Here is a 72,089-nt window from a genome sequence, read left to right as displayed (position 1 = left end):
TGTCAGACCTGCAGGTAAGTCTCTAGTTATAGAACTGGAGTTCTGTTCCTTGAAAATTCAGTTTTATGTGCTGTGCTTTGCAGAGGTTTCATTGACTGTGAAAGATCTTACATTCTACACTTCATCTGTATTAAAGCCAAAGCACTGCTGCTTTTGCAATACAAAGTCACCATTACAGAAATAGTATTTGAATTTGTGTTTTCAGAGAAGACTGCCCAAAGACAGGGTAGGAGGAGGAAAGAAGAGATACATTGAAGAAACTAGTCAACCCCTGTCAGGCAGCTGGAAGGTGGATGAGGATCACCAGAGTATCCCCTTTGGGTGAGTTTCTGAAGGAATAATAACAGGAAACAGGCTGAGGAAAACAAAAAGAACCACGGAGCTAATGGAGGACAAGAATTCAAGCACATAGCTAGCTGTTTATGATGGTCAATAAATCAAGAAGAATGAAGGTAACTTTGTGATATGATTAAGAAAAAGCCATTAAAGATTTTCAGAAGAATGGTGTCAGTGACTCAGAAACCAAATCAGAGTCTGCAGAGCCCAAAACATGTTTACAGTCAGAGGGAAAGGAGTCAGTAGGCTTGAGAGGTGAAAGAGCAGAAGGAAAAGTACTGGTATGGATTCTGTAGATGTAGTAGACCTTTGTGTCTGTAGTTCCACTGAAATCAACAGAGAGGAATTTACTGTGTGCATACCGTTGTGCAGCACTGGGGCACTAATGAACACTGCACAAATATTCTAGGGGGGGCTTTGTCAAAGTGAAGAATGGGGAAAATTATCTGAGCCATAGTATGTTCGATGAACATGGTCATAGAAAGAATGCATTAGTCAAGGTCCAAGAAGATGATGTGGCAATGATTGAAATACCAGATGATGAGAGTCTGGGCAACAGCTTTAGCTGTGGGGATAGCTAGGAAGGGGCATATTTTAAATAGACTATTCAAAAGTCTCAACAGCCAAATTAATGCACTTGAACAGTACTGAGATGATTCATTACACATGGTTCAGAAATCATTTTATAGAACTGGAGTTCTGTTTCTTGAAAATTCAGTTTTATGTGTTGTGCTCTGCAGAGGTTTCATTGACTGTGAAAGATCTTACCTTCTACACTTCGGCTGTATTAAAGCCAAAGCACTGCTGCTTTTGCAATACAAAGTAATTGAACCTTTCCATTCTTTACTGGGCTCCATAGGATGTGATCTGTAAGTATCCTAACTTCATCACATAGCAGAGAGAGATCTCAAATTGAACAACACCGAAGTTTGTTTTGGAAGAAATAGCTCCATACTCCTATAGCTGGGCAACTCATCTCTACAATGAAGTCATGATCTTTCCTAAGATGAGTTCCAGCAGTAATAGGTGAGTCTTCATAGTTTTACACTGCAGTAGAAGAGATGTATCTTTTTTTTTTCCAGTGAAAGAAATGAGTGATCCTGACAAGCTTTACATCTACACTTCAAAAAGAAATATATCTATATACAACCCAGATTCCAACTCTGAGTCAATCTTTACCTCGTTTAAATTCTTAAAAACCACTTAATTCATTAATTCTTCAAAATGTGATCTAAAATCATAAATGACAATAATGAAATGTTGTGCCCAGGTTTAGGTTAGGTTAAAAGCTTGCTCTTTAGAGCAAGACCACTGGAGAGACACCATGTTTTGGGGCTGGAGCAGCAGCCCTGTGCAGGAAGGCTGAGGGAGCTGGGCTTGTACAGTCTGAAGAAGGGGGCAGTTTGGGGAGACCTAACAGCTCCTTCCCATACCTCTGAGGAGGTTACTGAGCAGGTGGAGCCAGGATCCTTTTGGACACGCCAGGCAGAAGAATGGGAGACAGTGGTTATGTACTGAAACAGGAGGGGTTTGCATGGGGTATGAAAGAAAATAATTTTCCCTGTGTGGAGGAATAAGCACTGGAAGAGGTTTGCCCAGGGAAGCTGTGGGCTCGCCTTCCTTGGCCAAGAGATTGAGCAACCTGGTCTGGACTCTGCTGATGCTGCTCTCAGCAAGAGGTTGCACTGGGGATCTCCCAAGGTCCTCAGTAACCTGGATGATTTGGTAATCCTATAAAAATAATGAGCTCCCAAAATAGGGAGAGATTTTCTTGTGCACCTAAAAGGATACCTGCGTAGCTTCCCTTCAAACCCTACCTGGCCACCTGCTACCTCTGCAACACCCACAGTGCACAAAAAAAGAGCAAAATCTCATAAAATTGTCTTTGGTTTGAAGCAATAAAATGATTGAAGAAATCATTCTATTTTTAATTTTAAACTACTATGTTCTTTAAAAATTATTATCTGTGTAAAGCCAGTGAAGCAAGACTATCCCAAATTCTTCTGTTGGCCTCATGTTTCAAACTAGGCTAATTTAAAAAAATGGCTTGTCTCAGCAAAATTACCTAATGGTATTTATATACCTTATGGAGGAAACTTGTAGCTAGACTGTGATTAGAGGCAAATTCTATTAATTTCATTTACATATTGAGTAGGAAATCAAAGATTGTTTTCCTTCTGACTCTCCTCTCTCTCTGAAGCAAGATCAAACTCCTCAGTTTTTGACCTGCTTGTGCAGACTTTCTTCATGCAATACTTCCAGCAGTATCCATGAGCATTTTGCCTGAAGAAGAACAAATTCATTAAAGCTGTATGTTTTCACTAAGGTCTCAGAGAAGCAAATGGAAAGAAGGGGTAACATCTCTAAAATAACTTTTGTAGCTCTCTTGAGTTTAATTTCCAGTTCTTTCTGTTTAAAAAAAAAAAAAAAAAAAAAAAAAAAAAAAAAAAGAAAAGAAAAGAAACTCAGAAAAAGTAATAAGAAAAATATGGTCTAAATGATGTGTGTCCTCTCCCAATTTGGACTGTCACAAGACAACCAGTTCCTGCCTGCCAGCTGTGGACACCATATTTCTCTTGGAGTGTGCAAGAGCCAGTGCACTCATGTGTGGATATCACATTCTAAAGGTGAGAGTTCAAATTGCAGCTTGGCAGCTGCAGATAATCTTCTTTTGGAGAATGGTGGGTTTAGCTTGCCAGTGTATAGATCAGAAAATTACTAAAAAATTAAGGTATACCAAGCTAATTCAGGCCTTCTGTTTTGCAACACTTTTCATCACATGCTAACTATAGAGTAGAGGTTTGCAACATGTACATATGAGTTTAAATTTCCTCTACTATGGCCTTAGAAAAATGGCTTCACAAGGACCTGTGGAATGCAAAGATGAAATGTGAACTGGTTTTTACATATTTTTACATACTTTTACATAGATTTCACATCTTCTGCCCTAAGCTTTATGCAATCACTGCTTTATCTCTCACACATACAAACCCACTCACACAAGGTCATAGAGTAACGGAGTTTGGAAGGGACCTTGGAAGATCATCTGTCTAACCTCTTGCTCAAAGCAGGGCTAACTTCAGAGTTAGGTCAGGTTGCTGAGAGCCTTGTCCAGCTGAGTTTTGAAAATGTTCAAGACGGAAGATTCCATAGCCTCTCTGAGTGACCTCTTCCAGTGCTTGTCCACCCCCATGGTGAAAATTTTTTTCCATATATCCAGAAAGAAATTTCCTCATTGCAAGCTGTGCCCATTGCTCTTTCGCTTTTCTCTCTGCACCCCATCTTCTTCTAAGCTCCATTTTAATTCTAAATATATATATATATATATGCTTGTTTCTATGTATATATTTATATATCAATTCATATTTATATATTGCTGGTATATTGTGTTCTAAATGTATGTTTAGCTTTTATTTCTACTTTGCACATCCTCTATTTCTTTATCACCTATACATCCGATAGAGAAAATATGTATTTTTTGTAAATGACATCCTTGAGATTAGCACTATCTCTTTGAGACATCTACCTTGTTTTCCCACTGTTTTCCTTGATTACAGAAGGAAAGAGGAGTAAAGATGTCTGGATACCTGTAAACACAGAACTGTTAACACCACAAGCACTGATAATCAAAACTGGCTTTAGAATGTTCCCTTATTAAGAAGATGCAATACGATGGAAACTTTTAAATGGAAATATTAGAATTTGCAGATTATTTTCTTGTAACAGAAGCATTGTTCAGCATAGACATATTTTGTATTCAATGTCTTGTCTGAAACCTTCTAATTTAGTAACTGGCTTTGGAGATGTCTTCCAAGTCTAGTTTAGAAAACTTTACTACTTAATGTTAATAAGGGCTAAGTGTTACACATTGTGATGTTAAGCACATGCTTTCTCCAGCATATCTATTTAGCAATAAAGTGGTTGCAATATTTGTTGGAATATTCAAGAAGTATCTCTGCCAAATGATAATAAAGAAGGGAGTTTAAAAAGAATTTTTGACAGTTAAGAATCCCTAGATAAAATTCTATCAATTTGTGTGGTTAATCTACAGGGAGTTTCAGAAGTAAAATTGCTTCCATTAATATAAAAGCATATGTTCAAGACACTTTTGTAATCTGCAGAATATTATACTTCTCCACTCTCACGTCGTTGATTACCCCTTGTCTTATACTTCTAACAAACAAAGCTCAGGAAAACAAATGAAAAGAGAACTCAAGAGCATTCTCTTGAAACACTGTCGCCTCTTTTAGCCCGGCTCAGAAGGAAGCCTGGATCAGAAAATAATCCTACACCAGAGCAGCAGCAGATAGTGACACTAATAGGAAACGGGTGTATGATCCCACTGCGCCCAGGATGCCAGCCCTTGACACATTGTGACAAATATCTAAGCCCAGAAATGAAGATTTTCAGTGAAAGTGCAAGAAAAGAGCTTGTGTTCTGTTTTGTCAGAGGAATTGCACCCGAGGACATATTTTCAGAAATTGAGAGCCACAAAACACAGCTTTTAATTTTAAAAAGTGCATAAACCACACTAGAATCCTGTTTTGTTTGGGCTCTCTGTACCCTGCTAATCACGGTGGGAGCTGAATGCCAGCTTTTGCTTCATTGCAAGTTTTGGAAAGGTGTATCATACCTTTCTTCTGGAACAAAAATTTGATGCATTTCTGTGCCTATGGTAAGATAGAGCTAAACCATGAGGAGAAAAGAAGTGCAAATTTAAGGTCATCATTCTTGGGAGTAAAATTAAATTAGAAAATAGGGCAGAGAAACTGTGATGTCTGCCATTTCAACAGTACCCCAGGGGCTGAGGACGGGAGTGCTGGAGCCAAAAGCATGAACCACAGTACGTAAGTGGCTGTAGCCTTTAACCATGACTATCTTCTGCTGATCAGCAGAAAGCCCATAAATCATGCTCCTTAGGGACTGAAAGGCTTAAATAAGTATTAAAGGACTCAGTCCTGCACTGGCAGAATAATACATATGATAATCTGAAGATGTTGTCTGCCTTTAATTTCAGCTTTCTTCTGGATTCTTTTTTTTTTCCCCTCCACTGAGCCCTTTAAAGCAGGAGAATAAGTGAGGCCATGCCAAATGCAGATACTTCACTTTGCTTTCCCTGAACTTTTTATCGTCACTTTAATGGATATTTTCAGATCGGTTGGACCTCAGTGATGATTTTAATTATTTAATGTCAGCTTCTCTCCTTGGAGGAAATACAAAGTTTGGGTTTTTAGCCAGCGTGACAATTAACAAAGGGAATATTACAAATCACATGGCTCAGTCTAAAAACAGCTACTGATCATCTGCAGTGCCCTCATGACACTCCCAAACCTTCTGTCACCCCAGGCCTGGTTTGGCCCACAGCTGGCCGCTGAATACTTTCTGACTGATAGCTGGCTTGGTGAATACAGCTAATAATAACGCTGGGCCCAAGTCCACTCCCCACTGTTCGGTACGTCTGGGGAACAGCATCTTGCACAGTAAGCAATGGTTGCAGTATCAAAATCCACATTTTATCTGCCCAGCGTGAGGGATGCAGAGGGATGTGGCTGGGAATATTTCAGGCAAGGGATTTTTAGAAGTGAATTCCTCTTGTGCTACTGCTGTCCCCTTAGCAAAGTGCCACCTTCAAAACTAAAGATGGTTTTTAAATATTAGGAAAAGATAAGATACCTTATATCCTACCCCATACGTATACACGAGATAGAAATTAGGGCCTAAATCACCGAAGAACTCTATGGATCAATCAAATGGAACGTATTTGAATGTCTGCAACTAAATTTCACCTGAATTGATGCACTTAAATCAAAAAGGGAAATAACAATAATAAAAAAAGCCACCACCTTTGAGGCTTTGAACTCAGTGGCACCATTGAGCTTGATTTCAAAGGTCCTGGAGGAACAGAGCTTTGCCTCTACCCCAAACCACCAAACGTGGAAGGCCGAGGCCCCCTCTGACAGGAGCATTCTCAAACCTTAAATGCAAAACAAGCATGAAATGTGTATCCATATTTTCAGTCTGTCCCCCTAGCCCTGTCAGGGTGATTTATCAGACACATTCTGGGGAAATCACTGGGAGTGGTCTGCAAAACACAGCTCTGGTGGCTTCTTTGCTAAAGACACAGCTGGCGACGGTACACTCGTAGTACACAACAACTGATTATTTTCTCTCGTTTGCCTGATGATACCAGAACTTGCATTTCTGAATGTATCCTAAGTAATGAGAGGGGAAGGCAGGGTGGGGAGGAGCTGATCTATACCATCCCTATGGCAGCTGGGCCCTTAGCAGGAGGGAGGTCAGGATTTGTTAGACTAGAGAGAAGCAGGAGAAAGGAACCCACTGCTTAGGAAAGAGCCATGCTTGGGGTTTTGGTTTCTGCTCCCCTAAAGATGTACGTATACATTCATCAGTCACTGTATAAAATATTACATGTGTCAAACTACAAAAGCCTCTCAGGACAGGAGGCTGAGAGCTCACAGCTATGTCTCCTTGAGCAATCAGCCCATGACACACTTTGTCTGCCATCACTAACGATAAGGTTGCTGTGAGCGAAGGAAATGACGCATCTCTTGCTGGTTTCCAGTTAGAAAAACATGGCTACCAGTGCCTGGGGGGAAGGAGATGTGGGTGTGAGTGAACACTGAGGGTAAGGATGGATCCGAGTACCCTGCTCTCGCTCCCTGGCTGAGTAGCCCAGCCTGGAAGTTACTGCTCTGAAGACAGACACCAACTTCCCAGGCTCCTTCTGAAAGAAAATGGAGAACTTTGGTCTGGTGTTTGACAGAATGGCTGCAGGTAAAGGCCTGCATGGTGACCACATTTTTCAAAACCCTTCACTGGTGAGGGCAGTATGGTGGGATTTTGGAGAGCAGTAGGGACACTGCTGCCTCCCTAACACCTTTGATGAGGACATCATCCTCAGGCATCTCTGTCCTGCACCAGCACTCCTGCCACAGTTTCCTGAGAAGCTCCATGGAACAAACATAGCTCCTATTTTGGGCATTTGTGAGGGAAGCAGAGGTCTCTGGATTTCTGGCTTACAGCTGCCTACTGCTTCACGACTTCTAAAAAATGCCCTTCACAAGTCAAGGACAAGAAAATGGTCAAAAAGAGAGCCAGCACTAACAATGTTTGCTGAGCCTCACTCACCTGCTCTGGCGTATCTCAGGCAGCCCTCAGACTGTGGTGTGACACCCCGGGGCATGAAAATCACCTCGTCATGGAAGCTAAAGGAAGCCCAGAACAAAATGCTTTGTATTGCTATCTGCTTCTCCAATATCTTTTGATATACTGATATAGCCAAGTGCCTGCTGGCTGTGTCGGCCAAGGAGGCTGCTATTCTGTGAAATGTTTGGTGAACATTGCTTTGCTACCTCAGGTTAAAATTCACATTTATCACTACAGATGTTTTGTCAGATGTTTGATGCTTAAATTGTGATCGTCTGCAGGGAGAGGGTGGAAAAGAAAGGCAGAGAACAGCACATAAAACCAGCCTAGCTAGGTAAGTTTTTCCATGCTCTTCTTTTTGTAATGTTTTGGAATGTTTGCTGTGTCTGTGTGTGCATTTGAATTCTCAGGATTGTCATCCTGTGCCTGGATGTGATCTACCTGGTGCAAAAAGCAGTGGGCACAGAAGAAGTCTAAGACCAGGCTGATAGGGGCACAACATATAGTTTTTTCCGGAAAGTCTGTCCTGCTTCCTTTTTATCCAAAGTGCTCACTGCCTGTTTGGAAGAGGTCTGAAGAAAGGCAAATGGCATTGGCTGTGGAGAGGACAGAGCAGGGGCTGTCACCCAGCCTGCAGCAGTGCACCCAGCAGATGCCAAAGGAAAGGAAAACCACAACTCACAACTGTAAGATCAGCTGTTATTAAAGAGGAATATGGAAAGGAGGGATAACTTTTGAAGAGCTAATCCTAAACTTATGAGGTGGGAAGTCAGCAAATCATCTTTTTTACCAGTGGTTATAACAGCAATACAATAGAAGCACGAAACTCTCTGGCAAGACTTAGAGCAGACCTCTTCATACCACTGATGGTTTTCTCCCTCACTCCCTCTGGTCATAAGTCATTCTTATATTATGCTTCCCTCCTGAGAAATGCAAAATGCAAGCTACCTTTCAATGAAGATTTTTCCTCCAGAATCCCCTCTGTTCACATTTGTGCCCAGGGTATGACTCAGATGATCTCAGCAGAAGCAGGATACTCCTCTGTGTCCGGAGGACCTGTCAAGCCAGACTTCCATCAGAACTCGGCCTTGGCCAGTCCTGTGCCAGATCCTGACTACATTTATATTGCAGTTGCTGGAAACAATTTTTGGACATTCCCAACTATTGTCCTTGTGCAGATGGTTTGTACTAGTGGAGATCTTGGACCTCCATTCAAAGCAAGAGGGACCATATCATGCCAACCTTGAAGAATACACTCCAAGCAAGTTCTGGGGCCTGACTTCAGCTCTGGTGTAGTTGCATTGACATGCCATACTTTTGTATTAAATACGGGCAAGCTGCACCTTTTGGTACTGGCACATTTCCATTCAGCGGTCTCATGTACAAGGGGATTATGACAGAATCACAATATGGCTGAGGTTGGAAGACACCTCTAGAGGTCATCTGTTCCAACCCCCCTGGTCAAGCAGGGACACCTTGAGCTGGTTGTCCAGGTGGCTTTTGAATATCTCCAAGGGTGGAGGCTCCACAAATTCTTTGGGCAACCCGAACCAGTGTTTGACCATCCTCAGAGTAAAAAAGCAGGGTTTTTTTTGTGTTCAGATTGAATTTAATGGTTTTAACTTGTGACCAACGCCTTTCACCTTCTCACTGGGCGCTATTGAGAAGTCTGGCTCCCTCTTCTTCATTCACTCCCATCAGGTATTTATTTATACACGTGGATAAGATCCCCCCGAGACGTCTCTTCTCCAAACTGAACACTCCCAGCTCTCAACTTCTCATGTGTGAGCTGCTCTAGTCCCTGAATCATCTTTGTGTCCCTTCACTGGACTCGCTCTGGTAAATCCATGCCTCTCTTGAACTGGGGAAATGAGAGGTGGTTATTCCAGGCTGGCACAGAAAGGCCAAGTGAGATGGACACAGGCCTGAGGCTGCTTAGAAAGCTCAAGGACAAAAGATCTGGGCCTGGCTGTGGACAATCTAATCAGGCTGATAAACTGCCATGAACATACAACCCCAGATCCAGCAGAAGAGAGGCCATATCAAAATTACATGAGAAATGTTATTTTAACATCTCAACTGGTGGAGTCTGTTTATACTGGGTCAGAATCTGGCTGAGGTAGTTGCAGCACATTTAATTAAATCATTAATTCTCTGCAACTGTTCTCGCATTTGACACTGTAATACATACAATATTGACTGAGAAGTTTATTAATTTTTTATGACTTGCTTTTTCAATTTTCCAACAGAATATTTTGGAAGCAGAGAGGTTTCATAAAATCAAGTATTACATTGACAGATAAAATATGCCAGACTAGTTAGTGAAAATAATTTAATATTTTTACAGTGAAAATAATTTAATATTTTTACTTTTTTTAAAAAATAAAAAAAATATATATATACATATATATAAACATAACAAAACTGTCAGTGTCATACATGTCCAGCATGAATCTGTGGACATATAAGAAAAATCCTGCAGTACTGTGTACATTATTCAAACAAATAGTAGAAGAAAGCCACGCTTTGAGCCAATGACCTGAAGTTAGCAATTAGCATAGATATGCTAAGAATGATTCCTGTTGAAGATATCTCATGTCTCAGATACCACTAGCTGATACCTCAGTCAAAATAAATCCACTTTGTTGCTCTGTTTACACTGCTGGGGAGGTTTGGTTACACCAAAACCTTTCCGTGAACTGCACTGTTTTCTATACAAGGTATAGAAGGTTTTCTGGCTTCTCAATTGTTTTTTGGTTTTTGTTTTTTGTTTTTTGTTTTTCTTAGAGAGAGGTGGCTTGCTTTAAATAGAGCACTTAAACATTGATTATAAGGAAACGACTCTCAAACATGCTGGGGCAGACCCGCTCCAAAAATCATTCAGGTGTAAAAACAGAAGAAGGAAAAGCCACCCTGGTGCTTTCTTCAGAGGTGAGATACTGAGGTTCAAATCCTTGTTCTAAATCAGGAAAAAAAAGGATGTAAGTCTGCTACTGAGTGTCTCAGGTGTGTATACAGCAGCCATATCCCTCTTCGCCTCTTCTGTTTGTAATCCTGCTAGGCCAGGTCTTATAGGTATGTTCAGAAAGTGGCCACCATGCAGGACAGATTCCAGGTGAAGGAACACGCTGTCAGCTCTTGCAAAGCTCAACCTGCATGAATGCAATTGGGAATTTAGCCACGTGGGGAAATCAGAAGTGTCAGGGATTAGATTACAGATGTGGAAAGTATCGCAGATTTAAGTTTTGGATGTAGGCATCTGAAAGTAAAAGGAGGATTTTCTGTCAGCAATTATCCTGTGCGGTCACACAGGGACACTACCAGTGACAAATGTAACATTATCAAGGAGATTCCCCAAGCACTGGGATCCCACTGCCCAACTGAAAAAAGGTGGTTGAATTCTGACTGTTCCTACATTTCTGCCTGTTAAACTAACATAACCTAGTGTGTTAACTAACAGATCTTTTCCTTCTGTTTTCTTGCTTTATCAATAAAATTATGGTTGAAAACAAAAATTAAAAATGAAGAAAACACCGTATTCTTAGAGGATCTGAGTAAACATTGCAGGAAACCTCTCACAGACTTGATGCCAGACATAAAAGTATAGTTAACTATGCCTGAAAATCAGACAATTCTGGGAATGCACAGTGTGGCTAGGACAATATTGCTGTAGCAGCCATGGCACACCCTTACTTTCTGGTATTTACAGGGAAATCTGAAAACTGCTACAGTTTGGGGGATTTTTGACACACAGATTAAATCTGTGCTGTGAGTGAAACTGGCAAATTTAAGCCAGCAGGCAGGCAGCAGAGGAGCACCAGTGGCTTGGGCTTCACCATGGCCTGTGCACACAATTTTTACAGGCAGATCAGGTAGATATAAAGAATAAGTTTAAGGCCCCAGTTCTTCAGTAAATTTTGTACCTTCTCAATTTGCCAGTTAGATGGATGCAGCAGGAAGGGGGCTTGTGGAAGGATCCTGAAAGCAGGTCTGGGGTTGGAAGCTCACAGCTAACATGACAGCTACATCTCTAAGTTCCATATTCCAGGGCATTTGACAGTATCAAGACACACAAGACACCTATAGTGGAACATAGTTGGAACAACTATGCTTTGTAATTTTTTATGCTCATTTTAGATCAATCTAGCAATAAGAAACTGATTCTTACGGTTCCTGGCAGGCTGCCCCAGTATGAGAAGTATTCTCTCCCTTGTTTAAATGAAGGATCATTCAGCCAGACTTCTCCTCTAGCTCTGGGAGGTTTGGACTGTGGTGACTTCTTGCTCCTGGCCATCTCCACATTGTCTTATTTATTTGTGGCACTTTGTATAAAAGCTCCTATGCAAATTATCACTTGGAGCCTTTGTCCAATGGATAGTGAGAGCTGCAGTGTGCCATTGCCCCAGTGGCAAGCCTGCTTCGGTGTCACTCAATAAATCACCATTCCAAACACAAGAGAAAAAATATAAGTATGTTGGAAATTTAAAATTGGATCTCTTCTGTCATTCTTCTCTCATCACAAATAAACCAAAAAGAAAAGGAAGATGCTTGTGGTACTAGAAGCCTTTGGATTATTATAACTACTAACCAAAACCTCCAATAAACTGCCAACCAGACTACTTTCCTCAGGCTTATTATTCCATTTTTTCTGCTATTTAACTCCTCAGCTGTAATATTTCCATGCAAACAGTACGGTGTGCCCAAAATATCTTATCTTATATTAGAGAGAAAACAAATTCTTTCAGGGAGGACACTGTTTCTCTTTTCCCGCACATGGCTGCAACTATGCAAAACCAAAATGGTTTCTCTCTTGGCAGGCAGGTGGGATTCCTAATGAGCCAACACAGAAAACAGATAAAATTAAGAGACAAACACCAGGGCCTATTTTATCCTTTCTTTTCCCATCATGCTTTGTCCAGCTCTTACATCCCCATTATTACTACTAAATATAGCTGACAGATATTTAGAAATTACATTTCAATCATTGTCATTGGCTGACAAGCTACATACACTGATGCAAATTTAACTATCATCACTATCAAGAATTTTTATTTTGTCCATATCTCTTTTGATATGTTTTTTGAATCATTTTGATTCTTATCTGACAGCTTCTTTTCTCTCTTTTCTGTAACATGCTTCATGCTGTTTCACACCATCTTTGTACTTTCCCCACGCCTCTCCTCCACTTGCTACATCCTGGTTTTTTGGACATCCCTTTCAAACACTCTTTTGAGTGAAAGCTTCCCCCATGACTTCCCTTCACATCCTTTATCCTTACTCCTTCATATGAGCCTGTAATAATTCCTTGGTTCAAGAATGATACAACTGGAAAAAAACACGGGGGCCAAATACCACATCTCAGATTCTCCGCTGCTCTGGAACTGGTGATTTTGAGTTGATGCATCCTGCACAAAAGGATGAGTGCCGTTACTTAAATAGGTGGATCCTGCAAGCTGATAGATATCCTTTCATATACTATTTACTTTTCTCACAAGTGTAGAGTTAACACATAAAGAGGGTGAAGGAGTGGAGGGCTGTGTTGGTTTTCTCCATGGGGTCAACTCAGAATCTGTGGAGCAAGTAGAGATATAAAGAACTGGGGTACTGGAAAATGTGGGCTTAAACTAACACGACACATACCTCATTGTGACTCCATCTGCCCACATGTTCAACAGGCCTGCTGAGTCTGGACGTATACATGAGTAAAACACATACATGATAGCCCATTAATAACCTTTAATATATAATTTTGTCTTATAGTATTTTATCAGCTTTCAGTTCTGCTGACTTCTAACAAGCCTTTTTTGGGGATTTTTTTCTTTTTTTTTTCTGAGCTGGTTTTCGTGGTGAGTAGGAGTGAAGAAAGAAATTCAATAAGCCTGCAGGCAATTGCTGTACTGGCAGTGTGCATTGCTTTTCATTTTGGAATTGGCATGAAGGCCCTCCAAGTAACACAAGCTCTCCTTTTTGACAGAATTGACAGATAAATTATATAACGAAATGCAGTTGGATAGTTTTTTTGGGGGATGAGGGTTGAGTAAAGTCAAAATGGAAAGCTCATTTCACATCAGGGGTATTCCTTCACTGCACTGTAAAAACAAAGCACCTTTGATCCAAAAGGCTCCTATGGCACTTCACAAAACATAGCCAAGATTTAAAATGACGTGGCTGTCTAAATCAGGTTCCTCAATCTATAGTTGGACATAGCAGTAACAACTCGATAATCACAAGTGTTTGACCTCTCACAAATTCTGTTTATTTGGCGGGGCAGGGACTCTGCAAATTATTAGTGCCTTTAAGCTGTGCACGTAATTTTAGCTGAAACTGTATATTCTTTGAAAACACTGATTGAATTTGTACAAGAAACTAATATCTAACCATGTTGAAAGCCAAAACAGATGAGTGTCCTTGTTTCTTCTAACCGAATTTGAAGAATTTCTGGAGCCGCACAGAAATTGTCTGACATTTCCCACTCTTGGTAACACTTGCTTTATATACAAATCATGCAACATATTGGACTATATTTTTCATACTAATAAATTCCAATAAATGTTTTCAAACCTTTGGAAGCTGTCTGCCCTGAATGAGTTTCAGATCCTTTGGGGAGATTTATAAGGCAAGATGAACTGAGGAATGGAGAGGAAAAGAAGTGGAACTAAGCTTTTTCCTACACACACAGTAAGAAAGGCATGGCACTAAACAAATAGTCCTAGTTTGGTCAAAAATAAACCTGCAGGAAAGAAATAAACGGGTTGTACTTTATTCTATATACTGCTCAAAACTCAAAATTTCCTGTATACCAAACAAAAATTCTTTTATTTAAAAAAAAAATCATTAGGAAATCATGAAGGGAATCATACAACACAAGGGTCATATGAGTAAGGATGAAGTGAAGTTTGATGTGGGATAAACTCCTACTGTCTACATGTCATCACCTTTTCCCATTTTCAAAAATACATCAGTCTGGCATAATGGGTGGGAAAATACTCCTTAAAGCAGTCGAAACAGGGGAAAAAAACCCAAATTAAGTATCATCTGAACAATGATTATCAAATAAGGCATTGCATTTCTGTGGCCCCTTCTGTAAAAGGATATGAAAACATTTACTATGAAAATAAATAAGTAAATTAATTTCCCAACACTCTAAAAACATATTTTAACTTCTAAATTCCTAAGTGCATTTCTTCTCTTGTGACATTACACATGAAATCTCTGTCCAAGCCATGTGTAGAATTTTAATCCTTCCACAACCAGCCTTATCATTCAATCACGAGGTCAATAAATGGCTTTTCAGCACAGCACAATTTTTCCTTAAATACCATAATCTCTGATCACCGAGGGACAACAATTAAGTGTTCCCAACATAGGTATAAAAAGATAGCGGTCTTAAAAACTGGTTCCACATATGTGTGCCCAGGGTCATTATTAGAAGAATATAATCTGCACATTTTCACCTCTTAAAAACTCACGTAGTGCAGCTTCCAGCCAGTGGCCATTTCAGCCAAGCCAGCTGTAGCTGGGCAGCACAGGCAGCACATTTCCACACTCCTATTGCAGTGTGTGCAAGCTCGCACAAGCATCCAGTTCTTTTTTTCATGACAAATTCTTCCACGTACTCAACCTACTGAAACAAGCTTCAGCTTTTATATTGCTTACGTTGTGATTTCTCTTCATGGCCAGCTTAGTATATTCAGGGCTGGTTAGCTCCAGGAAGACAAGCTCAAACATCACAATCATCTAATTCATACACATTTTCAAACTCTTTAAACTATGGAATTTGCTTATACTACGCTATGAATTTACCTGATACTGAAGTTCAAATTGTTGGGAGCTCCAGAGCCCCCCCAGCATAAGAAGGGCACGGACCCATTGCAACAAGTCCAGAGGAGGGCCACAAAGATGATCAGAGGGCTGGAGCCCCTCTGCTATGAAGACAGGCTGAGAGAGTTGGGGTTGTTCAGCCTGGAGAAGTGAAGGCTCCAGGGGGACCTTATTGTGCAGTTCCAGCACCTAAAGGTGGCCTACGAGAAAGCTGGAGAGGGACTTCTTACAAGGGCATGTAGTGATAGGACAAGGTGGGGAATGACTTTAGACTAAGAGGGTAGATTTAGATTAGACATTAGGAAGAAATTATTTACTGCGAGGGTGGTGAGGCACTGGAACAGGTCACCCAGGGCTGTGGATAGAAGGCCTGGAAGTTCAAGGCCAGACTGGATGGAGCTTCGAGCAACCTGGTTGAGGGGGAGGCAATCCTGCCCATGGTGGGGGGGTGGATCTTTAAGGTCCCTTCCAACCCCAAACCATTCTATGAGATTTGTCCAGTGGCCATAAAGTGTGTATGAATGCAAACACTCACATAGAAGATACTTTGGCATATAGTAAATGGAGAAGTTTAGCCCGTACCATCAGCACAGTGTGGATGGGCAAGGTGTGCTGTGCCTGGTCTAGTCTGCTACCATGTAACTCATCTTTTACAAGGGCAGATTGGAACTGTACATAGCCTGAATTCAAAATGCCCTCCCATCACCAAGGGTGCACTGAGCAAGAAACAAATATAGTACTTATGAAGATGTATGCGGAGTGGAGCCAAGGAAGGTGCCAAGATCTAGCTTATTCCCAGGCTGCTAAGAAACCATAGCGATCCTCTACTTGAACAACTTAATGTATCTTTGGTTATCTACAAATCAATGATGGCTTTGCTCTTTGCAAAGCATTGCTCATTCTCATACAAAATGAAAATACTCACCGGGCAGCTTGCAGTTTTGCATTTATCACATCTTTCAAATACAGTTTATTTAATCAGAACTGCATTATACAAGTAAAGGAGAAAGTTAGTTTACAGCCCGTCAGCTGGCCGCTCAGTCGTGGTAATGAATGTTTCACAACCCTGCTCCTGTTCCTAGTTGGCATCCTTTGTAAGGACACTTGAATTCATTAGTCCAGCTGCAGGGAGCTCACTTGCATCTCCTGCATAGTTCATTGGCAGTCTATTCTCAGTACGAACCACCGTTCCCCACAGTCACCCACTGGCCTCAGAAGCCTTTGCTGCATTAGTTTGCTCTAAGGAGGTAGCTATCTATTTGTTGCCATCTTGTTTATTTACAAAGGCGGCACACACACCCCGAATCCTCTGCTGACAGCTACAGAAGGATCAAGAAAAGCAAAGTTTGCTTTTCAGCAATGCTGTGCTCTCAGTGCCTTCTGCCGACCTCCTGCATTTGCTCATTCCTGGTTCTGACTTAGGACAATTCCAGCAGTCAGTGCTTTTTGTTGGCACTTAGCACAGCCTTAGGCCATAAAAACCCTAGCGAGGACTTGGAGTAGTGAGTACTGTGTCTGCCTTTCCAAGCTGCTGGTGGGGTTTTGTTTAAACTTTTATTTTAATGTACAGCTCACAGGCATCTGATTTTGCTTTCCTCTTGGATATTACAATTACATAATCAACAGCTAATTGCAGGGAAGATGAGGAGTTCCTCACACCATTGTTCCAGTTGTACGTGCCATAAAAGGAGCCCATTACCCGAAGCAGCACTACTCCTTTTACCATTACCCTCCTCCTCCTCTAATTAGAAATCCTTGAATGGCATTTGTAAGCTTAATTTCTGGTGGCATTTCTACAACAGGAGTTGAGAAGACATTTATTGAAACTATGAAAAATCTTATTTAAAAAATTAAACACATCTCTCAATAAAATTTAGAGATGAAATATTTTAACCCCCAGAGAACCACAGCTTTTCACATTACACTTGTTTAAAAACTACAAACTTTATTTTCTACAAAAGAATGAAAATTTGACTATATAATGTTGTAACCGCTCAATGGATTTACTGGAAAAATAAACCAACAGCAGAGTCCTTGCAGTAGGGGAAATGTAAGACATCTTCCACCTTCCCTTCCAAAAAACAGGAAAGAGGGAAGTCTTAAAAAGGTCTTCCTCCTCCCTTTCCAAGGTCTTTTTAGCAGTTACTATAAGTATTTTTGTAAAAGCAAAGCCAAAACAAGCAGATCTTATCTTCATGTAATTTAAAAAAGGAGAACAACTATTCTTGGATGTTTATAAAATACTGCTACTAATAGGATTGCTAAAGCTTAGCCAGTGGAAAGTTATGACAGAATTCGCAATTGTCATGCTTGAAGTAAGTTCCATCTACTGCCAACCTATTGCCAGCTCATGCTCTGGCCAGCTTTGTCCTTTGGCTGAGAACATGCTTTGCCTTCCCTTGTTTTTTGTGAGATCGATTCACCGTGCAAGGCAGACTGTTACCAGTACCTCTGGTGAGCTCTGCTAAGCCATTCAGAAGAGCCATTCCGTGAGCACTGGCATGGCAGAGCACTGTTACAGCACTGTCATATGCATCCCATGAGAGGGCTCATACTTCGAGGTTTAGGTTCAAAGCTTTGCCTCTTTCAATAGCAGTGCTGACACATACAGGGGGGAAAAATAATAGACTTAATTCTTACTGGGCTACTGAAAGCACACGGTAGATTTACTTCACCAAGAGTCACCTGGAACTAAAGCCAACATAGCCAGCAGGATACCAACATTTTGAACTAAGCGTTCCCCTACCACCCATCAAAACCAGGGAGGATCTATGCAATTTAAGAGAATGATTTTAGCAACATTACCCTAACTGCATTAACAGCAGATAGGCTTCAGAACACATGCACTCCTCTCCAACCATATAACCATCTTTATGTTTTGGTTTTTATTTTAAAAGAGCAACACAAACTTTTTTACAACTTCTCCTAGACAGAGACAATATCAGGTGACTGAGAAGTAATACGAAGAAATCATTAGTTTAAACCCCCCTTCCATCTGAAATCAGGATTTTACAAAGTTGGAAACATTACTTACAACATACTTGCAGTTACCTGAGATATCACCAGTGAATATAGTTTACTCTGAATTTTACATCATTTTTACGATTTCTATTTTAATGAACTGACTAGCAAAATTCTCTTCTGGAAAGCAATATGAAGTCTCATGTTGAACTCCTGTTCTGAAACCCACCTGACTGTGTACTTAAATTAGTGGTTTCAGTGATCACTGCACAAGGATTTCTGGACTAGTAGAAAACCAAGGCACTCCTCACTCCCCATCCCCTCCAAATAAATAAAAATCAACCCACAAAAGCATTAGCTTTACATCTACAGCATAGTGAATAAACTTTACCCATTGAGTTTCCTATATATACACACACAAAAAAAAAAAACAAACCAAAAAGTCACATTCATTAACTACATGTGAATGTAGTGAAAGTTTTGGGGTTTGTGAGTTGGACAGAACCCTTTAATAGGGGACCCTTTGAGACTGCTTGCTGGTACAGGAATTCCAAGTTTGGAGATGACAAGATGTATTTTAATGCAATACATTCCTTTAAGGTTTACAAATGGGTAAAAATTCTCAAGCCTCAAAACTTTTGATGCAACTGATGTGCATCACTCAGTATCCAAGTGAAACTACCAAGAACTTAAGCATAGGTACAATCTGCATGTCCCTTTTCTATGCATGTACACCTGATAGGTGAAAGGTCAGAAAAAACCAAAACAAAGCTACGATAACACACTATTGTGCTCCTGAGATGAGATTATTTTAAAACTATTTAAGTAAATTCTTCCTGTCAAAAGCAAAGCTGCATGTGGGCCATTTTCCTGCTGTTTACAAAAAGCATTCCAATTTTATCTCATTTAAAAATTCTTTAATTATTACACAACAGCTCTTTTGTGCTCATGTTATCAAACACAGAACATTGCTATTACACAATCTGGATTGTTCTGAAGTGAGTGTTTTGGTTCTGTAATGATATAAAATGAACCTACAGTTTTCAACTGAGACAAACTTGAGAGAAAACTTGAGGAACAGTAAGGAATTTGGCATGTTCAGTCTTAGAAAACCTTGCTCTCCAAAGGCAACTTCCTAACCTTCAGGTCCGATTCAGACTCTTCATCCCCATCATAGGAACCAATCCTATACATCAAGGAAATCCTTGTGTTGTAGACCAGTACTTCTGCATTGGTGTAGACAGTCCAGCAGCAATTTACCTTTAACTACCCATTTCGACCACTTCTCAAATTTCAACTACTAGGCCAGCACAACTGTTCTTACAGTCATTAAGACAAAAGACCTAATTAAAGATAATAAGCAACGTTTATTATAGCTAGATCAGTTTTTCAAAGGCACAAACAGTAGTGCAGTACAAGGGGTTTGCACAAAAGGAGTTCTGCAAGACAGCCAGAACAACTGGCCAAGTGGCATACACAGGAGAAAGTGCACGAGAAGCTGACTGCAGAATCAGAGTGCCTACTGAATGTGCCAGTAACCAAAACCTAATGCTTTCTAGGAAAAAGATTTAAAGAAACAATCATTAATTACACCCCCATCCCACACATCCCAGTTCTAACTGTTCTCCTACAGTCCTCTATCTAATGTCAGAACACTTCTTACAAATGCCCTGTACTGTTAATACCTATTACCTTCTATGATTTCTGCCCCTTTTCTTTACTCCTCTGCCCTGATCTTAAAACAGTGAGCGTCACAGGATTAGACTAGCACAAGAAGTTAGATTAAATCATCTTCTGGAAGCCACTTCTGTTACTCTGCCATATTAAAATATATTTTAAAATAAATTATTTGTACATGTACTAATAAACACATTGTTTTACAATTTACTACTAATAATAACAACAGTAACTTACTAAGCCAAGCACCTCCAAGGGCGGAGATTCCATAATCTCTCCAGGTAACTGATTACAGTGCTTGATCATCATCACAGTAAAAAAATATAATTTTTTACACCCTCCCCTAACTGTAATTTCCCCGTATTTCAATCTGTGTCCATTGCTACTCATCCTGTCCCCATGCACTTTCAAGACCAGTCTTGCTGCGAAGCCTCCTATCAAAGGGACTGAAGACAGCAAAACCTGGTCTTGGTCTTCTATTCTTATGGCTGATCATTACACAGCACTCCCAGGTTTCTCCTTTTATGTCACATGCTCTTGCCTCCTCACCATTTTGGTATCCCTCCACTGGACTTGCACCAGAGGATCGATATCTGCATTGCATTAAGCCACCCAAAGTTGGTCACAGTACTTCAGCAGTGTTCTCACACGCTGACTGATCATTCCACAGACCTGCTGGTTCCACTCTTTGCTAATAAAGCCCAGACAGGACGCTATGGTTTTGCTATGGGCATGTCTCTTGACAAAAGCACCTGCTGACTTGTGTTCACCTTACTGTCCACCATATCCCCAAGTCCTTTTCTGGAAAACTGCTTTCCATTCAGTTCATGACCCCTGCCTGCACTGCCACATGAGGTTATTCCATTCCAGATGCAAGACTTGATACTTGGCTTTGCTGAACTTCAGGATGTTCCCATCAGCCAACTCCTCCAGCCTGCTGTAGTTTCCCTGAATTGCAACCCTGCCCTCCAACATATGGACTGCTTCCCCCCTCCCCCCCAGTATGATATAGTACAGGATTAGACATGGGAGAGTAAAGATAAAAGCCTGCCTTGAAAAAAAAAAAAAAAAAATCACTTCTAAATAAAGACACCTGCCACCTTCATGGACAAATCTGTTCCTGTAACTGTTTCCCAGCCAACACGTAACTGCAGACAGCAAGCAGGAGGGTTGGCGAGTTAAACAACTTCCTACATGCAGATGAATTCCAGAACTTTAGGAGCAAGGAGGGGAAAAAGGTATATGAAATAAAGCAAAGGAGAGTCATTATTTTTTCCCCTCAATCTTAAATGCAGAACTGTATGCAGAGATACTGTCTCTTTCCAATATTCACATTCACCTCACTGATCAGTCACTATACTTCACGGAACCTTAAAAACGATCTTGGATTTTCTCTTAGAGGTGCTATGATACTGCAGTGCAAAGCTGCTAAGGAAACCCAGGGAAGTGTGAAGCACTAGATGAAAAACCCCAGAAACTTAAACTCCTTCAAGATACAATAGTTGAACAATACAGGGGTTTCTTGTATTCATGTTTGCATCATGAATCTGAAGAATTCAGATTTCAAAATAAAAGCTTCAAACCATAGGCAGCTCATCAGTCAGACCTTTTGAAAGACATTTCCCTCTGAAACAAAAAGCTCTATTCTAGAAAGTTTCCACCACTGGGCAAGATTAAAAATGATATCCAGAACAGGAAAGATGTCGGAAGCATGAACACACAGGTCTACCCAAAGTATACCACATGTAGATTATGTTGGGATTCATAGAAGGTGCAGGTTACACATGCCTTTGCTCTACCAAGCTTCTTTCCGTGACAAACAAAAACATGGAAGTACAGAATAAGGTTCTGCTTTGGCCAAATGCTCAGTGGGGATCCATTTGTTTGTACCATCTGCTTTTAATTTTTTTTTCAAGTGCTATTTCCAATAGATAATAACTAACTAATCACCTACTTCCAAACTGTACACAGCTCTGAAAGCAACAACATCCTTCGGAGACAAATCCAGGAGAACTGACATTTCCAATTTTGCAAACTCTGATCCAAAATGCTTCAGAACACCGCTATGCGAAAAAGACCCTATACAAGATAATTATCTATTTAAGTTAGAGAGATGCACAGACTGTTAAAAGTAGCCAATTTTATTCAAATAATGTTAGATGTGATACATAATTACCTTTTCTCAAAAAAGTTACATATTTATGTGCTTTTTAGTCAAATGAAAACTGAATCCCGCCCCCTCTGCAGAAGGATTTCAATAGAAGCCCGAGTCTTGAGTAGCCCAGTTAGGTGCCTAAAAAAAAATATCAATAAATAAGGATTAGTAGAAAAGAAATTACTATTATCTCTTGGTTGCTGACATTTATGAGAAATTACTTAAATTATAATATTGTTACATGGCTATGAAGTGGGAATAGCATTAGTGAAGGATACCCTCTAACTTTAAAGCAAGTGTTGATATAGCAGAAAGACATGCTGTAATTAAGTTGTATAGCCTTAGTCCTCCAGGCTAGCAGTTTCAAAAAGGAAAAGTTCTACAAGATTCCAAAATATAAAAATAATTTGGCAGCTGTATTTTTGAAAGAAAATAGTATCATGTAAGTTTCACCTGACTTCCCTTTAATGGAATAAACTAATGCACCACTGCTTGTCCAACTCCCATCACTGTTTCAGCCAAGCAGTGAGAAAGCCCAATAAAACTTCTAAAATTTTCCAAGTTCTTTTAATGTGTGGTTTGGTTTTAGGTGGCTTTTTTTTTTTTAATTATGTCAGTCATCAACCTTACACTGCTGTTCTTCCTCTCAAAGCTTTCCATATTGCAAGGTGGACAGAGGCAAAACCAGACGATCTTACCAGCTTTTTTTATTTTTCATTTGTTCTACTTAAAACTCATTTAATAAAATACTGGAGAATATAGAGGTTAACATTAGGGTTTTGCACAACTTCTTCATGTTCCAGTCTTAAGCATCATTCACTCTTCTCTCAATACTATACATGCATCTATAGATACTTTTTTCAAGTGGGTTGTAGTTGAAGTAATAATGCTTTCATAAATGGCACCTTTCAAAATTAGCCCTTTTCAGGTGGCAAAGGAAACTGTTAAAAGTAGATAATTAAATGACAACAGAAAGAGATATGCAACAACAACGACAAAGGAATACCTAGTCATGAGGAGAAAGCTGAGAAGACAACAAGAACCACTGTCTAAAGCTTACCATAAGAAAATAAACCTTTTTCAATTTAATTCCTGGTGTCATAACTAGAACTAGGTACCTCCAATGAATTAAGAGGAACAGGTTAAGAATTATACTTAAATATATTGCAAAAAAGACAGCAGGAATTGAGAAAAATGTAACTTATACCAACCTCAGATCTACCACTCTGATTCAATTTCTTCTCAATGTTCATAGCCAACATTTGACTACGAAAAGACAGGCTTTTGGTCTTTTCAATAACTTGTTGATAAGGTGAGACTGCATTGTTGCCCATGACTACATGGCCCTAAAACACAACAAAAATACAGCAAATTTAACCACCACTCAAAATTCATAAGCCTTTAGTTTAAGGCTCTGCTTTCAGAGCTTTCATGGATCATTTTTCACACAGGATCACAACAGAATGAAGTCCACCAGACTTTGTGGGCAAAGAAAAAACAAACAGCAGAAGTGAGAATTTCCTGAACAAAACAAAATAAGTTTCATTTAAAAAAAAAAAAAAAAAAAAAAAAAATCAGCAAATTCAGTTGGATCCATCTGTACAGTCTTACCAGCTTTGAATCCAATTTGGCATCTAATCGCGCATTTCGAATTAGATTGACAATCCATCTTTCTGCTTCTTCAGGAGTCATATTTAGTTTATCTGCCAACATACTAAAAGATAAGACTTGTCAGAGGGATTTTATTTTACCTTTTGATGTCAGTAAACATGACTAAGGAATACAAGTTAAACCAACAAAAATTTTGGCACAGTCCAAAATTTGTATTTGATAAATACCACATATATGGGAAGCATATTTTCATTTGACTGAAGTGGCTTTAATACATACATGAACTCCTGCACATCTCCCACCACCCTGGGACATTGTGAATAAGGAATTTGTGTCCTGAAGTATACACTTACTCATTCTGAACTACATCAGCTTGCACTGAAATTTTGACCTTTGCTTTTTTTTTTATGTATTCTTATTAAACCTTGTCTACATTAACATTCTTTGGAAAATTGTCAATTAAGTCATCGCACCACAACATAAAACAGCAACTGTCACTATAAAGACAACAACTGTATTGCTTTTATTCTTACTTAAACCCAGCTAGCAGTCAAGAAAGTTTAGACTAATTTAGGAAAGTGTTAGGCAATAAACTGCAGTCTGAAGTTTCAGGAACAAGAGACATGAGAGTTTGGTACAGACAGATATGCTATGCTCAAACTTCTTGCAATTTCAAGAAGGGATGGTGGGGGAGGATGGAGAAGTGAAAATTCTTAATGAAACAAGTGCTCTTGTCCAAGTGTAATTCCTTCTGATGGTGTTTCCTGTGGCTTTCCAGCCAACTCTTTTAGTTTCCTGCTGGCAGTTGGCTCACACAAGGTATTTGTAACCCTCATTCTTCCATCAGCTTTCAGACTGAGGTAACAAATAGGAGGTAAAAGCTACAGAAATGACCAAAGCGCCAGCTGGCTACACTGCATTGCACAAGAGGTCAACTTCTCACCATTTTAAAGGATCTTGCTTAAACATATTTTTCTCCACTTGAAAAAGTGATTTTCCTCTTGACAATTACTAGTGTCAAGCAAATACTTCATAATCTATCAATTATTAGCTTGTCTACCTGACTAGATTATCTATATACTCATCTCTATACAATCTTCTCTCCTGTATGTTCTTGATCTCTCACCCTTCTCCCAACTAAAATGTAAATTCCATTTTTTGTCACAGACAAACATGAAGTGAGATGAGTAGAAAGAAAACCGAAGTAACATAAAATACTGGCTTTACACTGCCAGCAAAATGACACAACAACTCTGTAACAAACTATCTGGAATTTGGTAAAGGGGAAGTAAAATCCAACCACAGTTGTTCCTGTTCCACTGTAACTGCTAATCTGCACTCAAGTTATAATTGTGGAGTTAATGCAGGTAAGAGAACAGAAGATATCAGGGATGTAAATTTTTGTAGAAACAGATGTCTTATTTTTCCTAGATGACTATTTCAATAGGAAGAAGTTACAAATTGCTTTACTACGTCCAATTCAGTAATATTAAGCACCTGACTTGAAACTAATTTTTAACTGAAAGAACGTGGCAGGGGGTGTGTTAGGGAATTCCTGTGTTTTAGAAGCATCAATAAGAGTCAGATAAAATCACTCCTCCCACAGATGACCACAAGAATGGCTACTGCCACTATACTGGGGATTAAGCAACCTACCAATGGGATTGAAGTGTGGAACCTCTATCCTTAGAGACAGTCAAGAATCAACCAGACAAGACCTTAAGTAGCATAATGGAACAGTGCAGTGAGCCCTGTTCAGAGTTTTAATTAGGTACACAGAATTAAACCAGATTACTTCCAGGGGTCCCTTCCAATGTACAGCAGCTGTATTTTGCTTTTTCCTTAACTTAAAATCCCTGTGTACTTGGAGGGGAAGAGGGCACAGAGTTCTAGAGGTCATGAAAGAGCCCAGAAACCATGCAGTGCTTTGTATCACCTAGCAGGTAATTCTATCTTTTCCTATTATGTCTATGTTTTACTAGCTCAGCTTCTGCAGCAGTAACCTTTTTTTAAATTAAAAGAAAGATTATATGAACAAACATACAGCATATATGCAGCTACATGACAGAAGCTGCACACTTCTGTACAGGTATTTTCTTCCTGCACACGCATTTGGAAAGCTTACGAAACTGAGATTGAAAATGACAGGGTAAGAAGGAATATAAAAACCTATTTTCTCAACTTCTAGCTTTAAGATTTACATGGATTTAAATTTTTAACATAAAATAACAGAAGTTATCAAGCAACAACTATCTTTCAGAGAAACAGGTATCTCTATTAAAAACCCTAAAACTTTATCGCACTTTTGATGCAAAAAATGATCTTATTCCAGCACTTGTGGCAACTGGACTCCATTTTAGGGTCTCCTTGCACACTACACTGAAGTGGCCAGCACCACTCCAAGCGTCTGGAGGTGTAATGTGGAGGAGGTACTTGCCTGGTAAAGCAACACATACTGCCAAAAAACATTCTCTATCCTTCCAAAGCAAACGCACTGAAGATCTATCCTGAGTACAGATACATAACAAACACCACCATTCTCCTATTGCACTGTCAACATCGGTATCTAATACTCTCAAGAGACACAAGCTACAGCTCAGCCCCATACATGTTTACAGTTCAAGTAATAGTGACACATTCAGATTTACAAATACATATTAATACCATTAATGCCAAGGAACGGAAGCAAGAAAAGCTGTATTCGAGATGACCATTGTTTATAAAGATCCCCACTATAATCCAACATAAATCATTATAATGAAATAATTTTATTAAAGAATACTGTCTAACCTTTTCAAGTTACAGGTCATTTCAAAGGCTAGTTTTACAATGGTAGTTTCAAAAATAGTTGTTTAGACTATTTCTACCTTTGTTTTAAAAGGAGATTCACTTATTTGGGTCATGCTAGGGAGCAAGTGTTATTTAACTTCTTTGCTTAAAAGGCTAGTTTACATATGAAGATGTGTGGAATTCAGTAAACAAGCCTATCTTGTACCGCACACAGAATTAAAATATATAGAAGAATAAAGCATATTCAGCTCTTCAATTAAATACAGGCATATCAAATGAACCAAGACACATTCTGAATTAATTTCATCTATTATTCTCTGTTAAACATGATATTTCAAAGAGTAAACTATTGCAGGATGATTCAGGATGTATAAATTTTCAAGTTACAACTGATAAAGCAACTACATACTTTGGAAAAATGTCTGCGGTCCAACAGATGCGAGTAGTTAAAAAAACATTTAATGAGCCATCTATTTCCCATTTAACATAAAGAATAGCAGATTTCCCACTAATTGTTTTCAAATTTGTTCTGAATAGTTAAACAGTACTTATCAAGCGCCGTGGTAAAATGGACTAGTTTTCAATTCCAGGAATACCAGTGGAAATCACTTGTGGACAAAGAAATGTAAGAACTATGCCTCAAATGTTTAATTAAAAGCACTTTGACTGGCTTCAAAATTTCTTTAAAACCAAGTCTGATATGCACTAAGAAAACCTTATACGCCCAACTTCAGCTCAAATCTATTGATTATTACAGTTTGCACAGAAATTAAGGCTTACGTCCATCATTTAAAACACAACGACCTACTGAAAAGAATCTCATTACTGATGATTGATTCCACATACGACTACCTGAAGTGATACACACATGGTAGGAATATCCATGTCAATCTGAAATATATGTCTCAACTCAAAAGTCTGTCACTTGCTTCTAAACACACTATAATGCTTATATATTTATGAGTCGGACATAACAAGGAGAACCAACTAGAATATTGTACTTTAAGCTGAAATAACCACATACAGCACAAAAATAGGAACTGTAAAATAAGTAATAAACATTAAACAAATGATAACCACCTACCATAAACCTTGACTTGTTAAATAAAGCTTATTATTTTTGCCATAATGAATCACTGGTATGTTAACCCACACTGTTAGCAGTATCTTTTGACAGAGAGACTTAAAGCATACTTAAGATGTATCTTCCAGACTCTGCTCATTGATTAGAGCCAGATCAAAGAAGCAAACTTCTCAGAAAGACATCTTTAGTTAAAAAAGCTTAAACAACTGGGTTCACTGAAAACTTGTGCTTTAGTATGTGCAGTATTTACCAGACTAAAAAAAAATTATAGGAAATAGCAAGACACTATCAGGACTTACACATTCCCCAGAAATTCATCCCTAAGAGGGCTATATTTACATTTCTTCTTCCACATACTTCATCTGAAATCACTTTAGGCAGAGTACTGCACATGTAGGGATAAAGGGGTTTTGAATAAATATTAGCCCCCTTATAAAAATTAACATTAAGTATGGAAAAGTTTTGCCCACAGTGCCTAGTTCAGTTTACTATTATGGCTATGCTTAAAATGCAATACACCACAGCTAATTAAAATGCTCAAATTCACTGTTTGCCTTTTACACTTAAAATCATTGACTATTTTAACCTGACACAAAGAATAAAAAAAATATTTCCCAAATGCACTGAAGACAAATGTGTCACCCAGTGAACAGAGATTAGAAGCGCTAAGAATCTTTGTCCTTTTTTCAGCTATACCTATCCATGAAAAAGCAATCGCTTCAACAAGCTTGCAAAACTAAAGACAATTTTCTCCCAAGTCCTTTTCTTTTGAAGTCAAGCAGCGTTAAATTGCTTCCTCAAAAGACCTGATGCACACATCTGCTCTGGATGCAAGCTGATAACAAGACTCCATTGGACTTGGTAAGAGCAAAGGAAGCTCGGGGTGAGACCTTACTGCTCTCTATAGCTACCTGAAAGGAGGCTGTTAAGGAGGTGGGTGTCAAGTCTTTTCTCCCAGGTTACAGGCAACAGGACAAGAGGAAATCACCTGAAGTTGCACCAGGGGATGTTTAGATTGGATATTAGGAAAAATTTCTTCACTAAAAGGGTGATCAAGTATTGGAACAGACTGCCCGAGGAAGTGGTGGAATCATTGTCCCTGGAGGTGTTGAAGAGATGTGTAGATGTGGCAGTCTAGGGACATGATTACCGATGGACTTGGCAGCATTAAGTTTATGGTTGGACTCTATGATCTTAAGAGTCTTTTCCAACCTAAACCGTAGTATCACAGAATCATTTAACAGCTTTGATTTCTGCTGTCTCACGAATCTCTCCATTGTTCCCTACCGTGGAGATTTTTATAGCATTCAGAGTTTAAGGGATGTGGAAGTATGGGGAACAGGGGCAAAGGCCAAGGTGAACGGTATCTCAAGCATGTGTAACATCTTCCTGCTTAGCTTTTACAAAAGAGGCAATGGACTTGACTCATAAGTCGTCTTTTACAAAATATTTGCCCAAGTGACAGACATCATTGCTAACAAGAACATTTTGTTACAGCCAGATCACTTCGTACCACCAGGAATAAGATCTATTGTTTTCTATTTAAGTAATGAATAAAGCAATACAATTCCAGTAATTTCCCAAGAACACAGCTATAAGACAGACAAGGCTATCTGCATTTACCAAATATAAATTTAAGCAATTGCTGTATTTGCAACCTGTCTTTACTTAATATTACTACTCTGTATCAGTATGTGTGGAATTCGCTTCAAATTAAGACGACACCTGGATTTTGGTGATGCTGGGTATGAAAGTTCCCATTACATCTAGTAGAGACCTAATTTGACACCACAACACAGTTTTGGCTTGAAAGCACTGCTTGTTTAGGGGGCTAGGGTGGTAGAGAGGTTGTTTTAAAGTTAACCACTTTAACTAAAGAATTCAACTTTTAAAAACAATTGTTTCAATTTAAGTTCATCACGTTAAAGCAATGAAACTAGAAAGGCCACTATCCAATTAGACTTTAGTTAATAATGTTTGTTTTATCTGATGACTGAATATTATACTAAATTTTACACTGTTTGTCAAACCGTCAGTCATGACTGCTTTTTCTGAACTGCCATATTAAGAAGTTATCTTACCCAATGCTGATACATTGATGGATGCGACAAAAAGTCTCAAATATAAAGAGACGGGCATTCTCAATGAAGTCCTCAAGGCATGCCACTAAGAAGAAATCATTCACAAGCACCTGCAAATATAAGGAGAAAGGGAATGCTGAGAACAAACATGGTGGTAGTTTACTGGTAGACACCATCAACAAGCAAGATTAGTGAACAGTTCTTGGTATATTCAAGTATGTGGAGAAAAAGCTACAGATATAGCAGAAGTTTTCATTGTTCTGAAGCTTGCTAAATTAAAATCGCATCTTAACAAGATCACTGAGATCTGACTCAAGAGAACAAGGTCTACTGCTGTCATAATTCTGCTGAAGACCCCTCCAGTACATAAAGTTGAACTCCCCACTCATCTTGTAGGATTCTTCTTTCACTCTGTAATTTGATCAGCATTCTCTTTACGATGCAAACCAGCTTATTCAGTAGTGCAAGTGTGCTTATAAAGTTCAGATTACAGGACCACCAGCCCTATGCAGTGAAGATATAAGTCTTCTAACTTACTTTGTGACTAATACTAGTGAAAGGAAACCCAAACCAGAGGCTGTAAGAATTGGTACTAGTGTTCAGCTATTAGAAACACTAACTTTTACACCTGTCAACCCAAGTGCTGGGTATCTTCAGCTGTCTGTAGTAGTCCAAGAATATGTATTTAACTATCCTAATGCTATTTCACATTATTTTTCACCACTGCAATTCCAGGATGCAGCATCTTTCACAACTAAAGGCAAATCCAAGCTTTTCTTCAAGCACTTCTCAAATAGTAATGGAAAAGCTGAAGTTCAGCCAAATGCACAATTACCTGTTCATTTCTTGTTCTAGAACTGCTTAAATAAAACCCCATACCACTACAATCCTCCTACATGCATGAATTAAAGCCCATCACAAAGTATTGGCAATGGAATCAAACACTACCTAAATAAATTAGCGGGCCACTGAATTTTAGAGATTTTTACTTAAAGGAAGACAACTCTTATAAATGTTATGAACCTTACTGTTTCACACTCTCTCAGCTTCTTCTGTGCACCATCGAAATCAAAATTGACATACAAGCATTCCACAAACTCTGTGATAGGGTCCCTGTAGGTATAGGACTCCTACCAAAAAAAATTAGAACAGTATTAGAAATCAAGGTCACAAGGTCATTCTAGCATTCTTTATATTCTTCAACCATAATTTCATACCATAAACAAGTCCATTCATCATCATAAAAAAATAAATTAAACCTCCCAATTCCTCCCACAAAAGTGCATAAATGTGCCTTTTCCCCCCTCCAATAGTCTGGTTAAACAACCAGAAGTATAGTTTCACCAGCAGCATTTAGTGCTGCAATCTTTGGGTTAGAAAAATGTCAGACTACAGCTAGTCCTGTATAAAACCTCCAAATTTCTTAAAATATAGAACAGATAGTCTTCCTGAATTCTAATTTCAAAAGACTACTGCAACACCAAATCCTCCATACTTAGAAGTTGAATGATTTACATGGACAACATAGCTAACACAAATAATGCTACTTCCTGTATACAAAATACTTGAATTTATTTTAGTATTACAGGAATTACTCAACTTTCTCAACTACAAGGCAGGAACAACACTAGATCTACACACATTTGTGTAAATTAAGATGTAATTAAACATCCTATGATGTGTCTCTAACACACATTCATAGACAGTTTAACTCAGTATCTGTCAATATCTGCTTTAGCACAGAGCAAGATCAGCAGACTATGGGAATTACTAGGAGTGGTATTTTTTTCTTCTGGATCGGAGTTACTTTTCCTTCCCAGAAGGAGTGCATTTATACTTTCATTATTTAGGTCTTATAGGTAAAGGGTTTTTTTTACATCAAAATTGCACTTGTTAATGTAATTAAAATCCACCATGTAAAAAAAATTCTTGGACTGATCACCTCTAAATTTAGACACAGACAGATTACCTATCAGTTCAATATTTGCAAAGGTATTGCACATATCAGCAATCTCTAGTAGAGCAATCAGCCTACCATATGACATTTGAGAAAGCAAAAACAAAGCATTGAATGAAGTGCTATGTAGACAAGTCACTAGTTATCCTGTCTGATCTGCTTTCAAAACTACAAAACCTCTACCACTTCATGATTTAATAAAATGAAGTATAGCGAAGAGTACCAAGAAATAAATCTCTCATCAGGCATTTCAAAAGTAAAGCCAAATTTGGTATTTTCAGAAGGAACAACCTAATGACCCCTTTTTTATTCACACCAATTGTACAAGACAAAAGAAAGCAAAATAGTTGTGAAATGTTACTTTACTTCTAATATTAGAAGTTCATATTACATTAGAAGTTCAATGCCAAAATTCACGGTTTTGCTTAAGATAAAAGTCTTAACACTTAACTAGTTTATACTCCGTATGATATTTTGTTAACACTAATGCTAAATAAAAAACAGCTTAAGATATGCTTAAAATTTGATCTTTGCATTGACTGTGCTCTGTATATAGTTACATCAATGCTTGGCATGGATATAATTGATTGCTAGCCTGTCATGCTGTTATTATTCACAATGTATGTTATTATTGTTTGAAGCATAATAGCTTGTATACAAACTTGCATGCTGATTGCACATAATCTGTGCTGTAACTCCCTGATCGCTATCAAGCACAGTTCTTTTATTGCTCTTGTCCATGTCTACACCATCATGAAACTATAACAGAAGCAGTTTCAAGAAAATGCACATGAACACAGAACAATGCACACAATTCAGTGGTTTTGAAATGTAAACAAGATCCCTTACTCATACAACAATTCCTTGTGGGGTGGCTAAGAAGTCACTTCACACGTGTCACTGAGTTTTCTGCATTTAATCATACAGGAAAAGCAAAATGGAGTGCATATTCGATTTTACTCCTTGCTTGTTGACATGAAAGGAGGAAAAAATTTATTCTGTCCAGCCACTAACTGACATGCATTTTACTTCACAGTGATTACTTAGTTCAGTGAGAGAAAGTGAACACCGAAATACATAAGCAGAAGTCCTAAACCAGGCATATTATTAGAAGCAAGTTATTATGAAGTCTCAGTAACAAAAGAACAGAAATACCAGCTAATTCAGTCCTTACCTGCTGAATAACCTTGACTAGATCTTTCAGCACTTGTCTACGTTTACGAACATCCTTATTTGTTATGACTGCAGTAGTCAAGTACCTGAGGATATGTGGGCACATTGTCTGAATTGCATTGAGATACCTAGAAAGAAATACAGACAAAGCTCAGATAATGCAATTTTTCATCAAAACAGTAGTCATGATAAATATCTTAAGTGCCTTTTAAGCAATGCAATACCAGGGCTTGTGACTAACCATTTATTCAAATATAGAAGGATGATTTATTTTTGTTAATCTTGTGATCATCTTTTGGGACAGGGGGAGGTGGGAGGAAAACAATGGGAAGAGAAGGCAGCAGTGTGCTAGGAAGAGAAGAAAAGGGGCTAGCACTGCAAAAGAACAGTCCATACACTTAAGTTTAGGTCAACACCGGCCTAAGCCATCAGCTACACTGATTTCACAACAGGAGTTTTTGCAGGAGCACACAGAACCACAGAAAGTCTGTTTTTATACTATCATCTAAGCCTGCAACTTTCCTGTTCAACTGTCCAATAAATTAGCCCACATTTATAAGTGAAAAGTAAAAATTAAAAAACAAGCTAACACATACACTACGAAACAAAAAACCCTGCTACAGATTACCAGGCTACTGGGAACACGTGGAAAAATTCCACTGCTTTTCTTTGGTACTGTTCTCCTATCCTAATACATTACCTCCAAGCAAGTACTAGAAGAACAAAGCTTACAAATAATTTCTCAGTGTTAAGCTGTTCTACACTCCCAGACCTACCAGGAATCCCAAAAATGGCTGTAGTGCTTCAAATTTCATTTCTATTCTCAAATTTCCCTCAAGAACTCTTCTTAAATATGTTTTGTAATATCAAACTAGAAGAATACCTTTCCCTACAGCCTACCACATCCCTAGAAAAGAAGTGGTAGGAGTTTGTAGTCTAGCTAAACTACTTATTTTGTCCCCACTTCACCTGAAGCACCAGAAAAAAAAGAGCTGGTTCTTCCTACTTCACCATCCTTTCTCCTTGAAGGGGAAATACAGCCATGAAGAGAAACAGATTATACACAAAAATTCAAAAAAAGGCTTGGGAAAAATATTCAAAATGTCATTAGAACTTCCGAAAGCTTCAGGATGAAAACCGTTCAACAAGTTTGCATAATCAAGATCTGCCTTCATTCTGATTTAAAGACCCCAACATAGCACAACACAACTTACTGTGGTTGATAGAGAAAAAGGTCAATGATATTGTCTCTCCCTTTAGGATGATTAAAAAACACAAACAAAGACCAGTGTATGAGCCATGTTCTTTGCTGAAGAGACTGTAGCGGAGAGCTGACAGACTAGAAGAAAACATAACAGCATTTTAAGTTAAATAAAACACAAAGTCTGCATGAACACTAATGCGTTGAAACCTGTAATTATTCAAAAATTTATGATTTTCCACTGCCTCCTTTTAGCTGTTACCACTCTCCAGCTGAGTTTGACCTCCAGGTTTTTAACCTGTCATCTGTTAAAAAAAATAAGTCTACTGAAAGTTATAACCAGGATATATTTTCCAATATTGTATTTCAAGTTGTTTGCCAAAATTTGTATTCTGGCGAACTAAAAGCTATGCTCTTGCCATAACAAAGACCACCACGCTACCGTAAATTATTACTTCCTTTTTGAACTCTGAATTTTATTTCTTGTATTCCCTCTTCTTGTGATCTGACGAACTACTTTGCTTCTGTAGCTTTTCAGTTTTTCTCTCTTTCTAAAGCCTCACAAGAGCTTTTTTGCCATACACTCTCAGACAAGGAAACACCATAACCACTTTCAGCCCAGAAACAAGAGTCTTCATTTAAACCAGCTGATAATGCACAAATAAGGATTCAGCTCTAAGTATCTGTATCTGGTCCAAATTTCAGCAGCACTTCAAACAGCCTGCAAAGCAATGTGTTGAGAATGAACTGACATAGCAAGTAACAATAACTCTAAAGAGCACAACTATGATTCCATCAAAAAAAAACAACTAGAGTCGAACGAATAACTCGAATTCAGTAGTCTATTATAACCATATAGGTTCATAAAGATTAGAAAATTGGAGAAGTTTCTTAACATTAGTTATCTATCACATAGATAATGAATTATTTGGGGGTGGGGGCAGGGGGCACCTACAAGAAAAAACCCAAGCCACCAAACATCCTTTTCAAGATTCTGGTTCAGGAGAGTAAAACTCTCACATTTCAGATATGGCCACTGAAGCCCTATAAGCAGGGAGGAAGATAGATAGAGAAGTCCTTAATCACTTCAGTTGCTCTGAATTAGTACTGCAGCCCCTCCCTTTCTTTTCATGTTCTTGGTGCTCATCCAAACTCAGGAGCTAGTGAGGAAGCTGAATTGGCTGAAAACTAGTTATAAAAACAAGTTGTCTTGTATCTTGTGTCATCAGTACTATCTTCATGTTTAAAGAGTATAGTTTAAATTACATGCATTTTATTGTTTACAGAAAATGAACAGTACAACTCTGAAATATAAGCAGCAAAATATTTCACACAATGACACCTCGCCTCATCCTTGAGGCTAGTTTTTTTGTTTACTGGAAATACCTTAAAGTTTTTGGCTACATTTCCAAATGTGGTAAGAGGGAAGCAGTAATCTGAAAAAGGAAACTTTGCTACTTTCATCACAAGCGCTTTAAGTCTCCCACTATTATGAAGGAAGTATCCAATGAAAAGGTAATAAACTACTCCTAAACAAGGCTGCAAATGATTCATAGTAGAACTTGAATACTACCAACACGACCAAGATTTTACTTACATTATTATCTATTGTCTCCTTTAGCCTTGTGAGATCTTCCATGGCTGCATCCCAATTCTGCATCAGAATTTCAGATGCCAGTTTTCCCCACAGAGAACTCAAAGCATTTCTGTCTGTTGCTGGAACCTATTTTCAAGAACAGCAACAAAGTCATACTCCTGGGGTTTGGTGGGTTGCTTTTTTTTTTTTTTATTTACTTTAAAAATATGAAAAATATCTTTGGCAGTATTTTTAATTTACAAGATATCAAATTTACATGGTCCTATCTTTACAAATGAAGTACTTTTAAAAAAAGTAATTCAGGTACAGAAGAATAAACAGCAGTTAAGCTTCTGAAGTAGAAACTAGAAAGTCCTGTCAAAGTAAGATAAAGCTTCATGCTGCTGCAGCTTAAGTTAAAACAAGAACAAAATAAATGGCTGAGCACCAGTAGACACACTGGTTTAAATCCCCCCGCAATGCTTCTAAACTACTAAAACAAGGTGATTACAAAGCAGACTCCTGAAGAACTCCTGATAGTAGGTAACCACTTTGGAAAAGCTAATACTCCAAGTTCTTTCTGCTAATGCCATGCCAAAAGGCATACATCTTACTGAAATGTCCAGTAGAACTGCAACTTTGCAGTAGTATATCTGTTTCCTGGAAGGGTAGTACTAAGGTCAAGCTGTGTTAGTTCTATACAGGAATGAATTACGCTAGGTCATTCACAGTGTCAAATTCTGTTCTTAGCTCAGATACAATAGCTCTTTCATAGATTATGTTTCATCACACAGAACTTTAAACAAATCTTCTCCTATTAGAATTAGTAACAAAATTCCTATACCAAGACATTACCAGCACAAAAACAGTACTCACTTTTTGAAATTAGTTCTTTGACATGTAAGAACATAATGCTAAGCCCAGAATGAAGGCACTACGAATTAAGGGCAGCTGCCCCAAAACCTACATATGTAACTTATTTCCACTCTTAGCACACAGAATGCACCTACAACACTAGAGTCAGCTTTATCATCAAAATTTAGACTAAGAATTCAATTCATTCCTACTTTAAACCCTATTCTGATTAAAGAAGCAAAATTGGGAATCTTTACTGTCAATCACAAGCATTATTGTTATTTACTCTAGCAGTATTTCAGAAAGTTAATGATATTTTTAGATGGGACTAAAAGTTAGACAGCAAGAAACAAACCTCAGCACAGGAACCACTACACATTTTCAGTATTCACTCCACATATCCGTGAAAGATACATGGTTTAGAAGATGTTACCTTCCATGCAACCAAGGTGTCACTTTAGCAGATGCTTTTAGTTGAGAAGGTTCACATGCACAGTGCTGGTTCCAAATCACATACTTACAGTTCACTATTCACAACAACTGCCTTCAGATACTGCAGCTGTTCCAGCTACAGTATCTAGATTTTCAAGCAGTTACCTTAAATTTCCATTTGTTAGTAAAATAGCACATTCACTGACCACCAACAATAAATTTACTGTGTTGAGATTCTTACAAGACACTAAACCTTCATTCTCAAAATTCTCTCCCACCACTAACAAATGATATGAATTACAACAACATGAAAAGAGTTGCTTCAGACACGATGGATCTGGTTCTACAATTCTCATTTAGGCTGTTTATATTTCCTAGGCAGACGACTTATACTCTTAAATCCATCACAAAATTCAAGAGAAGACAGATGAGAGTTCAGATAAGAAGTTGGCAGTTCACCATTACCACCAATTACATTCAATCCACCTGCTGTTGATTGTATCTATGCACAAAAACAAGTATTCATTTTACTTTTTTAAAAAAGTATTTTTTTCCAGGATACATTTACAGTGAGGAAAGCAGTAGTATTCCATAATTAAATGTTACCATAAATTTAAAGGACCGTTCTGAATTCAGCATGAGAATACCAGAATTGCTGGACAATGGTCTGTGATTATTATTAGCAATTGTTTTTACCTTTTCTTTGGTGCAGAGCAATTGTCTCAAAAAGCTCCAAAAAATTATATTTTGAAGATTAATACATACAACTTACTGGTCTAAGTATTCCATTAAAAAACCAAACAAACTGCAAAAAGAAACCAAACCCAACAAATACCCAAAACTCACCAGAACTCTAAAGAAGTAGAGATATTCTGCAGCTCCTGAGTAATTACCACATTCATACTGGAATTTTGCGTACCTGTAGAGCGTGTCTAGGTACTCCTGCCTAAACTAAGGAGGAACACAAAAAACATTTTTCTTCACTAGGAAAAGAGAAACATGCTGTTACAAGCCAATTTAATAGTAAAGTAACATTTTAAGTCTTAGGTTCTTTGAAGACATTGTACACAGGAAAGACAATAGGAAACTATAATTCTCTTAATTCATGCCACTGAATTAAAAATTATACCAATAGTTGAAAAAAAGGCAGATTTCTGCATTATCAAGTAAAGCACATCTTAGTTACAAGGATGCAGTTAACATTAAATTCCAGCTTTATTTTTGTTTTATACAAAACTCCAAAGTATTCAGATAAAATATACTGGCATTAGGAATTCTGTCTATTAGCTATGTTGACATAAGACAGGCCAAAATGCAAGTCCGTAATTGCTCAAAGCTGTTGAGGGAGGTTGGGTGGAGATATTTAGAAATGAATTCAGATACAAAAATTGAAACACTTACACCATGCTTCTCAGCTAAATAGTCAAACAGCATCCGACCATCCCTGTAACAAAAAGATAAACCCCACTGTTTTTTAAAAACAGATTGTCACCATGCAACATACTAGACAACCTTTAGCTGTTAAAAATAAAATACCCGGAATATAAATTTTAATACTCCTCCACTTGTGCAAAAGCAATTGCAGAAACAGTGCGCCAACTATTCCTAGTATCATGAAGTGTAAAAAACCTTAAAAATTATAATTTTAAATAAAGAAAGCCACCTGCAACAGTAACTATAGAGTTAAGAAGGGGTGGGAGGTGGTTTTAAATTTGATGGCATTCTTTGCTTTCAGCATGAAAGTTAAATCCTCTTGTAGAGCTCTTCCCACTCTCACCTTCACTCTCACAGCAGTCACTCTAGCCATGCAATTGGAATTCAGCAGAAGATAGGAAAAAAGATAGCAAAGACTAGAGTAAAACAGAAGTAGAAAGGAAATTCATCTCACTATTAGCACTGGAACACAGTGATTAACAAGAAATTCTCTACAACAGCAAATGCCTGCAGGATGCAAAACTAAAAAAATTATCATACTCAGTAAGTTCTAAATATCCAATTCACACGTGATCACATTTCTGAAGCTTTTTTTAATTCAACACAGATAATAAAAGAATAAACAGCACTATCTAGGTCAAAGGCAAGTTCAAGTCTCCAGCAGGCAAGCATGAAATTCTCTACCAGCAGTAAGTCTCCTACAAATGACCACAGGATTTCAGATACTTATTTTTAAATAATACTTAACTTGGTGAATTATTTTTTTTCCAATCTGCAATAGATCTTGATCTGTTCTTTGAGTGAAATTTAGCACACTAGCTTTTCAATACAGTAAGAATTCCATACAAATTTGGCTGCAGTCATCTGGCAACTAGAACCACAGCTGAATTCACATACATAAATAGCAGTAAAGTATTTCCAATTTGGCACTTGGATTGTATGGTCATTAATTCTTTCTGTATTGTAGAAAGGCAGTCAAGTTTTTCTGTTCTCCAGCTCCCACTGCCCTGGGCATGCTTCTATACCTGTAGCTACCTCCCACTACATCTCTTCTATACATTCACCTTTCAACCAATCATGCAGTAAAGACGTCCTGGGACAATTCATGGAACTATCATATTTGATAGAACACCCTCCCTCCCACCCCCCCCACCCCCCCCAAAGAATTAACCACAGAGAAGAGTATCAAGCCATAAATTCCTCTTGGGACAAAGCAGTAAAAGTGTACACAGCGAAAAAAAATTATCTCCATTTACCCTGAAACCAATTGACTGCAAAGCCATGAGTTTAATTAGTTTATGGTATAAGATTCTACAGGGAAATGGCACATTGCCAAGGCAGCCAATGACGACAATCCTCAGTAATACGGAAGCAATGAAACAATCTCATGGGTTTCTTCCAGTGGAACATACTTCAAAGATCAGGAATACCAACTATTCCTCTGTAATTTTAAAGTCAATGTCCTCTAACAGCTGCATAGCAAACAAGTGAAATATTTTGGCTTATCCTTGAGAGAACTTACACTTGCGAAGTCTCTTTTACACATCATCTTCTGCCACTTCCTAGATTTTGATGTTCCAGGCAGCACTGTCACAGATTAAAAACCACTACCTAAAGCCCTGATAATATGCAGCTCTATGTTTCATACAGATTCCAAATCACCAGCAGAAATGCACAAAAGCCAAAGAATCAAAATTTGCTTTCTACCATCCAAAGCATGCTATACTCGGGTCAATCAGGCTGAAAAGTGTCAGTCTGCCTATTTTCCATTACTGTATAATCCCAACAATGTGGATTAGAGCTTCTGTCAAACCAATAACCAAAACTAGTATTTCTAAAGGTATGAAGTTTTAAAACCAAGGTTTTTATATTTTAATTAAAAAAAAAATCAGCAATGCATTAGTTCTGAAACAAAACTTGCTGGATGTGAGTAGCGGGACTAGTTTTTTATAGCATTAGGCAAGTTCTATACCATGCATTTTTTGACTGCATCCCTTATATCCAAACAGGGCATTTCTGATTTGGAGTATGTGCTGCTGATCAACTCCCAACTTCTGCAATCAAGGTCAAGTAACAGAACACATTTCCAAGAAATGTTAATACTTAGAATTGCAACAAGGTAATTTTTTCCCTAGGCCAAATGTTATTATAAAACTGGCTAGAGGCAAAGCAAGAATTGAACAAGATCTACATATATGGATCAGAATTTCAATTAGATCAGAATAGAGTTGTGATAGCATCAGAAAGTCTTTTCTTTAAGCTTAAGGTAGTCCCGATTAGTAACTTCAAGGCAGTTAACTAATGGCAATTGAGCCTTTCACTTCAGGATTTCAAAGCTATCTTCCAAAACTGTGAGTGGTTCCTGGTTCTGCATAACCACCCAAGTCATAAAAAAAAGGTAATTCCTTTTCCTTAAGATAATTGTCTGAGAAGTATCTATGCTGAAATCAGATACAGAGGTGGCTTATTTATCCTAACAATGCTTTTACAGTACATCAGAAGCTTAAGTACATTATGGCAATATTAAAACAGAAAAACAACAGCTTTTTCTGAAGTGCTGGAAAGCTAACAGATTTACAGATTTAATGATTTCTACTGATGTCTTGTTTCATGTGCACATTGAGACTCTCTACACTACACCTTCACCATTTCTGCACTGATCAAGTTCTACATTAGACTGTAATAAAAACCAAAACTAATGCACAGAGCGGAGAGAACATAGACCAAAAGGGTCAATTGGGTTTCTCAGCAAATTTGGCTAAAAGGGGAAAGGAAAAAAAGGATGGTAATCTGTACTTCAAACAAGGAGTAAATTCTAATCAATTCCTCCTCCTTCACAGACCTATCTTCTTCAGCAGGGGTGCTCCCAAATAAAGGTACACCTCATTTAGAAGGTTTCTGCGGTTTGTGCAGAACCTAAAAAGAGTTTGTGCATTCAATATTTTTCTAAGGAAATTCCAGAAGCAACATTACTGTCTTCCGTATCAGTAGATACATAAAGCTTGCCAACAATAAATCCAAGTACAGGCTTCACCTTCAAACTCAAGTCAAGCCATAGATGCTTTACCTGATGTGGTATGTTCTATCTGAAGTATTAAGAGCAAGTAAGGCTGAAGAAGAGATCTAATTAATTTTCCAGAGTTGATAAAACATTTACAACTGTAATTACAATGCTTCCTATTTAAAGGCAAAAAGCAGTTATTTACACTAAACAAATACCTATTTCCCTTCTGTTGAAGTTGCACAGTTATGTCCCCAATGACTACAGCTGAACTCTTTCCTACAGGGCCCAGTTAGAGTTTAACCATAGAACTCCTGTAGACCTTAGACACAAGGTGCAGGCATTCACTTAAAATTACTCTTGCAAGCAAAGTGAGAAGAAACTGTGTATGTCTTAAAAAGATTATTATGAGCACTATCTTACACCAACAAGTTGGCCAGTTTGGGTGAATGAGGGAGGATAAAGGGGGGAAGGACAGGACTCATGAAAGAAGTGCACTATGAGGCTAAAAGAATGCTTATCCACCGGGCCTCACACACTAAGACAGAGAACACTCCAAAATCTTCTGTGAAAAGTAGAAAAGAGAGAGTGGGCAGAAAATCTCCTAAAAGAGAATCTGCATTGTTTCAGCCCATATTTCCCTTTAAAACTCCCCAAACAACCCCACCCCCCAAAAAAACCTAAACAGAAACCCCCCCAAACCTCCTCAAAACCGGTCTTGGCTGTGATTTGACTTCACCGAATGATGAATATCGGTTGTCCAGAGTCTATTCATAAGCATTATGGACAACAGAGATGCCTTATGCGCAGCAGGTAAAAGCACTGAAAAGAGTAAGTTGAGTCCAACAATTACAATTACCCGACCACAAGCATCACTTAAATATTGGCCGGAAAGAAAAATATCCGTCTTTGCCATTGCTACACAGACAGCATTCCTATCATCAACATCCAAAATGTACAGAGAAGGCGTTCTCAGAAGTTACATTAAAAAATTACCTAGTGGACTGCATTTGCCTTGTAGTCTCTGGATCCTCAAACATCTTGACAATAGGTTCAGTTTCAGCTTGAAGCTGCTTCAGCTGTGCAACAACAGTTGTTCTCTTCTCACGCAAGGCTAAACACAAACAAAAAAGATTTTATTTTAATGCCTTAAGTTTTTACAGAAACCAACCTGTAATGAGATGGTGCTGTCAGCACATTTGAATATGTCTTCCCAATTCCTACCTCACTTGTACTCTCAGTCAAGTCACAAACCCAGAGATATCTAACAATTAATTAACTCAATAAAAGTTTCTAACATCTGGTTCCTTTCCTCCTGTGTGGAGTTCTCATCAAGCCACTAAAGAGCAGGTATGGCTGGAGTAGAATCTGTATTACACAAGGTATCTTCAGGCTTCCACTAAGGGAGAAACAACCATTTAAGTAACTTCACTTATTCAAAAAAAACCTGGTAAAAAACCGAACAGTGCTACACCACTAACATTTGATTTTTCTCTAACTGAACAGGTTCTGAAAGAACATTTTTAGAATACTTAACTGAAAGTTGGCAGGAAGAATTTAAAGCAGCTCAAACTGCAAAATTAAGATTTGGAACACTAAGCATGCTAATTAGAACATTAAACCTTTTAAGAAGAATTGTTAGGAAACAGAACTAACAGGTTTAGGGTGACTATTTTACACAGAGCCAAGTGCTTCTTCACCAAGTGCTACCACTGCAATAAAAAATAGTCCAATAAAATGAACACTTAAAATACAGAACACAACTATATGCTTTAAAAAAACTAAAAAAAAAACCAAAACACCAAAACAATAGTAGCACCCCAATATTGGCTATATGAGCCAAGAAACATACCAAATCAGAGAAGCCAAGACCAAGTCCCAGGAAAGAACAGTGTGGAGGAAACCAGGAAAGTGAGCTACACACCAGGACACTCAATTTCACAGCGAACCTCTTAGGCATTTCTTTTGTGATTTGACTACATATAGTTGAAAAGGAGGTTCAATGTGACTAACACCACAATGGTGACCCAACCTAAGCCTAAGAATGACTTGCCTGATAGGAAGCCTTCCAATAAGGAGAAATTATCTCCAACTTCAGATGAATCTTGAGATTATAGAAGAGGAAGGGGAAACAAATGAAAGAAAGAACATTCAGGTGACTTAGTAAGAGTACAAAAATGTTCTCCTATGATATCTCCAGGCTCTGTAATTAGCCTGAATCTCACGGAAGAGAAGACGAAAGCAACTGTAAATTGTGCAGGAACATTTCTAAGTATAATAGTGAAGTGAACTTAGCCCTGAGTACTTAAAACAGTGAGGTCTTAAAAAAAGAATCAGCTTAAAATTCTAACAAAGCCAGCAATTCCACAAACAAAAAAACCTGTCTGTACATACATGCTGATAAGCACCGATACGTGAAGATGACATACACCAGAATGATTTCAGAGACCTTTTCATAGAAAGCTGTGCAAGTACTCTTAACAACTGACTCCATGTAAAAGTTATTACCTCTGTTTCTGTTAATTTTGTGCTGTTGAATAAAAGCCACATATCAAACCACACCAAAAAAATCTTTCCAAACTGGTGACGTAACAACTTCAGATTGTTTCAAAAGAGTGCAAGAAAAACATTAGAAGTGTGGAAATTGTTGGACTATATGAAGGGTGAGCTCTCCCAGTGACCAAATTCATTAAATTTACTTGCAGCTATGACCTGATGAAATTACACATTTAGCAACCTGCTTAAATAAGTTGCTGTAATCCGATTATTAAAGATATGAGACTAGTTACTTTGTGAAAGTGTGCTAGGATTGTTACTTCTTGTGCTGTTTACTACTAATAACAGCAATATTATTCTTCAGCAGTTCAGAAAGGCTGGAGCCAGCAATGAAAGAGGAAAACATATTTAGCTTTGGTGAGGGTTTTTTGGGTTTTTTTTTTTTTGGGTTGTGTGTGGTGGTTTTTGTTGTTTTTTTTTTTTTTTTTTTTTTTTTTTTTTTTTTTTTAAACACAGCCTTGAGATGGTCTAACATTTTTTAATCAGTAGAACTAATAAGTAACCTAAAGATGAAGCTATCATTACAACTGTTTCTTAGAGTACGAAAGTGAAAACCTCTGGTTTTCATTATTTGTTATCAATCCCCCGCATCACTGCATACACACCCACAAACAACATATAATGCCAGCATATCAAAGATTTGGCCAAAGCACTGAATGTAACATCCGTAAGTCTATCAGTTCTCTTCATGTATTTCCAAAGAGGCTAACTGCCCACACTGCAGTTTTAAGAGCCTAAAAAAAACCACCAGAGTAAGACCCAGAGTTATAAGAACAGTTGGCTCTTGTAGCTGACTACATAAAAGCACCTGAGCTTCTTCCTCCCATGATGCTGGGAAGACAGACCATAGTCTCACTAGTTTAGAAACAGGTGAGGAATTCCACAAAATAAAAAAAGATGGAGAAACAGGAAGAAAGCGTATATTCAAGAATTAGGATCAGGAAGGAAAAAGCCAAAACCTATCAAACCAACAAACAAAAAAACAACCCAGAAAAAAAGGAACAATGGGGGTGGGGGGAGGGGGGCGGGATGGGACCCAAACACAAACTCAAAAATCTCATGAAGGATAGAAACTAGAGAAAGCAAGATATTCCAATTTCTTCACCTCTGCAACACTCCTCAAGAAGATAGAAATTAATAAGTTAACAGGAAAGTTTCTAGTTATGGAGAAGACAATAAAAGGTTAAGTTTCATACTCATTATAGTACAAATTCTCATTTATTTTCTTCTAGAGAAACAGCAATTTGTACGTCAACAGAAGTGAAGAAAACCTGTTTTCAAGAAATCTGTACCTCAAAGTATAAAAACTAGCCACAGACAGATAATGGATTTACTTACAATGGAAATCTAGTCTTAATATAGTGCTTTAAAGTTTAATAACCCCAAATCATTGTGCAATAGTTTTAATTTGACAGATGTAAACCAAGTGTAACTATCAGGCTATACCCTTCAAAGTGCTTGAAATCACCAAATCAGCATTGCAATGCTGTAGATGTCACTCAAAAGACTAATATCCAGACAGACCAAACCAAAACTTCCCAAGTTTAGAGGATTCTCTTTGTTTCATATTACACATCCTTTCCTTAAGGCCAAAGTTAAACAGTATTCGAGTTTGAGTGCAATAGCAAATTACCACTAGATATTTATTATTTTAGATAGAAAGGCTGTAAAACAAATTTTATTTTTAAGTGAGCAGCTTACCATGTGGAATTTCATCAGAATAAAGATTTTTGTACACATCCATAGCAAAATCCACCATGTTGGTATCACTAAGGAGATCCAGTTTTCCTTGGAGTAGCTCTTTTTCATTGTAAATCTGAAACAAAAAAATCTGTTTATAATACCTGAATATTATTAAATAGTTTCCAATTCCTATTATGTAGTTACCTTTATGGCACAGTTTATTCATGGATTTTTGTCCAATTACAATTGTTTTAAACTTCAAAATTCACAGCTTTGCTAGATCTCACAGCTCTTATTTAGAGTGCTTACTACACAGCCTCTCTGTATTTCCGGTCTTGGCAAGATACTGGCAACTTCTGGCTAGTTATAAATGCCGGAACTTCACAGTCAGAATATAGTAAGCATTTTGGACTACTATTCTTTTAACAGGAATATTAATTTCTATTACAACAGTGATATATATTTTAAAAAATAACAACTTTGGTCAGATTTGTCTTTCAAAGTAGTGAATACTTTCCACAAAATGACATGCTGAACAGTGCAGACTAGCTGAATAACAGAGTGATCTCAGAAGATACTCAGGATCAAACTGATAATTTAATTGTAGCACAGATCAATCTAAAATATGTTTTAGATCTATAATATAAGAGTAAGTTTAATTTAGCTTGTGTAATTAGAGCAGTCTTCTTCTAAGCTAGTCAAATAGTTTTTTACAGTTCCTACCCCATAATTTAACTATGAGTTGTAAACTGCTGTTATGTTTTCCAAGACATAGGTGCAGTATATGTATACCAGAGTATACCCCAAATATACACTTGCACGAAGGCTGTATTTCAATTCACCACACCACTTATATTAACATCCTGGACACAGAACCAGCAAAAGTTTAATTCCACTCCAAACATCACATTCCTCAAGACCAACATTACAAAAATAGTTATTTAATTAACTTGAGCTGATTTACAAATGTCAAAATACTAAAAACACCGCCAACATAACAGGCATCAAGCCAAGTCCATACACTAGACACAAGAAGTGTTCAGGTCAAGTTGTCTCAACACATGCCTGCTTAATTGCTTCACTTCTGAAACCTCAAACACCACCTATTTTAAATTCAAAGCTTATATAATTTTACACATTTTGTTTCCATCTTAAGATGGATCAGATGAGTGCTTCAGACAGACTGGTAACACTTTCGTCTAAAGTTATCTCCAGCACTAGTGGGTTCTTTACAGTAATTTAATTAAGCATATATATATAAAACGACCAACAAGGAACAGCACTAGAAGGGACTTACATTTTAAACACAAAGTCGTGATGACAACGGTTTAAAATTCAAGTTGATTAGCAATACTACCTACACTGACGCAAGCCTCCACACCGCCCACGGCTGAAGGGGCAACACGAGTGCCCACGGCCGCGGCGCTGGCTCAAGCCGGCTGCCCCACGCGGCCGCAGAGCGAGCGAGAAAGTGAGCCGTGGCTGCGAGGGAGACATTTTGCTTCTCCCTCCCCTGAATACGGAAAAGAAACTTCGCCGAATCCGCGGAAGGGGAAAGAGGCGCTCCCCTGTGCCGCGCAGGCGAGCGGCCCAGGAAGCCGCCCTGCGTGAGGCGCGGCTCCCCAGGTCCGCCGTACCCCGCCACAGGGCCGGCCCGCCTCCCCGCGCGGTGCGGGAGCCCCGGGCCCGCCCTCAGGCGCCGAGGCCCAGCCGCCTCACAGGCCGGGCCAGGCCGCGCAGCGCCTGAGCAAGGAGGCGGCCGCGGCGCGCCCAGGCCCACGCAAGGCACCGACATCTGGTGTCACTCTCTCCCACCTTCCCACCTCCCCAGCCGCGCGGCCGCCTCCCCCACCCCCGGGAGAGCCGCGTACCTCCTTGACGGAGAGGAACTCCAGCAGTGGGAAGACCAAATGCCGGTCCAAGAAGTGCGCGATCTTGGTGGTGAGGTCGTACTCCGCCATCTTGGCGACGCAAAAGAAAAGCGAGAGGCGGAGCCTGGCGACGCGCGGGCAGGCAGCGGGCGGCCGCCGCTCTTACGCGCTGCGCGGCCCCTGCGCGGCCCCTGCGCCTGCGCGGCCCCGCCCGCCCCGCAGGGGGGGCAGCCGGCGGGCGCCTGCGCGGTGGGGCGATGGGCGCAGCTGTGGGAGCGGGTGGGCGGCTGGGCGCCTGGCCGGGGGCTGCGGCGGGGGCTGCGGCGGAGGGTGCGGCGGGGCGCTTGAGGCTGTTGCTGTGCCGGTGCGGAGGCGGTGGCCGAGCTGTAGCCCCAGCCCTGGACTCCCTTCCGTTGCTTGAGGTGGCGGTAGGGCCGTGCCCGTGCCTCGGCGGGCTGAAGGCGCTAGGATAAGTGCTCAGAGACAGCCAGTCTCTTGTGGTGGGGCCAGCTTAATAGAGTTTGATTTTTGAAGTGGTGAATTTCGCCTAAAACTGTTATAGACTAGCTCTGCGGTGTGAGGCCAGCCCCATCGCTTTGTGCTCTGTGGGGAGCTTGTGTTGATTTACTGTAGTAAAGGGGAACTAGAACCAGGCCTAAATGGGCTTTGGCACAAAGTGAAGTACTAGTTAAGTGATGGTCCATGTTCGCTGTGTTTCTGAGCTCTTGGTGGTGAGGGCATGACAGGTGAGGTGCAAGGAGGCTGTGGAGCCGGTGGACAGTGGCTTACACAGTGATACCCAAGCAAGTGTGGAAATGTTGAGTTCAGCAACAGGAACAGGGGGGTCACTAATATCAATAACTTGGATACTGTATCCAGAGTAAGGAGGCGTTGGAACAAGCTGCCCAAGGAAGCAGTTGAGTCCCCATCCCTGGGGGAATTTTAAAGTCATACAGATGTGGCACTCGGGGATGTGGTTTAGTGGTGGACTTGGCAGTGCCAGGTTAACGGTTGGACTTGATGATCTTAAAGGTTCCAACCTAAATGGTGCCTGATTCACCATGGTGTTAACTCACCAGAACACTGAAAGGTATAAAAGGTACTTTTTGCTTTTATACTTCGTATGTTTTCTGTTGATACTTGGCTGGACATACCGTTGATTGATTCTAGTGAGTCAAGCCTCATCTCTTCACATAAAGCATGACTCAAGGCTGAGGCATAAATCATTTGCTTTATGATTCATGTAACTACAGACTTTGTCTATGGTAGCTACAGTAGCTGTTTATGCTGAATAGTGAGTTAAATTAGTTGTGGTACAGGTTAGTTTTAGAGTTGGCAGGTTTGTTTTAAATGTTAAGTGGGAAATGAGAAATAAGGAGATGGTACATTTACTAAGCCGTTCTTCAGGGTGCTAGTGATGTTCTCCCTACCTTAACAGAAAGATATAAAGGCTACAGAATTAAGAATGTGACAGGCTGGCATTTTGAAGCAAGACTTCATAGCAGCTTAATGATTACGATGGTAGAAGATGTTCTGTAAGTAAAAGAAAGTATTTATGCAGGATGAATGAAGTCAGTTCTTCGTGTGACCCTGAGTTGTTAACACTTTTTATAGGATTCTGTGGGGTGTGTCGTTTTGTATTAGTAACAGTCTTCTCAGAACATCAGCTGTGGAAAAGGATATCTTTTTACCTGCAAGGCACCCTTATGTTTTTCATAGTAATTGTAGATATATTTAGCTTTAAATAGTTCCTGTATGGTACCTACATATTGCTGATGGCATACATCACTCTAATGGTGAAAGATACCCCCTTGTAATACTTTTCCCATAGTAACTAGGTGGGTTTCACCAGGGCCTGTTCAGATTTGCTGTTAGTTGTTCCTCCTTATGGCAGTTTGGTTACAGAGCTGTTTGTGGAAAGCAGGCTGTGGAGTTGCCAGTGGAAGGCCCTCAGCAGTGCAAAAGGCTAAAGCATCCAAGGCACTGTGCAGTGCTCAATTCTATTTGATGAGCGACTATGTCCAAGTACAGTAATGAGCTGAAAGATGTAAAGAATAGCTGGGCAAAGCATTTTTAGCAGAAAGACTGCTATGACAATACTGTGCCAAGAGGAACTGTCGGGACACCTGTTGTAAATTCCCAACGTGAAATGTACTCAGCACTGAGGACTACTCTTCTGAGAAGAGAGGAGTGTGTCTGACTGCTTTAGCCATATAATTTAGTGAGGTATCTATAGCCTCTTAGGGAAAATTGTTCTAGAAGACATTTAAGCTTTCATGGCAAAAGTCTTAACCAGTCTTAAGTGAATGACTGGATAATTGAGTTTAGTTTGAACTCTTGCACAAACACCTGACTGAGGAATTATACAAGGCTTAGTAATCTCTAGGTCAGGTTTAATTTTTGACATAGACCAGACCTGAAGCTGAACTTCTTCCCTTCTGAAAATTCAGTCCACTGGTACTTAAGATTCTTAAATATCAATGTACTTAAGATTGCTAGTTTGGTTTATGTAATAAAAGCCACTTGGCTAGAATTATCTACAAAAATATCTTAAGAAAATCAACAGGAATGTGTCTTGCTTGGGCTGAGTCTTTTGATTTCATATTTCTGAAATAGTGAGGAAATTTTGTCTAAAGGAATACTTTTACATAATTGGATGTCATTTATCTCATTGTTAACACAGCAATGGAATCCAACATTCTTTGCATTGTTAGAATTAAGTAACACTAGGAAATCATAGTAAAATATTTTTCTGTCCCACGTTATCAAAGGGGAATAGAACCTACTAACTTCTTCCACATCCTTTGACACAGAAGATATGATTCAAACTTTACATAACTTGTTTATTTTTTAAATTTTGGTATTTGTAATTCAGAAATAATATTTCTGTCTTTTTTTCTTTTAGCTTTGTTTTTGTCGGAAAAAAAGATTCTAATTCCTGCATTCCATAAATAATTTTTACACTTGCGAGAACAAAAATATTCCTAAAATCAAGTATGTGACATACAGAAGAATTCACATCTGTCGACTGTTTCTGGATAGCAGTCAAATTTACACTAAGTGTGTCCCATAATTCAGTTGAATCATCTAAAATAGAAGATGGCTATGATGATACAGTATTTTAAAGTATTTGGGGGAAAAAAATGAGGAAAAACAAGAGTCCAAAATGGAAGTACCATATTAAAACTTTATAATTATTTGATACACGTTTTCTGGCACAAGGATATTAGTAAAGAGCTTGTTTAATTGAATGATAATTAAATTAGTGGAATTACTCTGCATTTATACTAATGGAGCTTTCATAGGCAAGTTTTCCTCACTTGAGAGGATGGCCATATTAAAAAGCTGAGTGCAGCAATGCTTATGTGATTGTACTTTACCAATAAGTGGTGTTAGGCTCTATTGCCAGCTTTCAATGTGACATTTTATGAATTTTTGGAAATATTTCTCTCATTAAAAACTGAAAAATTCATGGAACACTGTTGTGTTGCAAGGTTCACTGGTAATTTCAATCAAGTGAACATTTTAATAGAAGTCAGTCAGTTACTAACTGGTTACTTAGTTTTTTTGTAAAACAGGTAAATAAATGCTTTTTTTTTTTTTTTTTTTTTTTTTTTTTTTTTCCTCCTCCACAAAGGTGATGAAGAACAGAGGAAGCAAGGAGATAATTATTTCATGAGGAAAGGGGCTTTATGCCTACATGCTACTTGTGGGGAAAAATATGCCCTTTCTCATAGCTTACAAATACAGGATACCTGTTAGAGTCAAGGCTTAAGAGTTGAATCTCTTACAAATGTAGATGTCTCTGCTGACTGACATCCTCCTAAGCAATACATCATGTATCATAATATACTGGCGCATGATCAAGTCAAAATTATAATTGCAAAGGAAAACATACGACTGCTGGCTTTGAACCTGTTCTTAGTCTGTTGCTTGCTTACTTCAAAGAATGCAGTATGTCAAAAGAATGGAGGGAGGAATCTTTTACACAGAAATAGTCCTTTCCACCCTATGGTACAATTTTGATTTTGTTCAGCAAGGTAACAAGAAAAGGTAGGAGAAAGTATAATTTGATTAGAAAATAACAAATGCATCTTCAGTTCTACCGGCTTGTCCAATTCTGTGTTCTCAAGAGAGTTTTGAAAGGCCTGTTAGAGGACAGAACTGGATGTGGGAATGACTGAAGACTTCAGTGAGCTTAGTTGGATTGCTTAGGAATAAATGAATTTGGCTCTGTAAGTGTGACACAGTGTACTTTAAATATCCAAAACAAGACAGGCAATTATAAGTAAAGTTTCTTTATCCCAGAGTATTGGAATCAGTGAGGAAGGGCATGATTTAATATCACATCTTTATTATTGATGATGATGGATGAGCATGAAAGAAACCAGCTTTGCAATCCCAAGTTGTTTGCAGGAGAGAGATTTGGGGGAAAACTGTTGGAGTTCAAGTATACTTGAACTGGAGATCAGGTAAACAAATGAGGCTTTTCAAAATAAGTGTGTTCTAAAGTTATTTTTCAAAGTAGCATTTTGTATTAAAGGCTACAATAAATCATCTGTTAAGTAACTTGAAATTGCCGTTCCTTTGATTTATTAAGAAAAAAAATGTAAAAGGGAAATAAAAGGGAGGGAATAAAAAGGATATTTTCCCACTGGGAAATGTTTTTAAATGTTATATCCCGAGGCAGTATTTGAGGAAACATAATATGTTATTATAAAAAAGTTTCAATATAATCAGTGTACAGCAACTTGTAGTGAATATTATTTTATAAATTTGCCTATGGAAAGAACGTCCCTTGACTGTTGGATCAGTTTAAGTTCAGTTATAAAAAATGAAACATTTGTGGAATGAGTATGCATGAAAATCTGAGTTGAAGGTGAAACATTTATATCAGTAGGATTTTTGAAAACAATCATTTGAAAACCATCTGAATTTGATATAAACCTGGTTTTAGCCATGAGTTTCATGACTTCTGTTCCTGTAATATAGTCTTTTTTTGATCTTGAATATATTTTCTGACTGTGGCTTTAAAAATTTGCTCCCATTTTCATTGTTCAGGAAATAGGGCTTGAAACTATTTTAGCCTAAGGTGTTTACCTCCAAGATTTAGTGTTTTGAAATGTTTTTAAATTATTTTTGATACATAGAAAATGAAGAGGATGTTTGTTTCGTGAGGACTTTAGTGTAAGGGTTGGAAACTGCAAACATTATATAGCAAGTGGGTGCATTTCATGAAACAGAAGATTTTTTTGAAGTTTTTCCTAAGCAAGGGATGCTAAAAATAAATTTCTGTCATATTCATGTATGTTAGGTAGTACTTGCAGAAGTTAACCAGCTTGTGATGAATTAATTTTTGTTGTGTTTTCTTCTTTTATTAGATGGTAAATGTTTTGTTACTGCTTTATTTAATACTGCATTAGCTTTTTTTTTATTTCGTTACTGCATTATTTAAATGCAACTTTGATGAAACTGGTAATCTTCCTTTCAGTAATTAAAGCGCATTATGGATTACATATTGCTCTAATAAGGGCTGCAAATGTGTAACATTCACAAGCTTAAATTGACTCCTAAATACAGGATTTTGAAGTACCTGAGCAAAGTAGGACCCAAATTTAAACACTGCACATGCCCTGCTTGCTCTCTAGGTTCATTAGGAACCAACTCTGATTCAGAAGTCTACAGCTCTGAGCAAACACTGCACAACCTTCTTAAAAGCCCTTCTAACTGGATCACAAAAAGATAGATCAATCCCACAATAACATAATGCTCAAGTCAGCTGCCCCAAGAGTTTAAAGGGAAAAAGAGGGGAAAAGAGCTGTATAATGCTTGATACATGTTCCATCTTGTTTAGGTTCAAAATCCAGAGCTTTGCAATCAGATGGTGGGCCTGGCCAAAAGCTTAAACACATCAGAAACCAGATCATACTGGTTCCCAGTAGGAAGCAGCAGTCTTCCTGAGAGTTCAAAAATTCTGAATCAGAAACAAGAAGGGAGCTGTATCTCCTCCACTTCTCATTTTTTCCCCCACCTACAATTTTTTTTTCATAAACTAGCTTCTGTGCACTCTGGTCTGGTTTGCCAAATAGCTCATTCATTCTCCCAAGAAGGATGGGGTATTGCTCTCTTGCAGCAAGACAAAATGTAAAGAGAAGCAAGACTTAGAGTCATCTGGGCAAGTGGTGTGGCCTGTAAGTTGAGAATGTACCACTATCCAAACAGCAAATGTTGCTGTGAGCGGATGGTCTGGACAGTGGTTTCAGCTACCTTAGGAAGAGCTTACAAATGGACACTCTTTAAATAGATGGTTTCCTGGCAGGTGCATATTTGCCTGCATTTACTGAAGAAATAATCTGTCATTTCTCAGGATTGTTCATTAATCTCTCAGCTGTCAGCCTGCCCTGTTAATTGGGGTCTAGCCTGGCCCCAGTAACATGGGGGATGGGGTCTCAGAGATCGCAGCCCCGTACCCATTCTTGTGCCCCGTTCAGTTATGGGAAAGGACTGGGGCTGGCATGCCTAATCCTGCCTGCTTGTGGTAGCTTTGCAGAGACGAGTAGCTTGGGAAAGGGTGGTGGTGAATAGTTGCAGGTATTTGCTGGGTGCCTTTGCAATGGGAGCCCTCTGGGGTATATCACGTGGATTTAGCGGCAATCTGGAGACATCATATGAGAATGCTGTATAAACACAAGCAGAATATTTCACCTTTGTATGTCTTTATTGTACCTGTCTTCAGCAGGTCATGATAATGGTCAGTCACCATCGCAAATCCTACAAGAAAGCTGTATTCAAACTAGTCTTATACATCCATGGTTTTGTGCATCAGCTTCCCGCAATGGCATTGGTTCAGAAAGGATGGGACTCTGCTACAGGCTGCAGGATACTGGCTTGTAATGTTCATGGGCAAGGCAGAGTAACCAACAGCCCATAGTGGGTCTGGGTACTTGGGTTTATTCAAGAACCACCAAGGTTAGAGCTAATTAATAATTAGCTAATAATTAATAGCTAATAAGTAAAAAGCTAAGATAATCTCAGTTACCCTACTGGATTATCTCACATGCACTGGGCTCCCCCCCCCCCCCCCCCCCAGCATTATGTTCAGTAGGTCTTGGCTTTCCAGCAGGGAGGTCATTGCTGGTCCAGGAGCGATGGAGACAAAGTTGTGTTGGATTGTGGTGTGCTGCTGCTCACAGTTACTGACACTGGGCATTACAGACTGAGGTCCCTCAGCACCCCCTGGCAGTCATTTCCACACATACCCCCTGATCTCCAGGATCTTTCCTCCAGCTGGGTTTTTCACTGCCTTCTTTCCAAAGGCAGAAGGGTTTTTCACTGCCCTTTCTTCTCTCCAAAGCTGTGTCTTTTTTTTTTTTTTTTTTTTTTCAGGGAGCCCTTCTTTGAGGCCCCTAGCCTCCCATTTTCTCAAGTAGTCTATGTGTAGAAACACAATGTGTGATCAGCCTCCTAATGGGGGTTCTGTCTCCGTATTAATTGGAGAAGGACGTTGTGATGTGGCACTCTTCAGTCATGGTTTTATCAACGTTTATAGCCAGATCATACTGGTTCCCAGTAGGAAGCAGCAGTCTTCCTGAGAGTTCAAAAGTTCAGTTTTGGACATTCACACAGGTATAGATCCAGTTTAAACTTGGAGGTGGGTAGGTGTTATTCCACCCCCACCCCCCCAACAGTAATGCACCAAAGATGCCTGAAAATACAAAGAGAAACCATTGCTGTTCTTGGGCTTTGTCCATGGGAAGTGGACTGAGACACCATGCTAACTACAAGAAAAACATTCCAGTCTTACAGTGTTCCCTGTACTCATCTCAAATTAACTTCTCCAGGAGGGATAACATTTTAGGCGCATTTGTTGAGGAGGAAAATTGAAGCAGGGAGATGATAAAGACTTACTCAGAGCTAGCACAATAGACTGGTGGCAGGACCAGGGAAAGAGGAAAAGATCTGACCTCACTCTGGTCTCTTGCAGTAGTTAATTGTTGTAGGGGCCTCCAGTCGGTAATGAGTCTAAGACAGTGGAAAGCAGAATTTCTCACGGGGGTGGGGGTTGTGGTGAAGATGTTCATTTCTCTTCTTTTGTTCAAGAGCTGTCTTTTAAGCCATTGTTCTTCCACAGCTGCAGTAGCCTACATTCATTGTGATAATTGTGGGACAATATGTAGAATGGATGATTGATACATGAGATAAAGTTGTGTAAGAATATTACTAGAAGATCATATGGAGATAATAAATGGCACAAAGGCAGCTCAAGAAAATAAGCTAAGGACAATTTTTGTGGGGTACAATGTGGGAGATGGTATAGCAGATCCAAACAGGGATAAAAGTGGGTAAGAGAAACAGCAGCTAAAACATTCACTAAAACAAGTCACGTAAGAGGACATAAGTTGAAGTATTACAGATAGGTAAGGCAGTAAAAATACAGTAAGTCGCTCATGGACAGAAAAAGAAACAAATTCTCTATGCTCATCAAGAGCTGTGTACTCTTCATGCACCGTCATCTTTTTTCCATATCAGAAGGAGGTCTAAGTACACTTTTTCCCTTTGGTAGGAAATCCAGGTGTACAGGCAGGGTCTGGATATGTCTGAGGCTGACACCACAGAGCTTGCAGAGCAGTCAAGACACATACAAAGAGGCAGGAAGATGCAACAGTAGAGAGATCGCTGCCTTACAAAGTGTGAGATGGACTCAGTGCTTTCAAAGCAGAGCACATGTGGGTAGGTGGTACTCTCCTGCACTCCTAAAGGGGGTAGGTTATAGACAACAGTGAGCTGGCAAAGTTTGGTTTGGCTTTTTGGTTTTGAATTTTGGTAGTTTTGTTGAGTTTGGTTGGGTTTTGGTTTTTTTGCGACACCCTTTATAAATTTGTTACCGTCTCTGGACAAAGGTTTTTGGGAGCCAGGTATTCTCACATTTTCCAGCTCTTCTGTTCTCACTATTAATCAGTTGTACTGTATGACCTTAATAATGTGAACTCTTAGTGAATTTAGTTTTAAGAGCATCTTGACAGATTTTATAATAAGAAAGTTAAAGAAGTGGATAAAAAAAGGGAAGATGCAGCCTGCAGTGAGGAGAACTTGTTATTACTAAAGGAGTATCTGAAGTGAAGATATTAACTTGTTAGCAACATCCATGTACTGAGTCCACCACTTCAGTCACGTTTTTACAAGATACTATAATAAACATGGCTGCTGTAGGAACAAGTAGCAGGAGGAGGGATGGTATAGGCATTCCTGTCAAATTATCAAATTCTTCCCGTGGTCATGGGCTTCTCTCTCCTTTGACAATAAAGGGAGGTTAGCTTCTAACTCAGATGCTGTGATTGCTGGTACCAACTGCCTCAGAATCCCAATCCTAAATGGAGCCTTAGGCAGGAAGGTGAAGGGAACGCTGACTTTCCTTTTACACTGTTGTACGCATAATACAGTATTGATCAGCATAATTTGTATTAGTGTTTTCAGTCAACAGAATATGATGTCTTAGGTCTCAATAATTATTTGTTCCTTCCTTGCCTAACAAGACTGGTATTTCAAAATGTCTGGTAGTGTATCCTTGTAGACTAGTCTTCTGTGGCGTGACATAATCTTAGAGAGTTTGATCCAAACCTGTTGAAGGCAGTGGGAAAGATCAGTTGATTTCAGTGGATTTTAGAGAGTCAGAAACAGACAGATGATTTGGACCAGAACATTAGCATAACAGATAATACTGTTGCCTGCAGCAGCACAGCATTTTTCCCACTATACTAAAGATAGTTAAGTTAACTTTAAGATAGTTAAAGATGTCCAATTTTCCTTTCCCATCCCAAAATACTGAAAACATTTCAGTTGCCTGTGCTAATCTTTAAAAGTATTATTTCAGAAATACAGGCATCATGAGCTACATACAGGCACAGAATGTTATGAGACTGTGATACATTTTAAGCTGTTGAAGCAACATCGGTTCATGATGTTATGTGTTAAATTTCATCCCACAGGGAAGGTGTGTGTGGGTGTTTTGGTTTTTTTGTTGGTTATTTTTTTTCAAGCTGTGTTATTAGGCCCTGAATAATGGAAGTGCTGATATAATCTGAAATAGTATTTCCTGAAGGGCCATGTTAGAGCAATATTCTAGGAGTCTAATAAACCCCATTGTGAGAGTCATTTGTCATTTTATCCCTACAGGCAAATTTGTGAAGGTTAAGGAAGGCTATTTGTCAAAGTTAAACGCTGCTTAAAATTTTGTTTCCAAAACACAAGTAGTTTGTAAATATTAATTGTTCTTTTCAGATTATTTTGGTAAAAATAGTTTTGAATAGGACAGATGAGGAAGAAAGGGTCTAGAGTTAAATTGTTTATACACTTGCTTAATTACAAAGAACTAAATTTCTGTATAAATAGTTTCAAGCTGAGCCTGAACAGTTCTAGCCAGAAAATTAGGATAGTCTATGTGTAAAAACTCCTTGTTTGTGTATAAAAACTTGTCCTCTCACGTGTTGGCATAATTAACTCATTTTACTGTCAAAAAGAGAGAAATTAATGTCCGCGTGATTTTAATGTGAGCCAAAACTGCTGCATTAAAAGCACTGAGTGTGCCAATAGCCAACACTCAGAAAAATGCCATTATTTTAAAGAGAGTTGGTTTAAAAGTGAGTGGCTGAAAGTGTATGAATTATGTATCCTGCTGTTTGTTTGTCTCTAAATACTAATGATGTCTTAGAATTCCGAAATATCCTTGTCAATGTGTATTTCAAATGGTTATATTTGTGGCTGGAAATTAAGTCCCCAGTGTAGTGAATTCCCCCTACTTAACTCTGACATGGTTTAGTAAGTTTCCATATCAAGTATTTGCAATACTAGGAAAAAGACTGACAGAAGAACCCTGCCTCTACAGTAGTAAAATGATTTGTTGTTATGCTTTTAACATGTTCTTTAAAGCATGACTGTATGAAAATTCTTAGAGTTGAAAATCATACTCCACTTAACTACAGCATTAGCATTTTACAGGGAGTTGGGCAAGAACCTTTCTTCTTTTAAAGTAGAGGAATTTAGGGTTTTCTTTGTATTTTTCATCAAGTTCCTAGTTACTTTCCGAAAATGCAAAACCAGAGTTTAGATAGCTGAATTCACAGTAAGTTTGTTGTAGGCTTATAGGATCTGATTTACAGTAGCCCTTAGATAACTGATAGCCCTTCCACATAGTTAGATAGCCACTCACCACATTCATAAAACAAATACTGAAACAAAAAAGGGAGTGCTTTGTTTTCCTGAACTTTTTAATCAGCAAACTCTTCCCTGAAGATGGATCAAATCTCCCTTTTTAAAATTTATTCAGTATAAATGAATTAAATTGAAAACTGATTAGCTTACAGTTGGGAGAATCTCTCTGCAATGACTTGGAACACTTGCTAGGAATTAACCCCAAATCCCAGGCTCTGTATTCTTCTGCACTGCCTTTTCTGGTGGCATTGTTTGTTCACAGTAAGAGACTTTAGAGCCTTTCTTTTGGAGGTTGCTGAAAGACACACATTTCACGTGTGTTTCAAAATGCTTATATGTTAATATTAGACTCAACAATTCTCCAGTAAGAATTTTCTGAGAATCAGTTAGTGAATCAGTATTTATGAAGTTGAGTGTATGAGTTACACAGAAGTATCGTGATTTTACTCTAAGCAGTAGAGGAATTGCTATGTTGTCAAGTAGTAATTCCATTAGCCTGATGTCAAAGCTATGCCTGCATCTTTTCTGCTAAAGACAAAAGCCCTTGTGAAAGTTCTTGCTCGTTATTGAGAAACAGTAGGATAACACTGTGCTGTTAGGTGCGAGAACTTCTGTTCTTAAATTCTTACATCAACAATATGTTAATGATAAGCATAACATTAGCCTGTTGACATACTAAATTCTTTACGTATTGTATGGCAATTAGAAGTTTTACAGAGAAGTCTCGTTTTTCAGTCCAGATCATAGCCAAAAGGTGGCAGTATTCTATTCAATATTCATTTGCAAAACAGTATAAAAATGCATGTATTTATTGACACTTTGCTTCTAATATCCGATCAAACTGGGTGATTGTGTCCTGGAAATTATGTTGGTTTATGAAAAGGACTTATTTAGAATGAAATTTCTTGTTTATACTTGAAAGTTTGCAAAAAATAATCTGTTACATAAATTTTAAATATTAGCTGTGTATTTCACATGATATCTGCATTGTCGCTAAAAGGTAACTGGGGTCTGAGTGTTTTTATGGAGTGCTTAAGAGCATCAGAACTTTTCCTCTTACGTGTTGGCAGAGTTAACTCATTTTACCTTCAAAAAGAGAGAAATTAATCTCCACATGCTTTTAATATGAGCCAAAACTGCTGCATTAAAAGCAATTTGTTTCATACACCCTAGAGATGTTGTAGTATTTTTCATAAAGTAAGTATGGACTTTTTTGTGCTGAGACAACAATACATTGAAAAATTGTTGAAGTACTGCTCTGCCTGCCTGCCAAGTTGTTTAGGTATACATCAGTGGTTTGTCTCAGAATACTTTGAGATAAAAATTTAAATATTAGTGGGTGAGAATGCTTGCAAGTGCAGTTACGTTCAAGCAAATGTTTCCATGTAAATGTTGATCCAATGTAAATATGAAATTACTGTAGTTACAGAATAAGTTTAAGTACAATGCAGTAATTATTTTATGTCAATATGGAATACTTTAAAAAATCACTTCTTGTTACAGCTTTTTAGAAATATTTAAGAATCGAAGACCTAGTACCCAAATATTGGCCAGTTTATTTTCCTCTGAATATACTTAATGCTTTTCAGTGTTGAAAAGTTTTGATAAACATTATTTGTGAGCTACAAGAAAACATGATTCAGAGGGCAGGACCTGGGAAATCCAGTTGAAATGGTACTGCTTTTTAATGTGCTTCCATATTCACCTCCAGCAGATTATAATTCACACCTGTCTATCTTCTGTAATGTCAAGCAAAACACTGTACAGTTCCCAAGGGAACTGGGATTAAGAGGCCTTGAGATTCGTCACTAACTTTGCTCTCTTTTGCCATTTAATTTTCTGGAATAGCTTACTCACTCTGTAAGGGCTGTTCCTTAAAAAAAGGATGAGACACATTTTTGTCCAAGAATTGTTTTGGTGTTCTCACATTGAGAAGAAAGCGATGTGACATTCAATTATTTAATCAAATGAGACAGGGCATTGTGTCAGTAGCACAGATTCAGGAAACATCATGAAGGTAAGCAGGATAAAGATACGTGACAAATACAGTTGGATGCCACAGATATAGTAAGAGACTGTTAACACCAAAATGGATGCTGTTGGTTTTTTTCAGCAGTAACTGCTCACTTTTTAATAAAAATAAAAGTCCTAAGGAAGTCCAAGTGTGTAAATGCCGACTTTGCTAATAATCTGTTTCCTGATGGGCTCCAATGTTTGTGATCCATCTGCTTCTAGAGTCTATTCCCAAAGAGTATTTTAGAAAAGCTTACTTATACAGAAAGGCCTAGAAATTTCCTGAAATTATTCTGGGAACAGATCCAGAGGATAGTGAAAACTCTGGGACATATTCTTATATATGGATATTGAAAAAAAAAAACATTGCTTGGGGCAGTGTGTTCCCAAGATATTTAGTATATCCCTGAAGGAGTTAGGGAAGTCTTCTCAGTGTACACATCACATTTTAGGGAAATTTGGTCAGGAAGCACAGCATAACTACAGCAATAATGTATTTATGTTACATTTCAGATACTATGAGCACATCTAAATCTAAAAGCAATGGAATACACTATAAATAAAGTGTAATTGTCATAGCTGTCATCGTGTAGGTTAAAGATACCTTATGCGTGTGCAATTACATAAGAGAGAGCAAACGATGCTTACAGTTTTCTTCCAGTAATTAAACTCTGTGTGTGTGTTATGCATTCAGGTATTACTTTTAACAGTAGACTTCTTTGTGATCTTATGTAAATAGAGCTTTAGGTTGAAGTTTTGTCTGCTAAGAGAAGGATGACTGAACAAAAAGAGCAAGCTGGGGAACAATTTGGAAGACTTTCGCATTCATGCGTGGGAGGAGGTTTGCATCTGCTGGATGCATGTGTGCTTTATACCATATATTTGCTGCTGTGGATGGCCTGTGCACTTGTTTCTAGGGGCTTTTTAGAGAGGCTGTGGTTTCCTCTTGAACTTCTGCCTCTGCCAACACCCTCTGTTTTGTGTTGGTGCCAAATGCAGCAGTGGGTGGAATGGGGGAGGCTGTGCACATGTATGGTCATTCCTGAAGTGCATGTGCTGCATCATGTGTTGCTCATTGGGTGAGACTGAGCTCCTGAGGCCCTAGACAGTTACCCCTATGTCTTTCTGATACTTCCATAAAATTATAACTAGGTTGCAAATTTTGTCCTCTGGATTCCTCCAAGAAAAGCTTGCAATAAATCAGCAGTTACTACTTAGGTGCTACAGTATTGGCGTTGAGCTGTTCATATTGATTGTGGAAATTAATGGGACATTTGCTCTCTCCTACTTCTGTAGTAGACCTTTTAGTGGCTAGCTCCCTGGCAGTGTTTCCAAGCTTCAGTTTGGATTGAGCATACTTGTTTTATTTTAATGAACATTTAACTGATGGGCAAAACTTGACGAAAACTAGTTCATTACATTTGTATGCCTCTACTCAGGACTGCTTTTGGGTAATAGAGGCAGGGCAGAAGGTGATTTCTAGGATGTTTTGTGTCTCTTAGAGGTTTTGGTATTATTTAACTTGGGCACAAAATGCAAATCCATCCACAAGGGCAATACAATTCATACAAAACTGTGCTGAGCTCTCTTGGAAGTTATAGGGAGTCTTTTCAGCGACTGAAATGGAATTGGGTAGGCAAGCATCTCCTTTGAAGGCATTGTTAATGATGACATTGCTAAAGAACATAAAGACAGTGGGACTGATCCTGTGCCATTTGTGTGCTCTGAAGTTGCTGTGAAGTAATAGAAACTGAAAGTTTTTCCTAACATTTATTTGTGGCACTCATGGTTACTGTGCACATATCTTACATGGCACACAAACAAGAGCACAGCATTGCTTTTACAAGCAGCTGCTGTACCTTTTGCAGATTATTGGGAGATAATATTCTAGATTCTGTAGCACTGGTATCTTCTGCTTCCATTTTTGGACATTCCTAAGCTCACACATTTTTAAGAATTAGATTTGGTGAATGTGGTCATGCACTTCATATGTATTTTTCTCTAGAGTCTTTGGGGGCTTTTCATTAAGGGGTGCTTTTCATTATGTGGTATGCATTATTATAGTTGTGTAACTTTCCATTTTTCTACCTAAAATTTAGAACAATTTCAGAACACTTTTCTATTTTAGGAGGAATTCCTAATTTACAAATTTCAGTAACATTGTACAAGAGATAAACAACTTGTTCTGTTAGTCACATTCTTCCTTCAGGTATGAATAGGGTAGGCCTTGAAGGAGGATTGTCAAACATGTAAGGTTACTCTTTGCCAGCGCTTTGAACTGACATCCCATTGTGGAGCCTTTTGCAGTGCACTTCACTGGCTTTAGAGGATTTGAAATAGTGGAAATCATGAGGTAGGTAGATAGGTGCATCGTTAAAGTTTAAGGCTACCTCCTTTTTCCTCCTATGAGCATTATCTGGTAAAACCTTAGATTCTTGCTCAGGTGAATAGTTATTCTTGCATTCAACAGACATTACTCTGCATGTCGTAATTTCTGAGATAGGTGCAAGTCAGTTTTTAACCCAGTTCACTGAAGATCTAAGGTTTCTGCAATCATGCCACAGGTACCTCTGTTAGTCCCTTTGTAACTGCTGTTTAACCTGCAGGCCAGTTCAGTCAAGTCTAAAAGTAGGGTAGAGATCCCAGAAGGGAAAATCCTTTGCAGTAGTTCCAGCAACTGAAGACAGCCCCTAAACCCATTTGTTCATCTGCCAGAGGATGAGAGACTTGATTTTCAGCTGGATTTCCTGGCAGCCAAGTACACCAACACTTACATTGTTAGCCAGCCCGTCAGGTGTGTGTCTAGCTGTAAGATGTAGAGCTTATGCTTTATTATGCCTCATGTCCAACAGAAAACAAATACAAGTAGATAAGGAGAACTTGAAGATACAGTTGCAAAATATGAGTGTGTGTGGAGGGGCAAGGAGGGGGCTGCTGGTGTTCTTCAGCCATGAGGCACAAGGAGAAGACCAGCTTTTTTGAGAAATAGTTGGTTGCAGCTGATCAAGTGTGCAATAAACGAACTATTTTGGTAATGATCACTATGTAACGTATCTACAGTTGACAGTATAATCACAAAAGTTTAACATCAAAAAACTTAGCGCTTTTGGACAATTACTGTCAGTTTTGTGGACTTCTGTGCTGAGTCTCACAGTCATCCTAAATTTATCTGAAACTATTACAAATTCGACTTAATATAGTAGAAATTTAAAATACTGGAAAGCCTCAGGGAAGAATACATCCTCTAAAAAGACAAGACACATCCATGTGGTTGATGAAGCTTGAAATATCTTACTTGATCTTTCTGGCAACCAGCCTATAATCAAGTCTGTAACAAGAGCTCTCTACGTATCAGGCTTTAGGAACTGCTCAAATCATGGGAAGTACAAATGCAGAAGTGGACTTGTTCATACTTTTTTTTCCCATAGTGTTGAAGCAAAGGTCTAATACATGGCTGAAGGGAAAGGTGTGGGTAGGGCGGCTTGAAATCATGACCCTAAGGGCCTTGATCTTTTGGACTTAGGTCAAGATGGTAGCAAAGATGGTGTTCTCTGCATCCTTAAAAGGACCTGTATATTGCTAACGTGGCCCCTTGGAGGCATGGTTAGTTACTCAGCGGAAAATGCTTGTCCTTCTGTTGGCAAAATATGTGTAGGAATCACAGCTGTTACTACAAATACTGAAAATGTCTTCAATAGCTATATGCTCTGAGCTCAAATAAAAACTGACTGGCTCTAGCTGTTGCTGTTGTAGAAGGTAAAATTTCTTTTCATCTTTGTGTTTCTCTGCCCTGCCTGAGGATAACAAGATGCAGATTTTGAAATATTCAACTGTGTCTGTAGGTACAAAATTTAGTGATATCCCTTAATGAAAATGTTCAAGCTGATTTACACAATGTTGACGTAAATAGAAGGAATATCTTTTTTTCATAGAAAAAACAATAAGGTGACTAGCTGCCTGTCTTGGTAGCAGAAGCTCATATGCAACAGTCCAAAGCAGAACATTTGGCAGATAGTAGGGTTCCAGAGTTTACCGTACACCTTAGTTTGCAAGCTACAAAACACCAGTAGGCTGTCTTACAAGGTGTCTTCATATTTGCATGCATATTACTAGCTATTCCATCCCTTTGTAATTCAGTGTACTTCCAAGCTTTGCTAACTGAACTGTAATTGAATACTGCTCTGGCAACTCCTAAAACTGAAGACTGGGACGTAAGGGATGATTCACCATGCTGCCTTATAAACAACAACATGCCATCTCAGTTCACTAAAATAAAAATCACTTTTCCAGATCTTAATCATACAGAGTTCAAATTAGCTTGTAATATAATTCAATGTATTTGTATTTTGGGTTTCACTGCTCATTGCACAGTACATTTTCCTATTTACATTAGTTATATGGAGATTAAAATAGAAACAGTTGTAGGCTCTGTGTCAAGATATAGCTGAAACATCAGGTGGTTCATTAATTTTATTGGAACTACTCACTGAACAAGTGTGAACAAGACTGATTAATGCACACTTAAATCCATGAGCTCAAGTGTGATAGCTTTCATTGACACAGAAAGTTATACTAAAGAAAGTCCTTCTGTTTCTGCAGATTCTTGTAACAGTGTAACTTCAGGGTATGTTAATTAAGGATTAAGATGTTCCTGATGTATTTCAAATCATGTAAAAAAGGACATTGTCTCATAGGTTGACAGAAGAGAGCACAGAAAAAAAAATTCATACAAGAAATACTTTTTCACTCATCATTTCAGACTTTTTGTGCCAACTGCATATATGTGTAAGCAACTCTGTGCCAGAAGTATAACTCTATGACCATACTTTTGGAAGAATTTTTCATGTTATGTTTGATCGATCAGTCATGTTATGTTTTAATGTTCCTTATATACGATTTAGCCACTGAAAGCAAATATACTAAATAGAAATGCAGTATGACAAATACAAGTTTATTTTAACAATCCAAACTGTTGATTCAGATATCCACAGTTCTTCTGGTAGAAAAGCAGAAATACTTGCATAGGAATCACTTGCCAATATATCAGAAAGCCTTTCAGAGGTAACGCAGCAGATCTAACACTCTGTAAAACATGGCATTGTGTGAGCATCGCGGAGATGAGCATCTCCTCCGCTAGAGAATACCGGCTGTTTAGCACAAGGCCTAGAGCAGGCATCTCACATAGTCAGCCTAAGGTGGAATAGAAAGAAGTATCTTGCAGATTTGATTTTTCTCTTAGTTTGGAAGCTCTTTGTCCTTGCTTGCCACACATGTTTAGAGGTGACATATTTCTTACTTTCAGGCCAATGTATATCCTGGCATAGATTAACCTTTCCCAAAGTAGCATTAATACCTGACCTTTCCTCAGTGATTGTGGGAATGTGATTTTGAACTTACAGAAAATGGTAAAGTAGCTTTTAGGTGCTTCAAGTACAACTTAGATGCAGTTTACCTGCAGAAATATGGGGGAGCAGTCCTGGAGCAGGTTTCATCTTGCCCATCCTTACTGAGTTTTAAGTGCTCTAATCACCTTAGCCATTATCAAGGTTGTTGGTGCTATCTCCATGGTGGTTTTAGCAGTGGAAGCACACCAGATGACTGAATTCCAACAAGGCCTAAGGACCTGAACTTAGGAAGTAGTGGCTGGCTCTGAAACACATTTTAATGTGCCACAGCATCCTGAGTTTGACAACTTAAGTCTGACTTCACTCAAGAGAGATTTTTAGACTATTTCTAGATTTATCAGACTAAATCCCTAATTCTGATTTACTGTTGAGCCAGGAGGAGAAAAAAATAATTCCAGGTATATTGGTGTTAAATCAGCTTTCACTGTAGGCTTGGTAATTGTTTCAGTAGGACAAAAAGTCAAATGCCCAATTCACTACTCCTTCAGATCCTTCAGAGCATCAATAAGACTTTTGCCTTTAAACTGAAGGAGCTAGTTCTTAGCATCTTATGTGCAGAATTGCTCATGACACAGAATACTAAACCCTCTGTAAGTAAACAGTAGGTTGAGTAATTGAATTCACTGACGTTCAGAGAATGCAGAGAGTAATTGTTTTAATTGTTACTGGGTAGCTAAAGACAAAGGCAACATGCAGGATAGCTGGCTGAAATGGCAGCTTTCAATTCACTTTGCAAGTAAAATTCCCACATTTTCCCCTTTGTTTAAATCTGCATTTCATTTTACATTGGATTTTTCCAAGGAGGTATCATTAATCTTTTCAGTTACTCTGCTGTCATCCCTGTGTCCCCTGTGGCTTGGGGCTGCAGATCTTAATTATATTCAAAGTTCCTGGTGTCAGTACATCTGTGCAGGGCTGTGATCAGAAAGAGAAAAAAAACCCTGTGATGATGCTATGAGTTGTCCCTAAGAGAAAAGTTGGCAAATCCAAGCAGTTCTGTGTTGTCTTAGGTTGCAAGTCCCATAAAACAGTTTGCCAAACAAACATAGCAAAACTGGAAACTTTGGTGAATTTTCATTGGCTGCACTGAGAAAAAAATGTCTTTTTAATAGCCCTGTAGGCAACATGGATGGGAAGATTCATTACAGCAGACTGTAACTAAGTCTCCATATCCCCTAAACTTTTCTTTACATGGGTGGTTAAACATTGTTGTCAGAAGTCTGGCATGGTTCATGAGCAGGATTCCTTCTGTCGTCCACTCATCAGTTGCTAGCTCTTACGAGGTGCTGCAAGGATAGAAGGAAATTACTTGTAGTCTGTACAAAAGCACGTTGGCCCTGGCGCCTGGCACAGGCAGGTGGACGTGGGAGAAGTATGCCTGTATGAGGGAATGGAGTTACCAAGGTAAAGCTCCTCTGTCCTCTTCTCAAAGACAGTTCTTTGTTTCCACACAGCTTTCTGTCGAGCTTTGAAATCAAACCAACTTTTGGAGTTGAGAACTCACTCAACCCAGGATACAGCTCTAGTAACTTGTGAAGCCTCTTAAAATCTGCTGGTGAAGTCTTGCCCATGTTGCATTCGATGGGAAGGTTTGAAGGCAGGAGGTTACCACTGACTTGAGCAGGATTAGACTTTCACCTTGTGGGCCTATACTTGGCTTATAATTAAAAGTTTCCAATTCTTGTTAAAGATGCTGTAGGGCATCGATTAGATGTTCATTTTTCAACAGATAAACTTTTTTATCTGCTAACTTAGATAAGAATTTAAGAGCAATTTTAAACGTGATCTTTCAGCTCCTCCATTCATTTAAGGAAAGCAGTACTACCTGTCCTCCCTGTAGCCACTACTAAGGTGAGCACATAGACACCCAACAGCATTGTACAGCCATCTAACAATTTCCTAGAAGTGCAAATGTTCTCTCTTGCTTACCAGTGGGCAGTCAGCTGGAATTTCCTTTTGCGTGTGTTGTATTATTCCCTGCTTTCTGTCTTTGCCTTTGCTGTTAATAAAAAGCTGAATATAAAAATAAAACAGTGAAAATCAGAACTGATGTATGAATATGGCATTCAAGAATTTTTTGTGTTTTTTTTAAAGAGGTCATATTTTTTTAATATAACCAATATATATTATGGCTGTGTGGGTGTACATACCAGTGAATGTTTTGAGTCTTTTTGCAATAAAATACATGATCATACTTTCAGCTTTTGTGATCCCAGAATCTTAACACCACCTCCCAGCCAGTGACCCTGTAATGAATGTTGCATTTACATTACCAACTCTCATCACCATATGGCCATATGCACTGTGGGGCTCAGAGCAGTTGAAGACTGCTGTAGTTAGGTCTGTGAAGTAAAATGAAACACAACTCCAAATGTTGGATGGTGAATTTCTGCAAAGATGATGTTTAATATTAAAGATTTTGAGGAAAAACTAATTGAAACTGGGTTCTTCATAAAGAAAATTAGTTTGCTCAAAACTGACAAAGGGACTAAATAAATGGTATTTTCTTTTTTTGTTGTAAATGTGCACACAATGAACACTGGCAGATAGGTGTACAAGTAAAGAGATTTTTATTAACTGCCAGGGTGCGTTCTTTTCAATAAAGCTATCCATGTGTGCTTTGAGGAGATAGTTAAGACTGCTTTTCCTCAAAATGAGTAATGACAAAGAACATATAACCAGACACTCAGGTTGAATTTGAGGATGAGTCATTCAAATACAAATGTTAAGTAAAACCAATTATTTTCATTGTACTTCTCTGAAGCGGTGGTTTAATCATAGAATCATAAAATGGGTTGGGTTGGAAGGGACCTTAAAGATCATCTAGTTCCAACCCCCTGCCAAACAGTGACAGATTTTGGGGCTAATGCCTGTAGTATCCTTTTCAAGCCTTATGGGTTTCCATTCTGATATAGTGACATTTTTTTCTTATCCTAAGAAGACTTACTGAAGGAGATTTTAATTTAGAAACCGTTATAAATTTCTGTATGTTACGTATGCATATGTATGCTTACATGAAGAGAGAGATGACAAGGAACCACCTCTGTATATAATAATCTATCAATTCTACTGAAAATAATTATTCACTATAAAAATGCTTTGACTACAGGGTAGTTTATAATTGTGTATTCACAGATTCTTTGTCAAGTGAAATTTGAAAAGTTTCAAGGGATGACATTTCCACCACCACCTTTGGAAGACTCTTGATAATCGAACAAGAACATCAGTATGAACTTTTTCCTTGATTCACGGCCTACTTTCAATATGCCCCTTTTCTTTTAAACGGTTTTTATAAGGAAAGACAAATTACTTTATTATTCTGCTCTTCTGTTCCTCCTCCCATCCATCTGCTTCTCTAACAGTCCTCTATTAATTTCTGAACCTGGTAGCCAATTTCAACCAAATTTGACTGAGGATTAGAGGTCTCAGAACTATTAAGGCCTTACACATTTCATGAAAATTGATACTAAAGGAGAGAGACTCCAGTCAGTGCCCCGCTGAATAAAGCTCAGTCACAGTTTGCCACAGGGAATCTCTAACTGGTTGCAAGTTCATGCTAGTAAAGTTAAGTAAATGTAAGTGCTGGCTAGCTCAAGCCTTAATTTTGTAATGAACAACAATGTTGGTTTTTAAAGTTTTTGCAAAAAACCCCTCCCGTGTTCTCTTTGCATTTGGCTTTCCCTTGACTTTTTTCTTGGCAACTGAGTTTTTGCTTCTTCAGCAAGAAGCTGAAAGGGGTTGTTAAAACTGCACTGAAGTAGATGTCTACTTAACATCAGACACTTTCAGAGGAGCAACCTGTATGTTCAGCTTACAGTTCAGGGGTAGCTAGCAGATCACACTCTGTGAGTAGTTATGAGGAATCTGGAGAAGTTATGGCTCGGGTCACTTTCATTTTACATTGATCATTAAATCTTTTATTGGATGACTGATATATTTTGTTTCAGAGAGAGTTAATGAAATCCCTCTGGTAATGTGATAGAGTAATTAAGGTTTGTTATTATGGTAATATATATTGCTTTAAGTATTTTCAGCATGGTTTAATTTCACTTCTTGCTGAAGAATGCTCTTTATTTTCACAGCAGGTGCTGGTTTTGTCTGTAGAAGTGCGTGGTAGTGTAGCTTGCAGTCCATCCTTACTCAGGCAAATGTCCCACTCGTTTCAGGATTAAACTTCTATTGTTAATGATGATTGTTTTAATGTCAATTAATCCTCAGTAGGAATACAGACATAAATATTTGAATATTTCTCTTTATTAAACCATTTGTTCTGTCACAGTTGAAGCATTTAACATGTTGTCACCCAAGAGGTGTCAGAGAACCTGAAGGATGCACGCTTCCCGCCTGCTGTGGGAAAGCAGTATTCCTAACCCTGTATTCACAGCCTTCCAGGCTGGTACCTTGGTGCCAGAGATGACAATTTATAGCTACCTGGCACCAGAATCACTGCCCTGCTGTGAAGCTTAACTTACTAGACTTTGGCACATCACCGTATGGCTGATGTTCCTCTCCATGGGAGACCACTCTGTAGGAGACCTCCACAGGAGTTCCTCCATAGTAGCTCAGGTTTAAGGGGCTACATGAGTGGTTCATTGATAATCATCTGCTGCTTCTCTAGGAAGCTGTGCTAACTTTTCTGGAAGTGGCTCCGCTGTCTCTCGTCACACTGCTGTACCTGGTGACATAACTATCAAATACTTCTCACTTTCCTCCACTGAGGTTGCAGATCCAGGAAGGGGCTTAATCCATCTAGCTCTCCGCAGGTAACTTTTCAGGTGTTCAGGAGCCTCCTGTAAAGAAACTGAGATGCTCTTAGTAGTACATTTATGCTGTTAAATGTGTCTGCTGTAGACCATGATGCCTGGCCCATAGGTGGTCTGATGCAGGGTGGTCAAATCCATGTTTTTCAGGACGACTGCACTCTGAAACAGGCTGGTCATGTCTGTAGTGTTTGACTTTTCTGAGCCTCACATGGTGGCCCTAAAAGTTGGTATTTTCTGTGTGTTTTTCTGATCAAAGTGTAATGTGTGGGTTGTACTTCAGTCTGCTAGAGTGGTGATTTCATTACATGAATTTTAATGTATGTGCTGCAGGCTCTGGGGTATGACAGAGAGGAATGTGTGGTTATTTGCAATAGTGTTTGAGGACTACACTAAGCAGAACCCAGAGCTCAGGCTAGCCCATGCTGTCTTTTACGAACATTGCTTGTGAACTATCCACAGAGCTGCCCTTGTGTTTTGATTTGAAGGGAGCTAGTTGATTTTCTCCAAAGGAAAGCTGGAGAGTAAGGTGGCCAGGTGACCACTAACTGGGAGTTCGTCAAGGAGCTAAGCACAGTGTAGACATGTCCGCTGAGGTCCCCATGTGATTGTAGTTCATCTGCTGGAAGATATGATGTCAAACTGGGGTACTGCGTGATATGAAGCAGAATACCTAGCTCCTGGGGCAGTTTTGTGGAGTGGTTAGTGCTTCCACTATAAATCACCAGATTTCACCAGGTCTGGAAGTTACAACCTTTGCTGTTTTCATGGCCTTGATCATGAGCCTACCCATAAGGAAAACACTGCATGGCTTAAGGCAGCACAAGAAAGTTAAAGAACATTCCCCTTAGCTTGATATAACTTCTTTATAACATCTCTTTGTTTATAATCTTCACTTCAGGTCATTTTCACACTTTTTCCACTTTTGTAATTTCTAATATTGTACTGAATTGCCTTCACTATTGATTTTAAACAAAATTCAGTTCATTTTTCTCACCATTGTTGAATGAAAATACTATTTCAGCTGGTAAAACCAAGATCCATTTGGTATTTGGATGCTTCTGGATACTAAAACGTTTTCTGTCATCACTCCCTAAGCACAGGACTCATGACTAAGCATCATATCAGGGTCTGAGTCATAAAGGAGTATAAGTCATGTCTGAATTCATATGCGCTTCCTTGGAAGCATTTCCACAGTTATGACTTGAAGCTTTCCCAGCTGTAGGTGCATTAATCTGTCCACACCATGGGAGAAGTGAGAACTGGGTGCTTTTTCTAACG

The 72,089-nt window shown here is 38.7% G+C and overlaps 1 protein-coding gene across 1 annotated transcript; it reads right to left on the bottom strand.

Moving 5' to 3' along the window:
• Positions 1 to 22,082: 22,082 nt before the first annotated feature.
• EIF3E (eukaryotic translation initiation factor 3 subunit E) lies at positions 22,083 to 47,580 on the bottom strand. Its single transcript, XM_080381568.1, has 13 exons — positions 47,423 to 47,580; positions 45,570 to 45,684; positions 42,309 to 42,426; positions 38,279 to 38,321; positions 37,724 to 37,828; positions 35,612 to 35,737; positions 34,028 to 34,152; positions 32,815 to 32,941; positions 30,712 to 30,813; positions 29,684 to 29,793; positions 23,729 to 23,831; positions 23,329 to 23,463; positions 22,083 to 22,255 (listed from the first exon to the last, which is right to left on the bottom strand). Exons 1-13 carry the CDS (start codon positions 47,510 to 47,512, stop codon positions 22,217 to 22,219), a joined length of 1,338 nt encoding a protein of 445 aa, XP_080237694.1. The 5' UTR covers positions 47,513 to 47,580; the 3' UTR covers positions 22,083 to 22,216.
• Positions 47,581 to 72,089: the final 24,509 nt, after the last annotated feature.

The sequence above is a fragment of the Falco punctatus genome, assembly GCF_963210335.1.
Source record: "Falco punctatus genome assembly, chromosome: 3".
NCBI lineage: Eukaryota > Metazoa > Chordata > Aves > Falconiformes > Falconidae > Falco > Falco punctatus.
This window is presented reverse-complemented; position numbering and strand designations above follow the sequence as displayed.

What these genes read in the sequence shown, in the direction of transcription:
- EIF3E (XM_080381568.1), bottom strand. Translation starts at nt 47,512, where the DNA reads ATGGCGGAGTACGACCTCACCACCAAGATCGCGCACTTCTTGGACCGG. An exon ending in AGGCAAATGCAGTCCACTAG is followed by an intron (nt 38,322 to 42,308) that starts GTAATTTTTTAA and finishes TTTTTGTTACAG; the next exon opens with GGATGGTCGGATGCTGTTTG. An exon ending in CATCAATGTATCAGCATTGG is followed by an intron (nt 23,832 to 29,683) that starts GTAAGATAACTT and finishes CTTATCTTTTAG; the next exon opens with TATGTTGGCAGATAAACTAA.